Raw genomic sequence first — 72,089 nt, forward strand, 5'->3', positions numbered from 1 at the left:
CCTCTATGATGGTAGCATATATATATATATATATATATGCAAAATGATGTGTTCTTAAAACCTACAACGAAGATATAACTAGCATTTGCACCATATGTTGCAAAGGAAACGCCGTAAGGCAATGGCATAAGAAACAATAGCATAGAAGAAAAAAGTCGAAATTTTCCAATCAGTATATGTTCAAACTGAAGGATTTATGAAATTTCTCTTCATTAAGATTTTGGAACCTTTATAACTAAATTATTTAAATCAAACATGAGGAGCATGCAGAAAAAAGATGTCAAACCCAGAAGGATGGAGTTTTACACCTAGGAGCAAGGTGCATCACCCCTCAGAGGTGTCCACTTAAGAAGACCCTTCTATAACGTAAAGACAGTCCAGATGAAAAAGAGATCTACATAATCAATTGGCCTCTTTCAAGACCTTTCTAGTGATAGGTGGCAAGTCTCTTCACTCCTCACAATTGAGGAAATGAATTTTTTTTATGCATACATATATACACCATTTCAATAAGAAAATTTGGCTTATCTAAGTGGTCAAGTCAGCCCCACTTAAAAAGACAATTCAAAAGGTGACAAGTTGGCTCTAAGAGAGCCCCAAAAACTAGTATTTATATCCACATGTATGGCTCAATTTAGACACCAAAAGATAATTTGGTTGAGGAATAAGGTTTGAGATAGACCACTGGAGATCTCAACTAAGGTGAAGGTTGAGCTATTTGAGGAGTAGAATCTAGTTTTGTGGACTACTTTGTCTGTTATAAGGCTGAACTGACTAAGGGAGGATTGCAAAGTTTTTTTTGTGGGTATTCTTCTGTGGTATGATAGGGTTGAGTTTTTTTACTCTTGCAGGAGTCCTGTGTTTTTTTTTTTACCCTATTCTTGGAGTAGGCTGAGCCCATTAAAAGGCTTGCTTGTAAGCCTTATCAGATCAAACTTCTTGTGATCAAAATTGTGGTAATTCTGTGATATAAATAGGCAACAACCCTTATCGAAAAGAAGCAAATAGAAGAAAGTTTATAGTGATTGTCTCAGTACAGACTTGTTGATGTGAGTAACTTAGGTTGCAGGCCTGTAAGGCATTTTAGAAGAGCAACATAGAGTAGATCTTCAAGGTTGTGGAGGCTTGTACATAGGCCACAGTTTGGACAATATATTTGAAAATAGATAGCAGGTCAAGCGGTGTGTGGAAGAAACAGTGTTTGATATAGCCTGCTAGGTGGGTAGACCTCTGTTTTTGACGGACATTAAGTCTAAAAATAAGTAGAAACAATTTATCAATGAACAACAAGTTTCAAAGTGGTGACTTGAGGAGGTTGCAAGTGGAGAATTTTGACCAAATGAAGTTTTCATGAAGATCTATTTTCTAAGGTAGAACAAGTGTACTGCCATATGTCGACATTCCTTTGTATATTTGTCTTCACAATGAGATGATCTTTGTCCATGCAGTGCACATCTCTAGATATATATAAAATCTCGGCTTTCAGTAGAAACAACAAAATGAGCCACAAAAGAGCCAGAAGGAACAGAAAGTTTGATTTGATCTGGAGGATGCAAAGCCACAGAAATGCCAGAAAGAGGAAAAGGATGAGAAGCCACCGAAGGCAGAGAAGGGTAATAAGGGTAGAGTAGGAGGAAAGAAGGATGAAGGCAAATAAGGGAAGGATAAAGAAAATGGGAACAATTGTGGTGGTGGTGATGGCGGTGGAGGAAAGAAGGGCAGAGGTGGTAATGGTGGTGGAGGAAAGAAGGGTGGAGGCAGTGAATGCCAAAATAAGGGTGGAGGTGATGGCCAAAATAAAGGAGGTGGTAATGGTGACGGGTCAAATAAAGGAGGTGGCAATGGTGGTGGTGGTGGTGGAAAAAAGGGTGGAGGAGGTGGAGGCAATGAGGGGCAGAAAAAAGGTGGCAGCGGCAGAGGAAGTGAGGGAAAAAACAATGGTGGAGGTGGAGGTGGAGGTGGAGGCAGAGGTGGAGGAGGAGGAAACCAAAATCAAAACCAAGGTGGTGGTGGTGGGGAAAAAAAAATGGAGGTGATGATGGGGAAGGCAACCAAAGCGAGGGTGATGCTAAGATGGAGATGAAGGCAGTCAAGGCAAAATGAATGGGGGAAGTGGCAGCAGTGGAGGGAAGAAAAGTGGAGGAAGCAGCAATGGTGGGGGAAATAGTGGTGGAGGAAAGAAGGGTGGGAAAAATGGGAATGAAGTTGATCTTGAAGTAAGCACTAATGGTTATGGGGATGATGGAAGTGGCACCAATGGAATGCATGGAGGAGTTGGTGGTGGTTACTGTTATTATGTTGGAGGCTATGAATATGGTAATTACAACTTCCACCTAGGGTACAGGAATAATATGAATGAAAAATACATGATGATGCCACAAAGGCCACCATATCCAATGTCGAATCCTAATTATCCAACTGTTGATTATGCCACTCATATTTTCAATGATGAGAACACTAATGGTTGTTCTGTCATGTAGATCATGGTTATGAGTTCATTCTCATATGAAATGTATCTCATGCACAGAAAATGAATGTGTACGCATATGTCTGTGTGGTTGTGTTTCTCTTTGTCTGAATTTATAGCATGTAAGCTTGAACGAGACTGAAATCCTACCGCGGATGAATCGTCTGCACACATACATAGCTATTTTCTTTTCTTCAGCATAAGTATGAATACATGATGGTGTGGTTAACTTAGGATTATGACATGTATGTGGCTCCTAGGACACAAGAGAGAGTCGTTGATGGGGTTGTTCAGAAAATTTTGGAAAGCGTTGTACTTATCCTACTGATGGGATTAATAATAAAGAGCTCTCACATCAATTTGATGTGTGCATGCATGCAAATGGTGATAATTCTTCTGCACTGGAAGAAAAATGGCAGCACAACAAAGCTCAACATTGTTTTAATTTGGCTGAATTTTTTCTTGGGACTAGTATCTGTTTATTGAATTTTGATGTGTTGGTATATAGGTCCATTGTATTTTCGAAGTTTGGCTTGGGGTATCCTCTGTGAATGATATGCACTACTCAAGCTTCAGTACAAAATTGATGGTTTACAATATTATTTTTTTGTCCCTTTGGGACTTGATATTATATTTTCACAATGGTATTGAATAGTTTGGCACTAGTAGGATGCAATGACAAGTGTGATTACAAATAATTTCACAACTGTATTGAATAGCTTCACTAGTAGTGTGTGATGATAATAGTAAATAAAGTGTGATCACAAATAACTTCATAACAGTATTGAATAGTTTAGGGTGCAATGACAATAGTAAATAAAGTGTGATTACAAATTATAAGTATGATCACAAATAACTTCATAACAGTATTGAATAGTTTAGGGTGCAATGACAATAGTAAATAAAGTGTGATTGAAAATTATTTTGTACAGTATTGAATAGCCTGGGACCATTAAGCTTAATGACAACAGTAAATGGAGTGTGATTACAGAGTAATTTGAGTAGTTTTGATAATCAGTTCAAGTTGACTTGGACTTGGTTAGCTTGGCTGAGTTGATTTCTGGTTGAACTAACACAGCCTTCACATTGTTTTGGTGGGCTAGTTTGGTACTGAAGTGGACGACTCAGAACGGGACTTAGGCAGATTGGTACCAAACTACTTGACTCTGTCCCTACTTGGATGAGTACATCTAGGAACCCTCTGTGTGGCCTCTCTATTTTGGAATTTTAAAGTTGTTTAACAAAATAACCTAATCTCTACACCCTAGAAAAATGTTATAAATAATAACCCCACCCCCACTCCGCTCACACCTCTTATTGAGCATTTGGGGTTTTGGAGCAGTGTTGAAATCTTCAACAACAGTTGTGAGGCTTGAGCTTGGATCTGGGTTAACAACTATCTTGAGTTTGATGATTGATCATGATCATGTTGAGTAATGATTTGTATATGTAATAGGTTAATAGCTTGTAGCATGTTTTTGGATTCAAGAGGCCATTTAAAGTCTCATTGATTATGTATTTGTCACTGATATGTATTGCAATCAGCGCTGTTTTGATACATTCATCTTTACATGGAATATAAATGAACAGATTTTGACATATTTCATCTCTAATGGTTTGGAATCCTTAAAATATTTTTTTCATTAGTGTCTAATTATTTTTATTTATTTATAGTGGATTGAGTCATCGAAATTAGAGTGATCCAAGTCAAAATTGGAGTCCAAGATGATCCTGAGGGATTCCGAGTCTGAGCTTCAGTTTAAAAACTATGTAGTGAATAGCCTGAAACGATTAGATGCAATGCCAAAGATAAATTAAGTGTGATTACAAAGTATCTTGAGTAGATCCAGTGAATTGTATTGCAGCAAGAGTAAATGGATAACACATTTTATGGTCACACTGAATGGATTATAGTATACATTATAAGTGCTTTTAGACTTTGACAGAGTAGAGAGACCATACACAAATAGGTTAGAAGCAAATTACAGAGCTTGCACTGGAACTGTATTGCACTGTGAATGATGTACATGTCCAATAAAGTAAGAATAAAATAAGATTACAGAATCAAGTTTCCATTTAGAAATTTTCACTTTTAGCAATGGTATTCTAAAATGCATTGCAGAAAGATGTGAGAGGAAATACAAATTTCAAATACAAATTTAGGTTTAGTTTGGGTAAAGTTGTCACCTGAATCATTGAAATTTTAATGGGCTTTACTGGAACCCGTTTATTGCATATAATTTTCTAGGTGAAATATGGGAAAATTTTGTTTCTTAATTGAAGCATGTGATATGGGGCACTAAGATTGCCCCATTTTTCGGTAGTCCCTTTTTTCTGGTGAGCCCCATTTCTATGCATTGTGATGATTTTTTGTCTTAAATTGGCCAAAATCCCCAGGAGCTAAGTTTCATGTGCAAAGTTCCCCTCACAGGTGGAACTCAGACTTCTGGCATAATTCCAACCACATTTTAAGCCAAAATTGTCCACATTGCCTTGAGTGCTATTTATCCATACACTTAATCGATGCACATTAGATTCTTGGAAGATGTGTAGTTGTGTTCCTAAAGGAGATCAAGTGTTACAAACAGGTTGTCATCTCTGTACATAATTTGTTTCGATACTACATACTTTAGCAACATGCTGAATTTTGTTATTTAAAAAAAATTCTCTTGATTTGAGCAACAAAAATAGGTCTTCATAGTAATTCTACACTTTTTTGGCACCCATGTTCTTGTCATGGCTTGTGAGGCTTGCACAGACAGATTGGATAGGTCCATAAATTAGATGGTTTTCAATTTAGACGAAGACACTCAATAGTCAATGTATTTTGAAAACCGACATTAGTTAATTGCAAATAATGTTACACATAAAAGATGGGAATATTTTATTTTCTCAATTTATTCTGAACAGAGGAGCTCTAGCCATGCTCCTAAGGGGTGGCCAACTGGTAAAGACAAATTGTCATTGTCATCTTAGATAGAAAAGGCTTGTTGCAGATATAAACTAGAAAGTCATGCAATGGAAAGGATCTTATTGATACCACATAGAAGGGAAATTTTTTGGGAACATAAAGCCCAACCATTAAAAAATGGTAATAACAGTATTTTTTCCAGCTATAAGCCTATGCTTTCATGGTGCTGCTCAAGTGATGGGGTTTCTATATTTTCATAGCCCCTTATCCCAAGACATTTATCTCATCGTTTTCTCTTAGCAGATGGGTATACTTGATTGCGAGAAGTGGAAATGCCCTACAGAATTTGAGTATTTTCATTTGTGTCCATTGCATCTGCAACATATATCAACGGCAGCTCCTAAGCAGCACGAAAGTTCAGAGACCTCCCATTGTACTGGGGCTAGAGTAAAAGGGATATTATTAACATGATAACTTATTTTTGTTGACATTCCACAGTGAATACCCATACACAAAACATAACCATGAAGAAACACTTTGCAATCCAAAGAGATCCTCCATACATGATCACAGAATCATAAGATGGTGCTATTACTAGAAGGGAAAAAAATCTGTTTTAAAGTGTTCATTTTTTATTCTGCAAACAAAAGTTTACGGATGTTATGAAGTTGCAACGTTTTCTACAGTTATTCATGAACCATAGCATGGGACTTTCTATAAGGATACATATCTCAAATTCACAGATATAGTGAACCAATAAAATATTTGACCTTTGAATATGTAACCTTGACCTTCACAACCTCGAAGTGAATACCCCAGCTTTAGACGGATCTTTGCTAGTACACATCAAATATCTCAATTTAAAATCAAAACACTAAAAATAGTCCATCTCAATCTCTCTTAGAATTCCGAATAAAGTTCTGACAATAATTATAAACCAATAAAACTACCTAATCAAAACAAACCAAAAAACTCAATTAGCTTACTTTTTTTGTGCAGAAATGAAGATAAAGCATGCGAACCTTCACACTATTGGAGCCTGCTAGATGCAAGAGAGCATACTGCAACATACACCCATGTCCAGTGCTCAACACAAATCGATCCTAGTTAAACCAATAGGGATTCTTGGGATTATACTTCATGAACTCATCATACAATATATGACCCATTGGGGCACAGCCCATAGGCAACCCAAGGTGCCCAGAATTGGCCTTCTCGATAGCATTTATGGCCAGAAAATGGATAGCATTGATCGATTTCTCCACTAGCCCAGCGTTGGTGGCCTCCACCGTCTCAACTATAGCAGCCCAGACGACCTTGGGGGCCGATGATCTTAGGAGCCTCTAGGATGAGCTTCTGGAAGAGCAGGCATCCTTACCATGTGACCGAAGCTTTAATCCTATGAATTTACTAAAGTTGAACCCTGTTGCTGAGGCAGAGGAGCTCAGCCGCTCAGACTGTGGGTCATTATTCAATGTGGTGGCAGTGACAGAGCTTGCAGAAGCCTATGAGACAGTCAAGGAAGAGGGCATAGATAAGGAATCCAAGGACAACCCAGTTAAGATGTGTGACAACTTAAGCTACCCAAATGCTCTAAATTCAAGCTTTGCGTCTGCGACTACATATAACAAATACCTATAATGAGTAGCCTGTCAGGTGCAAGAGAGCATACTCCAACATACACCCATGTCCAATGCTCAACACAAACTGATTCCAGTTAAACCAATAGGGATTATTAGGATTATACTTCATGACCTCACCATACAATATATGATCCATTGGGGCGCATCCCATAAGCAACCCAGGGAACCCAGAATTGGCCTTCTCGACAGCATCGATGGCCAGAAAATGGATAGCATTGATTAATTTCTCCACCAACCCAGTGCTGGTGGCCTCTAGGGTCTCAACTGTAGCAGTCCAGATGACCTTGGGGGACGACAATCTCAGGTGCCTATGGGATGAGCTTTTGGAAGAGTAGGCAACCTTACCATGTGACCGAAGCTTTATTCCTGTGAATATATTGATGCCGAACCTTGCTGACAAGGAATGGGAGCTCAGGCACTCAAACTGTGGGGCATTATTCAATGCGGTGGCAGTGAGAGAACCTGCAGAAGCCTGTGAGACAGTAAAGGAAGAGGGCATGGAGAAGGAATCCAAGGACAACCCAGTTCAGATGCACGGTAGCTTAAGCTACCCAAATGCTCAAAATTCAAGCTTTGCTTCTGCAACTACCTATAAAAAATACCTATAACAAGTAGCCCACCAGATGCAAGAGAGTGTACTCCAACATACACCCATGTTCTGTGCTCAACACAAACTGATCCCGGTTAAAATAATAGGGATTCTTGGGACTATACTTCATGACCTCATCATACAATATATGACCCATTGGGCACAACCCATAGGCAACCCAGGGTGCCTAGAATTGGCCTTCTCGACAGCATTGATGGCTAGAAAACGGATAACATTGATTAATTTCTCCACCAGCCCAGTGCTGGTGGCCTCCAGGGTCTCAATTGTAGCAGCCCAGACGATCTTGGGGGCCGACGATCTCAAGCGCCTATGGGAGGAGCTTTAGGAAGAGCAGGCAAATTTACCATGTGACCGAAGCTTTAATCCTGTCAATTTACTGAAGCCTAACCCCACTGAAGATGTAGAGGAGCTCAGGTGCTCAAACTGTGGGGCATTATTCAATGTGGTGGTAGTGAGAGAGCCTATAGAAGCTTGTGAGACACTCAAGGAAGAGGGCATGGAGAAGGAATCCAAGGACAACCCAGTTCATATGCACGACAGCTTAAGCTACCCAAATGCTCAAAATTCAAGCTTTGCATCTGCGACTACCTATAACAAGTACTTATAACAAGTAGCTTACCAGATCCAAGAGTGTGTACTCCAACATACACCTATGTCCAGTGCTAAGCACAAACCGATCCCGGTTAAACCAATAGGGATTATTGGGATTATACTTCATGATCTCATAATACAATATATGACCCCTTGGGACACAACCCATAGGCAACCCAGGGTGCCTAGAATTGGCCTTGTCGATAGCATCGATGGCCAGAAAATGGATAGCATTGATCGATTTCTCCACTAGCCTAGTGTTTGTGGCCTCCAGGATAGAATTGATCGATTTCTCCACTAGCCCAGTGCTGGTGGCCTCCAGGGTCTCAACCGCAGTAGCCCACCTTGGGGGCTGGCGATCTCAAGCACCTACGGGACAAGCTTCTGGAAGAGCAGGCACCTTGAACATACTTAGGGTTAGATGCACCCAACAGAGCCAATGAACAGAGTTGAAAGAATTACAAATGAGATTATGGTTATAATAGTGTAAATCAAGATTTAGTTGGGTTATTGTTAGTAGTATCTAATGGTCGAAACACATTTAATCATCTAACAATGGATTTTACGGTGAATATTACGACAGAAAGGCAGTTGGGGGAGTTAATTTAAGAGGGAAATGCCTTACAACGTAACAAAACAAGGCATTACACCATCTCTTCTATACTTAGATGGAGAGCACCTCTTGGGCCTGTTAGCACTCTAGGAAAATCTCCTAGGTTGTAGCTCAGAGATGCTTGGAAACATATAAATCTTCAATATCGTTCTTTGAACTATTGGAATGGATTGGGGTTTGGATCAATTCAGATGAACGTTTCAACTCTGTTTTCACTCAGAACATGCATGAACACCCTTAGCTTGACAAGGCTTTCAACCACTAATGCTCAATAGTTTATAGATTCAATGAATAGATGGAGAATCCTGACTGTACCAACAGATACATACAGAAACACATATGAATGGCTAGCTACAAAAATTAAATGAAGCTTACAAATATAATTTATCAACGCAGAGATAAGATGACAGTTATCTGGCATTCGACACAGAAGGAAACATGAATAACCTATTCAAGTGCAAGCTTAGAATAGAGGAGAAGATGGTGATTGAACATGCAACAACAAAAGAATCTTGTATTACTGGAATGAAGATGAGACGTTGGGAGGAATAGAGTATCCACAGTCTCCAAAAGTTGAACCCGTCTTCCTTTGAACTTTCAGCCATTTATAGGTTTTTTACAATACTCTCGAACTCTCTGAGGCTCGAGATGTCTTAATCTATCCCCTCTGTCTTCTAACTACTCGATGTCGTAACTAGACAAACATGAGCTTAGAGAGCTCTGTTTCTAATAAACATGGTAATCAAATTCTAGTAATTTCATCGCATTGTCAGGTGGTTCACTTGTGCTAGCGATGTTCCATGATCATTTCTATTGGTTCAGCTGCATCGTGCTGTTGTTTTTCCCTTTTCAGCCATGCATTTTGTTATTTCAGTTCACTGTCCGACTGTCAAAAATACTGACAAAGCCAAAAAATTTCCTCCCTGGGTGACTGGTGGGAAGTGGGGTACAGGGGCTGCTGGATGGCGTGGATCGATAGTCAGGATGTTGGTCAGGCGATGGAGAACGGAGAATGGAGAGTGCAACAAAAAGGAGATAAATCGAGAGCGGACCCGCCAATATTTATGAGCGCGGGTGTATAATTTTTTGAAGTCTGGCTTATGGTTCGGCTAAAGGTTTTCCTGTGTTTTCCTTTGTATTGCGATAATTGTATGGTACCGAGTTTTTAGAAGCTTATGGCCAAAGCGGAGCAAGAGGAGACATGGACCATCGGAGCTAAAACAGGGGACATTTCCATTAAAATAGCCGCACTGCACCTCAGGGCTAACAGGGCCAATAAATTTTAACAAATTAAAAAATAGAAATTCAAATAAACACAAAACTTTCTATACTTCAGAAATATTAAAATTAAAATAAATAAAAAATTGTTAGAATAATGTAATTACATAATACTTTATTAACTATGTTATTACAACATTAAGTGGCTAGTTAGATAGTTAAAGCACAATTACATCATTTCAACCTATCGTGTTACAAATATAACAAAGAGATCGACATTGTTGGATGTTGAGTATGCATTTTACGATTTTATTCTTTATTGTTCAAGTGTATGTGGCTGTAGCAACAACTTACCATTCTTATCTTTGTTTAACATATTAGTATTTAGGAGCTAAGCAACTAATGAGTAGCCAAGTCATAAAGAAGAGCAAGGAGTCATTGGATGTGTCCAGACAACCAGATCGGACACTACTGCAGAGAGGGGTGTTTTAAGACAATATTTAAGACATTTTTTAGAAAATTGTCTTAACTTGAGACAAAAAAAACTTATAAATTGTCCTAAATATTATCTTTAATCTAGTGTCTCAAATTATTATCTTAAAAAATTGTCTCTTTAAAGACAAGATATAAGACAAGTATTATTGTCTCTTAGGAGACAATTCATTTTTGTATCTCAAGAGACAAATCCCAGTTATTGTCACTATAGAGATGTTATGTCTTTAATCCCAATTATTGTCTCTCTAGAGAATAAAAAATTCTCTTTAGAAACAAAGTATAGAATGTGAATCTTTTTGTTTCTTTAGTGATTAATTCATGTTAGGGCACGATGGAGTCGAGCCACTAACCTCCCTCTTGCAAGGTAGATTTTGTTCCATTGAGCTACCACCCTTTAAATAAATGTATCATTAAGTATTGGGGTTTTCGTAGTGCATTATATTAGATATATTTTTTTGGGATTCAATTGCGTTATGTACGTCATTCAACTATGACCATTTCCATGAGAGATAGTCATAACTGACTAATTTCTCATGATTTTTGAATAGTCCACTTAACACTCATTGCATCGGGTGATGCTCAAAGGAGCGAATAAGTGGGATTGAAACTAGTGAAATGAATCACATAGCGTCAATCATCACTTCCGAGGCTTACACCAGGTAACTAGGACTTCCCATGAGGTCACCCATCCCAGATCGCCTCTGTATCAAGCGCGCTTAACTGTGGAGTTTTCCACACAATCAAGCCCACTTAGCTTGCTACCCCATTTGCAAAACCTTAGCATTGGCACAATACTTGCTAATGTTTTGCAAATGGGGTAGCAAGCTAAGTGGGCTTGACTGTGTGGAAAACTCCACAGTGAAGTGCGCTTGAGCCAGAGGCGATCTGGGATGGGTGACCTCCCGAGAAGCCTTGGTTACCAGGTGTAAGCTCGGGAAGTGATGATTGACACTATGTTATTCATTTCACTAGTTTCAATCCCACTTCTTCATCCCTGTGAGCATCACACGATGCAATGAGTGCTAAGTGGACTATCCAAAAATCATGAGAAATTAGTCAGTTACGACTACCCTATCATCAAAATAGTCATAGATTAATGACTTACTTAACGCAGTTGAATCCCAAAAAATTATATCTAATATAATGCACTACAAAAACCCCAATACTTAATTCAAAAAGAGTTAAGGGAGCTCTACTTGAATGGTTCATGAGGCACAATACTTGCTAAGGTTTTGAAAATGGGGTAGCAAGCTAAGTGGGCTTGATTGTGTGGAAAACTCCACAGTTAAGCGTGCTTGAGCTAGAGGTTATCTGGGATGGGTGACCTCCCAGGAAGTCCTGGTTACCGAGTGTAAGCCCCGAAAGTGATGATTAATGCTATGTGATTCATTTCACTAGTTTCAATCCCACTTCTTCACCCCTGTGAGCATCACTCGATGAAATGAGTGCTAAGTGGACTATTCAAAAATCATGAGAAATTAGTCAGTTACGACTACCTCTCATGGAAATGGTCATAGATGAATGACTTACTTAACGTAGTTGAATCCCAAAAATTTATATCTAATAAATGTATCATCTCGAATAGAAAAGATAAAAACGAATGAGCCAAAATGTATTGTCATATTAGTGAAAACAAATTGTGTTATCTGTTTCTACATGAAATTCAAAGAAAGGAAAAAAATGTACATGGTACTAACTATTAGGTAAACTAGTGGGCTAAATTTCACAACGTTTATTTGTCAACCCAGGGTATATAATATTATCTTATAGCAATAGAAGAAATTTATGTTCAACCCAAAAATTTCTCCATAGTAAAGGGTATAAGTAGACCAAAAGTGCATAGAATGTTCTTCAAATCATGTAGGCAACAGAAAAATGTGAGTGCATTGACCCATAGGTATTTTTTTCTATGAAATTTAGATATAAAGAGACTTTTTACACTGAAAATGTAAACATGGAAACACATACAGTAAAATATGGAGAAGCTTAATGGTAGAAACTTTCAGACATGAGAAGTAAAATTGCAACTACAATTGATTAGCATCAATGTATGGGTTGTTGTAAGGAAATTTTTTGACATGGGAAGTAAAACTACAACTACATTTTATTAGCATATGTCTGAAAGTAAAACTGTAGCTACATTTGATTAACATCAACTAGTGGTTGTTGTAAGTAGTACATAAACCATAACCCACAAAACATGAATTAACTGAATGGAATTTGAACATTAACAGATGGCAAAGAAAATTCAATTATTGAGGGCCAACCTTCAAATACTCAACTTCATCATCTAGATCTATATAAAAACTCAAAAGAAAATCTTAGAAGGCTTAACAAACTATTTGGATTGAAGGCTCAACATGTGATGTTTATTTTAAATAAGTGAATTTTTAGATTTAAAATGAGCAAAGAAGAAACGATGAACAATAATGTTAATGCATTAAGGAATTAATGCAACTACTAGAAGTGCATTAAAAGGTAGATGAAAATGATGCGTGGTCAACTTTATTAAAAAGACTACCCAAAAAAAATGATAAATAATAATAACATATTGCAGTCTTCCAAACCATACTTAGAATAACATCAAATAAAAGAAAGATAAATCCAACAAGCTACAATCGATGTTTTGAATTTATAAATATTGGAAACCTTATTACAGACACAACAAATATTCAGGTATAGATGCATCCCTTTTCTATTTCTATATTCATTACTTCTCATGACAGTTTACTTAACTTTCGATGTCTCGTCCAAGTGATCATTACACCTATACCAAGGAAGTGAAAGGGAATCTTAATTTCATCCCATGAACCGAAGACAACCCATTTTATCATTAGAACATGGTTGTCATCTATACCAGTGTTTCATCTTCTAACAATGAGAATGGTTCCACCAAAAATCCCCACTAAAGATTGTATCGAAGACCTTCCGTAAGGTACTGAACTAGTACTAATGACATTAGGATAAATATTTATGTTGATTGAGAAATGTGGTGTTTGTGACATCTTGAAAAAGCACAAACTACATGGTGGCACTCTTCAAGCCCCTAAAACCTGACACATATGTTTTTTCTATTTTTGTTTCAAGAAGACTCAGACTAACTACTATCTCCCATGGCTCTCTAAGATCACCTTAGTGGTGTTATATTCATAGGTGAATTTCTCACCCAAATAATTCTCCCAATGATGTTTTTCTGAGTGGGTGGAATGCCCCAACCCGCCTATGCAATTTTAGGGATTTCTAGATTGCATTTATGCGCCTATAGGGTGTTATCCATAAAAAAATTGTCAACAAAGTTCTCAAAATTAGGACTGGGACCAAGTGATTTGAGGCTTTCTAGATTGCATTTACGTGCCTATTGGGGTGTTATCCATCTAAATATCTCAAGGAATTTCACTAAATTAGGGTTGGAAAAAAGTAACTAAACATCCAATGAGGTACATCAACGTCCAAAGTCCTTATCTTAGGTGCCAAATACTGGGCCATAGAATTCAGGATTACCCCATTATGGTTAGACCTAATGGCCCAACTACTTAATTAATTCTACTCCTCAGCGCCAAGATCAAAATGTTTCTCAAGGCACCTGAAAGAAGTAAAACTCTTAAAGAAAGTGGTGCTAGAAAAGAATGCCCAACTAGCTAAGTTGACCACTGCAATAGTGTCAATTTCTAGTAAGCCCGCAGTTTCAGCTACTGGGGAATACTTGTATTGAATCAAGTCTCCTAATATGGAAAATTGGATAGAAATTTATGGGCTTAAAGGTGTGGCTTCACCACAATCGTACAATGCAAGAGAATATGGGCTACGTCACTACCTCTTGAATGCCAAGAATGTATGCACCCCTATAAAATCGATACTTCATAACATTAGAAATATGATCCCTAGTTTAAATATTTTATGTTTACAAAAGTTAAGATAATTGTATTTTTACTTCAAATGGTCCTTAATGCTATTTTAAGTTTGGTCAAATTATTTCTAGTCATATGGATGCCAAGAGGGAGAATGTTTCTTTAGTTTCTACAACCTTTCTTTAGTTGTGGTGTGGGACACAAACCCATTACATAGATTTCTACAAATCATGTTGAAATTACATGGTCAAATGTTCAATCTCGCTAACATTTATGCGCCTACTCATGCTAAGGAAAGCAATGAGTTTCAAAATTGTATGACTGACAAGTTGCTAGATTCTCAGGGGCTAGTTTGCAAGAATGCCCATAGAGTTGAAATCTAGATGATAATTAAGGTATGTTTGCCAACAAAATTCCCTAGGAAGAAGAGGTCACTAAGTGTTAGATCATGAGAGATAAATAAGGATCAAATGGAAGCAACAACAAAACCTAAATTTGTAAAAATCACAAAAAAATAAAGAGAAGAGAAGACCATGAAAAAACACATTAAGAAAAACAAAAACACATAAAGAGAAGAGAATATCATGAAACACGACATGAAACTAAAGAATATGGCATAAGAGAGAACTTATCTCCTTATCAAATAATGTATTTGTACAATATTTGTATGCACTGTGAAGTGGGACACCCTCCCTAAGAGGGGTTATAGATCCATTAATCTAGGTTGGTCCCAACCACTTAGATATAATATAATAAAGAGTTCACTAGGATATATTTTAAGTGAAAACCCTTGCTACACTCGAACAATATAGAAGATAAGTCAACTCGTAATCTTACAAATTTGTGAGTGGAAAATGCATCAAAAGAGTTGAGAGTAGTGGCCCTTTGAAAACAAGCAGCTTAGGCTTGTTAGAGTCAATATGAATCACTATACATAGCTGAGTAGGACTCACATGACCAACTACAATGTCTAATATAAAGGTACCAACCCTTTGAATATATGAAGAATGTATCCAAATAAGGTGGATTGGATACCAAGAAAATCACCATCTAAAACCATTGTAGTCCAATCTCCAAAGCATACAACCATATGTGTACCATATGAACAATCCATCTAGTCCAGTAGATGAAGTGTCCATGAGTCTTCAAGAAAACCCACTAAAGGGGCCAAGAAGGGTTTAAAGCCCTATAATAAAGGTGATCCAAAAACTTTAATTGAATGGCCCTTAAGGTAAATGCCATCAACCATTAATCTCATATATTAACTAATGAGCTATAAAATCATGTGCCAAGCAATTCTTCAGAGCATATAATTTCAAGTGGGCCTTCTTGGGAAGCCCTAAAGGGGAAGAATCTCAAAAACCCTTAAACATTTGTGCAAATAAGATGATCTATACACTTATTGGTCAATGTTGTAGTAAGCACTTGAAGATGAGTGAAATCCTAGGAGAAATGAGATAACTTGAAAAGTCAAGATGAAAACCCTTAGGGTAATAATATCCACCAAAAACTTTGGATCAACTCCAAATAACGTTGGAAATGACTACAGTTGCAAAAAATACCAACATGAGTAGCCAACACAGAAAGACATAATGTTGGGTGCAAAAATTTCCATAGTTAAGGTAGAATATGGACACAAAACAACCCTAAATAGGGAGTCTTCTAGCCAGGAAAAAAAACCCATAAAACAACCCCAAAACTTATTTAATTCATAATTTTAGACTTCCTCCAGATACAAAAAATACTAGTGAGATCAAGAAGAAACCCTAAAAGGTAAAAGTGTGTCAGCCTCTATGAAATCTCAAATAGGAGGGAAAAATTTTAAAATAACCATAGAAAGTGCACATGAAAAAGAAGGATATAGCCCATCAAATATATGACGTTGACCCTTTAGGATATGTATGAATCATGTAATAAGTGTTTCAAAGGATGAAGGATCATCCCAATAGAAGGACACACAAAATACAAGAGATCCAAAAATAAAGGACAAATACCAATCACATGTAGAATACCAAGCATAAAAAGGGAGAACCACTCAATAAGGGAGAGGAATCCCACACCAACTCTAATACTATATTGATATTAGAAGATATAAACAACGATCGAATGTAACCAACTAGAAAGCCCTTCATTCACATACACCATAAACACATACATGTAACAAAATATGAACCCATGAATAAGAGAAACATAGGTTGTGGTGCCCACATGCTAAAGAATCACACAAGAGAACATGTAACCAATGATACAAAAACTTATGTGTAAAAATGTTGGTGTGTCTGTATTTATACACACTTTAAAATGGGGTGCCCTCCTATATAGGGGTTATGGACTCACAAATCTAGGTCAACCTTAACCATCCATATATAAAATAATGAAGAGTTTGACTATGCCATCTTTCAAGATAAAACACTATACACACTTAAAATACACACAAGACATGTCAACCCATGGATTTATGTGAAGATTACACATCTCCAACACTCGAGCTACATTAAATTTAGTAAAAGAGTGTGGAATATTCTTCCAAGGTTATAAATGAGAAAGATATGTTATTTTAGAGGAAAGATGCCATTAACTGTTAACCATTTCAATACTTTCCTACATGGATATGCGAGACAAATCACAATTGTCAAGCATAAGTTCCAATATGAAGGTTGAATTTGAATATCTTAATAATAATATATAGTTAAACCTATTTGACGAGGTATTTCAAGCTTATGTAGCCAATCTCTGGCAATTTTTACAGGTTACAACGTGCATAAAGCTTGAGGGATTCAATAACAAGACAAATTGGATTAGATTAAATATAGAAATATATCAAGATAAGCTTGTTTTAAAATGCGTCAAATCCATTAATAGATATAATAACTTATTAACCTAGTACTTATTTTTGGGGAAACTGTAGTAGAGTAGAGGTTAATTCAATTGGTACTGTCATAGGGGAAAAGGCTTTATCTATGAAACACACAAAAATTTGAAACATTTATTCTGGTATTGTGACATTTTGAAGTTTTCTTAGGACAAGGTGTATAAGCTTTGTAGCCAATTCCTTCATATTCCTTATAGAGTGGCCTTATTAGGAGACAAACTCCCTTGAACCATTGAATTTGGTGCAACATGGAGAATCACTAGAATAAAAGTTGTCTTTTCTATTTGGAAAAGAAGCATTGGGACTAAAAATTTAAAAAATATATCCATTTGAAAACAAATTTCTAGGTTCAAAATCTCAAGAAGGATGTGGCACATTTGTGAAAATCATTGTATTTATAGGGAGGGAGCCTACACTATGAACATGGATCCTATTACTAACCTCTTGGCTCCCTTCCAGCTACCAATAGTTACAATACTCTTAATGAAGGCCTTGATATTACATCAATAAGGAGGTGAGAGAAAAAAAAAGAAAGGCACCACAACTGCACCCCTAACCACTGAAATAGAATGACATATACCATTAGTGGGTATTAACACTCTTTAATGCAAAAAAACTCCAACATGACAGAACTAAAATGATAGGTGGGAACCCATTATCATGGATCTAGTTCCTACAAGATTGTTGGGTGCCAGCCTGAATAGGATATTTCTCAAACAAATAATGTTTGTATTAAGAAAACTTCAAAAAGAAACCTTAGAACATATAATATACTTCCCTTTATAGGCAAGTTGGATCCAAAATGGGGATGATCAAGTATGACCTTGTCTCCCTTATTTAATAATATATTATCTATTAACTACCTGAAAATTAATATGAAAAAACATAACAATAATTCGCAGTACATAATATTCCACTACAACCTCTAAAAACCATGATTTCACCTCCTATGGAAGAGGAGAATCATGACACTGATGACAAAAATATTGAGGAAAATCTTTTCTTTAACAGAGGAAAAATAATAATAGAGAAAAAATAATAGGAAGGAGATAAGAAATCATAGAAAAAGGCAGCCACACCATGAAGACTAGAACTATAGAATAGGAGCAACTATTGTACTTGAAAATGAAGCAAACAAGACAAAAAGCAGTAATTTTGCTTGAAATTCAAACAAAGAGGAGGTAGATAAGGCAAAACAAGGTTGTATTGAAATGAAAAAGGACCATCCCTTTTAATCATTAGTATATATGAGACTCCAAAAAATAGGCTACATTAGTTGGGATGCTACGCTTGTCCTTTTGAATCCAACTGAAATCATGGCTTCATAAAAAATAAATGGAAATTAATTGATTACTTGACCAAATTTAATAAAATCGATCCTTAAACAAGAGGAGATGGCAATATAGTGAGTCAATAGCTTAAGTGGAGTAAAGGAAATCCTTCACTGATGAAGGATTCAATCCCAAACTAGTTACTTGAAATAAGGAAATAGAAGTACAAACCATCCCCATTATTATCAAACTGAGAAGAAAGTGTAATTGATAGAGAAATTTAATCCTTTAAATGGGAATTAGGAAGAATAACTATTTTCATATGATAATTAGGCATAACAACTCAATAGCATACTTCCATAGCCACCTTCCACCTTACAATTAGGGATGATAAAGAGATCATTCTTATCTTTAGAAACCTGGAAGAAAAATTTAAGAAGTCATAGCCTCATGCAAATGTTGCAAACTTTCATAAAAAATTCACTAGTAAGAGACCAACAAGAAAAGTACATACAAATTCACTCTCCCCCATCGTACTAGATTCATCAATCAATGGGGAATGTCCAATAATACGAATTCCATCTACGCAGACATGAAAAGGAGAGATACATCTTTCAAAGCATAGTTATTCAATTTATAAATGAAGCAACACATTGATGGCATTAGTAGTAAGTAAATAAGCAAGTTCAATACACCTAATCACCAACATTGAGAAATAGAACATCACCCACTACAAGATCAAAAATGGAAACTGCAAATCTTCTTCCACCCTTAATCACTTAAAAAAAAATGCAAATAATGTTTGATCATAATAATGAAACTTCAAAGACTATGGAAAATGGTGATATGCACCTGAACCTCAATGTTCTCTTCTCCTCATTCAAATTTTGGAATTGGGGTGATTATCTATAATCACTAATTGCTAAAATTTAAATTTCATTATCATCAAGATGTGCATAATCATATTATAAAAGTCAATAACAAGAAGTACACAAATCTAGGATAATCTAGTTAAAAGTGAGTGGTTTCTTTTCTTTTTTTATGTTCTAATGGAGTTGCATTTTATGTCTCAACTTTCTATGCATTTCTCAACTTCTATTATTATACATTTAAATTATTTTAGAAAAAATTATACATCGATGAAAACGATGATCCGTAAGCTTAAGTTTTGAATGAAAGGCTAGCTAAATACTTTTTTGTTTTGTGAAATATATACATTGCACAATTTTACTGAAATAAAGGGTTGGTGTTTGGTTATTGAAGTAGTCAAATTCAATTGTGTAATCATAATTTATAGCTACAAATGATTTCACAATAATATAAATTATAACATGACAACAAGGAGAATTGGGAAAAGAATGGAAATTTTAAAAAATTGTTGAACTTCGTTTGATTTATTAATTTTCTTGAGGTTGAAATTTAAAAATCATGGATGTGGATAGTTCATTGTTTTTTCTCGACTGTAAAATTTGAAAGGAACAATTATGCATAGTCTTCTGTTGAGACCACAACCAACAAAGAAACAAAACCAAGACACCATGACTATAGAATATAAGCACACCTATCAGAATTTAGTACATATGCTTATATATTGTAAAATAGTCAAAAAATATTGCTTCTTTTGGCATAAAATCTAAATCTAAGACATGTCTAGTCTTGGCCACAAGACAGACCCATGAAAAAATTGCAAAAGCTTCCACCACATTTAGAGAAATATTATTTTCCCTTAAGGATTTTCCTAAGGGACGGAGACAACACTCAAGACAACAGAATAAACTATCAATGAAACAAAAAATAAAAATACAAATGTTAAGATTAAATAACATATATTCATTTATCATTTATTTTTAACACCGATCCATATGAATTAAAATCAAGGGTTAAAAGTGTTGCTTATTAATCCTTATATTATAGCTTCATGCAAATTTACAAATGGAAAATATATATCTACAAATGGGAGAGATTTAGAAACCTTACATGGCATATTATTAGTTAATAATAGTGAAAAATGTCTCTATTGGAGAGTGTTTGACACCCTAAGCATGGAGTGTCTCAAGGAAGGTTCAAAGGTTGACTATGTACTCAGCCAGCCTGTTAAAAGAGTGATGTCAATATTGAGAAAAGTGAACCGAGATGAAAAAGGCTTGAAAACATTCATTTTCATGGTGAAATTACAGGTCCCTAGCTCAGAGCTGCACTGCGTTGTTTTCTACTATTTGACCAACTAAATCACACTCCAAGTGATCTTTACTATTTTATCCCCAAAGATGATATTTTTAGTAATAAAATGTTCAATATCTTGAAATTCATGGTGAAGGGCTCTTGGATCATGAAGGCCATCTTTGGGAAATTCTGTAGTCTTCCTGTTGGGGAAGGCGTGAGGTGTAACTATATATAGCGTTTGAATTATCTTGAAATCTAACATGGACATGAAAGTCTGCCACTGCATATGGCATTTTTGGTGGACTCTCGGGTCTCAGGTCGAGGATGAGTTTTGAGAGAATCTCTTCGGGGTGTTAGTATTTCCTAAAAATAGATGGTTCTTATGAGTTATTAGAATTTCTCAAAAAAATATGGCTCTTATGGGCTATTAGCATTTCTTATAAATTGATGGTATCTTCCACAAGGCTGGATGTCATTACCAATGAGGATTGGTGTGGTGGAAAGACATCATGAGAGAATGATCAGGAATCGGGTTTTCAGTATGAAAATTAAGGAGGGGTTTGTGACTTTGAAAGAATGTCCATTCCTAGAAGGTCAAAGATGAAGTTGTTAAGAAGGAAGAAAAATCCAAGCATAAAACATCCATATCCATCCTAACAACTTAGGCTACTAGTACATAGGGAAAATTCCATGCATCAGGGTTCGTCATCAAGGGAGTTGTTAGGAGGGGATGAGACTATAAAAGGAACTTAGGTCTCCCATCAAACCAACTACTAGTTTAAAATAAGGTACATTGTGGGGAATCCTTTCAAGCTACATAGTTTTCCTATGAAAGAAAAACCAATGGGCAACACCTACAACATATATGAGGGTTGGGAATGGTTCTGAAAAATTGTATAAAAATAAGCGATGAATGATCATATTATATTAAGGCACATTTGATAGATTGAAACCCTAAAATAAAATAGAAATGGAGAGTGGTCATGCACCTCTTTGATTCCATCCTCTACAATGTCGATGTTCTTCATACTATAAGAAGGATGTTAAACTAGCCCTATAGACTGTAAAAATGTGTAGAAACAACCCTCGCAGATCATGACAAGACCACTATTGGTTCAACAATGGGTGTGCGTAGGCCACTAGCATCCATACCGCACCTATCTACTATATTGTGTGTATATTCTCTATGATTTCATATTCTAGTACTATCAACAAACAACAACATGGGCCATTTAAAAAAAATATACTAATTGCATAAATTCCTTTTGAATTACACCACATTTCTACTATCACTGTATACTAGTTTACATTTTAACATTTCACAAGGAAAACACTTATCAACATATAAAAACAACATTACACTTAAAAAGTGCACATAAAAATTTGAAATTAATTATATTTTTGAAGTTTGAAAAATTTCCCTTAATTATGTTTTCCCAATGTCAACTATTTTACAAGTTCAGATGAATTCCAATTATGTTATTGAACTCATATTTGTGCTCATTGTGCCTAAATTGTTCACTAAATGATTATTAGAAAACAATTGATGATTAAGTTATTCATGAAGTGAAATGTCTAGGAACAATGAATTACATGACACATATATGTTATTTTTGTGACATTCAAAAGATCCTTAAGGAAAGTGTGAATGTTATAACTGTAAGCAGTAATTGAAGGCTTAATAACCTAGCATAGATATGAACGTAAGATAATGATTGGGTAGTCTAGTAGAGTTATGAAAGTCAAATAATGACCACTCCTATTTGAAATTTGGTACTTACAGATGATTGTAACACAAATGACAACTTGATGTTTGACACACTTCATTTCACCAAAATAAAAAAATGGAGACTACCATAGTATTGCACTCGAAATTTAAGATAAATGCATCTCTTTTCTATATGTATCTCCCTTCAGAGCTATCATTAGTGAACTACGATTTTTGGTTATTGTTAGATAGTATTACATTATAGTCATCAACTATTTGGATTTGATGTTCAATTGATTTGGCATACGTTCATATACAAGGTGCTTCTCTCACAATCAAATGAAAATAGATAAATATAATAGCTCATCCCATATCCTTCTAATTTCATCATGAAAGTGGCTGAAAATTAACAACTACTACTAACAGGAACTATCCACTCCATCTATTTCTTGCCGCCAAATGCAAAAGACTCACTTATCTAAAGGCCTAGTTACCCAAAGCACAATAGAAATTTTGAGTCAATAAGACTAATATTAAAAATAAATAAGTAAATTGATGTAGTACTAACAAGTAGGCAAGTTTTTTGATGCAAAAAATATTGTCACATGACAAAACACTATCTTTTCTACTTCAAACTGAGGCACTTCGAGACAATTATGTATTTGTAAGGTTCTAATTTTGTACTAATTTTCATCTCCTTTCAATTTGCAGTCGGATTGAGGAAAATGTGATATTGAAGATACAAAAACATCTTCTAGTAGTGGTCTACAACCCCACCTTTGACATATAGATTTTATTCAGTGCAATTTTTAAACATCAAGCATACATTTAGCAGGGCTCTACTCTACTGCAAAGCCTCCAAATGTGTTAGATGTTCACATGTAATTATTTCATAAATTATAAAACACAATTGTGTGAGTAATGTCTTTCTCGATTGACAAAAGCGGATAGGTAATATAGCCCCTAACAGGGTGCAAGTACTACCAGGTGATATTCCCCATTCTTTTGAATGAATGCAAATCACACAAAAGAAGTTTGGGTTAGGTGCATGTCCTAGGTGACTTTGCCCAAATAGATAACCCCCACTCTTGGTTTCTAAGTTGAAGGCCACTAAATTGAATGTCATTAAAGGTTCCTCTGTAATTCTAAATCTGGGGTTGTTAGTCACATCATAATAAGAGGAAGCCTTTTGCGGAGGTTTCTAATTCAAAATATCTACTCAAGTTGGTCCTTAATTCAAGACAATATGAATTAACATTCTATAAATATTTATAAGAAATTAGAAAATGATAGTAGGAAATTTGATACTATGCACTTCACATATGAAATAAAAATTAACTTGCCACTATTTTATAGTCAACATAACCCTTTTTAGTTTCTCTACTTTACTGACAAATTCGGCTTTAACAAATTTGTAAAACCTGTATCTTGACTCAAGAGTAGCTATTGTATATTATAGCATATTCTTTTCACAACATCACATTGACCATCCATACCTCACAATCAAGAGAAATATGACACCACTGCACCTTTTTTAACACTCTGGATCAAAGAATTTTCCATTTCAATGTTGAGATGTAAAATCATTTTGATAATGATCTCCTCTATTATTAAATGTCTAATTCCTAGCTTAATTTGCATTCAAGTTTGACACTTCGAGCTAAATTATCCAATTGAACCCTACCATATTACCATATGAGTTAATGATAAAATAAAATATTGACATATTACCCATATATAGTACATCAAACGTAGAACTTGCTAATATTTGAGGATCAACAACATAGCTTCACCTATTTAATCTAGAACTAGACTTTTAATTCATCCCCGTCTAGATTCTACAATGTGTTCCAACACAACCTTCCCATAATCATAGCAATGATGAGAGGTAAAACCAATATCAATTCCCTTTTATCATTAAGGAATTTGACTTGTAATTTGTATCTGACAACCAAAACTATCCATTCCAGAGTAGATTCTTTTGGTAATGTAACTTCAACTCTGGCCCTAATTCTATTATGACTAGAGATTATCCATAATTAATAATCATCACCTTCAAATAATCCTCAAGTAAAATCGATGGAATTAACCTTAATATTATGATCAATTTTTTTAAGGATTTTAATTTGAATTTAATTTATCTTACAATCAAAATTTAAAGTCAATTCTATGGGACCAAATGTTATTGCATATTGTGAGTTACAAATTGATAATGACATAATCTAACACTCTGGAGACTTTTAATTTGACTTTAATTTATCTTACAATCAAAATTAAAAGTCCATTCTATGCGACCAAATGAAATTGCATATTTCCTTGGTAGTGTTAGTTACAGATGGTCAATGGCATAATCTATCACTCTAGATATAGTCAAACAATTGTTAGGAGGCCAGGTCAGGACAAGGTATTAGTATCAACGCCTTGAAGAAAAGGAGGTCCCTGTCTTTTAAATCCACTCGACAAACTAAACAAAGGGAATCCTAAAGTATGAGTGTGTATTAGAGTCATACTAAACAAAGGGAATCCTAAAGTATGAGTGTGTATTAGAGTCATAGGTTTTGGACTCTGGAACATCTTGACAAAGCCAAAGAGAAAGAGGATCACTCAGACTTCAAAAATAATCACAATGTAACTCTGCAAATTAACATACTTAAAAAGTACTCAGCATTTCAATAGAAAATGATATTTTCATGAGATGTCCACTTTATACTATATAAACATGAAAATAATCATAAATTCATGTAATAATATCAGTGTTATTGGGCAGATATATAATTTTACATACACTTCAAATCATCTAATTTACAAAACTTCCATGTGCAGACTTCAAACTCTATGGATGATGGAACATGGCATGAGTGACGAAAAAAACTTAAAAGTAAATGTCCATATAATGATAGTCTCGTTCTATTATTTTCTTTATCATTCTTGGCTATCGGGTAATGAAACCCGATTCTTGGCTATCGGGTAATGAAACCCGATTGTTGGAGTAGTCCCAGGAGTACGATGAAATACTGATATAGAGACTGATAAGGGAATTTGTTTATAGGATAACTGAAAGAAACAAAAAAGAAATTATGTCTAAGATTAAAGTAAACAGAAAGAAGAGGTTTTTTTACAAGTGACGTGGTAGTTCCCAATCCAGTAAAGAACAAGAAACAAAATTAACTTTAGTAAAGAACAAGAAGCAAAATTAACAATACAAGAAGTAAACGATAACCACCATTAGAAACGAATGAGAGAACAATCTATACAGGGAATCTCCTTTCCAAACTAACATAATACATTTCTTCTCATCTTCCCATATCATTTGAAAACATATACACCCCACAAGGAAACAAAATAAATTTTTAAAAAGAGCTCTCTCATTCTACACGAAAATTTTAAATTATCTAAGTGGCACGGTTGTGAGTGCTGCAACCCTTAAACATTTTTTGGATAAAAGAATATCGATCTGGATATTATGGCGAGATAAATTCCCAACAGTCCTCAATTGTTTCCTTTACTATCTAAACTAAGTGTAAATATACAGGACGAACTCCAAGCTTTTTCAACTGGAACAAAACCTTGGATAGGCTAAAACCTGAAAATATAGGAAAATAAAATGAGCGAAGGAAATTCTGGCACCTGGAAATTTGGAAGGAACAATAAGGGGGAAAAAGGAGAAGAATGTCATTTTCATATCTTGCTGAGTAAATGACCCTCCAACAAAAAGATGGGGACAATGAATAACAATTTCGTTAATAAAACAATTCCAGGGTTTGTTGTATTGAACGGTATAAAAGGGCAAAAAAAACTAAAGGGAAAACGGTTAGGCAAAATAGGGGTTTATTGCCTGTAATGAACGTCTCAACTCCCACTTGCAAGGGACTCAACCGAAAATCCTTTCCAGCCTTAATTTTTTTTTATGTCCAACACTAAAGGAAATCCATTAGCTATTAAGATGGAAGCCCTAACTTGGTTAATCCGAGACATGTAAGGGAGGCGGTCTAATAGAATTACTTGAAGAGTGATGATACTAGCACTTGGGCACTAGTAAATTATCTCTCACAACAATCCACCGATATCCCATAGTGTCAAACAAAATAAAACCATGATTCAAAACGGGACTGAATCACGAAAAGCAGGGAAGGAAAAGAATGCAACCAAAAAGCGAAGGTATAATTGTTTACCTCAGAACAACTAAAACTGGGGCAAGTGAGAAATTATATTTTAGTGTATGAAAGGGACATCACCACTAATATTGGGTTGAATGGTTGGGTTTTCTTCTGAGAACCACTAAGAAACGAGCCCCTCTTGCCCACAGGAGGTCAAGAATGAAGGATTTTTCATGCCTTTTCCCGAAAACAGTTGCCAATCAAATCCTGCGCATAGAAACTATTGGATGCTTTAGGGTTCATGTGTATGGATGTTGTTTAATCCATAGCCAATATCTCTATGTCTCTAGGGAGTCTCTAGAGACTTCGAAATCAGAGGAAATATCATAGAATACACATTATAATAAGAATATTCGCCATGAGACTTTCGAGAGAGTTAAAAAACGTTTTCATGAAAAGTTGAGTAATTGATGCTCATTTTTTTCCACATAAATTTCCTAAACCTTAAGTATTATTTATTAGCAGTATACCAGCCACAAGCCAAATTTCCACAACCATGGTTAGGTGTGATTGTTACATGGGAAAAAGTAATAACAACATGTGAAATGGAATAGGAATCATATTTTTTACTATACAAGGTGCCAATGTCTTAGTAAGTAATGAAAATTGCTATATAAATGAATTGCATATTCTAGGACTTATGGGTAACCAATAACAATATACGTCTAAGGAAATTTTTGGTGGGGTACTACTCATCTCCCTTTTAATTCCTATTTAAATACAATGGTATTGTAGGGTGGAAATTTAATTCGATACACACCCGACTTGTGTTGGGGGAGATTGTTGGACATTGGATAAACCAATGGTCTCCATGTGTTTCGTGTCATTGGACTAACCGCCTCTTCTGGGTCTTTATCTTTGGCAATGCGATCGTTGACTAACACCTGTGGGTTTTGGTGTAATGGAAAAACTCCACAGGGTATGAGAGCCTGGACCCAGGTTTGATTCCCCCGAGTTGCGTTTGAGGGGGGGTGTTGAAAGAATCATCCCACCTCTATGGAATCCGTAATTTCCACCCTGGGGATCCTAGTTTCTGGGTTGTAACATTTACCAATACCTGCGGTTTTTGGTGTAATGGAAAACCTCCACAGGAATAGGTTGAACTTGGAGAATGGCGTGGAATGCTGCAAATTTGATGTCCTAAATTTTGATTATCATAACAAATTATTGTCCATAAATGGATAAAGTTTAGCATACAACTATGTCTTTGGCATTAGAGGTGGCTAATGGATCCTCATGGAGGCTTTGTGGGGAGGATAATATGTGCACAATATGTGGAATTCATGTACTCTTCACCTACAATGTGAATTTTCACTCCAGTCACTAAGGGCCTTCAATCTTTTCACTTTTATTTTTCTTCTATCCGTCTTGCCTCCCCATATTTTGGGTGATTATTTACACAAGACACTTGTGTTTTATATTCATGTGAGAATGATTTTCTTGTTGCAGGTTGCTTGAGTTATTAAAGGGTTTCAAAACATCGATCAATTTGGAGAAGCATACTATGGTTAATGCTCTGAGAAACCTGTAATCAAGTCATTTTGTGTGTTTGATTTTGTAATTTTACTTCTATTGTATTAGCTATTGGTTTCAAATATTTGGATTAGGAAGAAGATATTATCCCTTCAATTCCCATGTGCTTTCAACCATATTAGATGATATCAAAGGATTTCTAGAGAGAATAAGAAAAATGGTATTTATATTTCTTTGGTGAGGGAAAAATCAAAATGTTCCACTAGTTCGGCTAAAGACATTAGCAAAACAAAAATATGAGGAAGGATGGTGGTTAGAAAAAATAATCTATTTTGGGAAGTCTTTGGTAGCTTAAATACCATGGAGAGTCATCTCCATATATTGGTGGAGTCAAAGGAAGACAAGCAACATTGTAGAGAAGGAAATGGCGAACAAGTAACAGTGGAGATAGATCCATGTGTTGGGTGCCAAAATGAATTTGGACTACCAGGACTAATAGAATTGGTGCAGGGAAGTGAAATTTTCAATTTTCACTCTTCATCACATAATGGACCATGCAAATACTTCTATTTGGTAGCAAAGGTGGAAGAAGGAAAATGCTCTAGTGTTTGTAGCAGATGAAGCCATCAAGTGGGATGATTTTATAGAGGAGTCATGTCAAAATTTTAGACGAGGAAGATATAGTGGTGTGATAAAAAAACCAAATTTGGGTTATGAATCTACCATGATGGGTATCAAGTAAATTTATCATTTGATCCTTAAACAAAGACTGGTGGTGGAAGAAGTTATGAAAGGTTAATGCACTCGAAAAATTCCACAAAAATAATGGCTACTCTTAATGAAGAAATTACTAACATGGAATAATTTGGAGAAACAATCTAAAAATGAGCCTAGACTATGCATTATTTGTAAGGAATATGATAAAAATTTAACTCATTTGATCATAAATGTCCTTATGTAAAGCAATTGCGACAAAAGGTGGATCAGTTCTTAAGTTTTAAGAATGTTTGGGAGGGAGTCTCTCTGTGAAAATGTTAGGGGCTAATATTCGCAAGTGGGCTAATTTTCCATGTTTTTTCCAAAAAAAGATTCGCCAATTTCCATTTTTTCTAAAAATTATTCGTCCATATTTTATAATATCAATTTATTTTACATTAAAAATCACCAAAATTTTATATAGACTAATATGAAATCATTAGAAAAATATAAATATTTTTATAAAAATATTGCCAAACATTTTACAATTTGCATATTAGGAACTAGTAAGATTCACCAAGGTTTCTAAACTTTAAGATAAACTTCCATCCTTAAAATTTTCCTTGGAGTCTCTGTGAACCAATGTTTGAAAAGTATGTTATCACCACTCTCATTTGTATAAATGCGTAGCCCATTTAATGACCGCACAAGTTTTCCCTTTAGGCTTGGAAAAATATTAAAGAATATCCTTGAAGCTTAAGGTCACTAGATACTATATTGCAGATACTGAATTACAGTGGATAAATTCTGAGGGACTAAAGATAAAATGCATGATGGAATATGAGGTTGAATATCTTATCCAGGACATGTACCAGGGGACCTATGAAGGTAATTTTGTAGCAAGGGATACAAATCATCACATTATAACTTTTGGGTACAACTATCCTACCATGTGTTTTGATCTTCATAAATTTATTAGGTTTGAAGTAGAATGTGAGACCTTTGCTGAAAGATAGAAGCTCCCTGCATCACCTTTGAAGAATGTTCAAGTAGAATCTCCTTGCAATAGTGGGGTATTTACTTCATAGGAGAAATACACCCCCCTTTCTAGTGGCCAACATAGATGAATCCTTACAAGTATTTATTACTTCACCAAATGGGTAGAGGCCATCCCCACCAAATATGCCATTGACCACACTATCATTAGATTATTGGAAGAGACCATCTTGTCTAGGTTTGGTTGTCCTAAAAGAATAATAATTAACAATCCTAAATCCCTTAGATCCTTTATTATGCTACATTTATTTCAAAAAGACAAAATCACACTTAATTATTTATCTCAATACTACCCACACGGGAATGGCCAAGTTTAGTCTTCAACCAAAAAGTACATTAAAATGGTCAATAGTACTTTAGCAACGAACAGGAAGGCATGGGACTCATAGCTTAGGTATGCACTATGGGAGGACATGATCAACACAAATATATCCATGGGGAAATGTCATTTTTAGCTAGTATGGCATGGAGGTAGTGTTACCTATTCATCTTGAGACACTTATGATGAAGCTTCTACAATATTTAGTGGAAAAACTAGATAAGATCCAAAGGAGAAGAATTTTTTTGGTTAAGGCCCAAGAGAATATAAGTTAGGGGCACAACAAGAGAAAAAAATATCAACAAAGGATGGAAGGCGGTTTTTAACAAAAAGGTCAAGCCAAGTGACATCCAAAAGTGAGACCTATACTTACTGTGGGAAAACAAATGTGAGGACTCAAGTAAGCATGGAAAGTTTAACAATCTATGGTTAGGATCATATTACATTAGCAATAAATGCAATAATTTATCTAACACTTCCCATTTTGCTAACCTGAGGGGATAATGGTTCGAATTTCCTATCAGTGGAAGGCACCTAAAGAACTTCATTTCACTTTTAAGGGGAAACCGTATCATAGATTCCCTACATTCATTCATTTCCTTCAATTTCTATTTCGCAGGACAAAAATCATTTTCTCATAGTGGCATGATTGTAAGAGAAACTATGAGGTAGATATGAGGTCCAACTACTTCAATATCATTCCCATTCCTTTCATCTAGATTAACACTTATATATTGGAATGTGTTAGTTTAATTTTCAAATTCTTGAAGTTCACTTTCTGCATCAAGGATCGGCATTAGATTCTTAGGATTTTTCTCATAGGATCCTAAGTGTTCTTGCCATCATTCAACATTGAACTAGATCTCTTCATCAAGCCTCCAAACTAGTTAAGTAGATATTTCATAATAAATACTAATGGATTGACACAATATACCCCTAGTGATCCTCTCCTAGTTTACATGCCATGTTCATTATGACCTCATTATCTCCTTCTCTTAGTTATGTACTTGCTAGAAAGAGCCTTGAAGAAATCAGGTTGAAGGAAATTCCTTCCCCTCCTTTGTCAATAAATAGATACACACCTTGTTAACAAATTGAAAAAGATATATCCATCCCTAATATCCAAAAACCAAGGGGGATTTATCCAAGAAAGGAAAGGAGTATGTTTTCTTTGGTAACTGTTCCATGTGCCAATCCTAAGGCCAATTAATAGAGAATACTAGAATGAGCCTCAAGATGATTAATAATTTCCTGTACTTGGACATAGGTTTGATCATTTCCGGACTCTAAGAGGACTCTTAAGATTTGGAGGAGAGATCTATGCTTATGACTCTAATTACCCATTCACTCTAGCTTTTTGCCCCATGAACCTCACACACACAATGGAAATTGAAACCTTATGTTGTCATTTTCACCTGAAATACAACAACGTATACAGAAGGTCTAGGGACCTCTAGAATGGAGAAGGGAAAGGCGAAGGGAGAATGTCCTCGAGTTGAATATGGGAGGACCTAGAGCTAACACCACCTGGAAATGTTGAGCATAATACAAGTTGATGAAAGAGCATATTTCCTCGAAGAAAATATACCTTTGATCAAGTATAATGGGTCTTTGGTTACTAAAGGTGTATTAATTGATTAAGATACATTGGCAGTATTAAAGTGGTACATTGATAAGGTTGAGGATATTTTGGAGGAAAAAATTATATCCATGGAGATGTTTGCTGATGCACTTGAATTTCATAGTAACTTCAGATGAATATTGTGGATGATAGGATGTGAGAATGATTTGAGAACCAAATAGGTGAATAGATCACATACTAATTGTGTAATGAGTTGCATTTGTAGCCTTAGTACAAGCATGCCAAAGAGGAATTTGGATTAAGCATAGATATTCTTGGGGTGAGTGACCATACAATAAGGAACTTAAGTGGACAGTGGACGAGTGTGATGGAATAATTGGTTCCAACATGCCTCTCGTCATGTATTTGGTAGAGAGGTATGATAGAGCATCCCATAACATGGTGGACCAATTTAAGCATGGATAGGATGAATCATGTAACCATATCACTTCATCTTCACAATACACAAAAACATGATGACCTGCGATCACAAAGATGAGAGTGAGCCTATCTGAGGTGTCTTGAAGGGAATGTGTTAAGACTAAATTTTATAAATCATAGATTGAGGATTTGTGAGGGTGGATTTGATGTGGAGAGAAATAAGTGTGTTTGTATGGCGATGTCAGTTCTTATGAACATTGGTGTGTTGGCATTATGGCTCTAGTGTTGTCCTTGATGACAACCTACTATAATGTCTACCCTATCTTGATGATTGATGCTTTCATAGATTATATGAATTTATGTGCATAGTGCATGTCTGATATACTTGATCAAAGCAAGATGCTATGGTTGAAGGGGAGATGTGCTATTAGTATATCCCTTATTTATCAACTAAATTGACGTAGGTCTTCGATGGAGGATATTTCCTCATGATTATAAAGATATTGTAGGTGTTCTATTCATTACAAAAGTTCCTTGATGATTGAATATGGGCTTCACAATACTCTCAAGAAATATCCTTGCACAATACTCTTAGGAAATACTCTTTAACACACTCTTACACAATAGTCTCGCAAAATAAGTGCAAAAATGTAGGATGCACAACATGATAAATTTTGACATGGATAGTTAGTGCATAGAAATTGGTTTTCCTTGGGGATGTTGCATGCTAAGGGGTTCATTTATGGATGGATAGATATTTTTGGGTGCACATATAATGTGTCTAATCAGGATGAGGACACAAGCACAAACATTGTGTGATAGATTAAAACACACTTCATGGATACACACATCATATGGCACACCTGAATGAGGATTTCTAATACACATAATGTAATAGATCAAGGTGGTCGCATGGAATTGAGTTTCCACTTAATCAACCTATAGCGTATTTGTTATTGGGATACTAAAGAACAAGCCTAATTTTAGTAGACATTGATAAACACCTCCTATTAAAATACTTTCACTAAATGCACCTTCTCAATACATCATTCTAATAAAATAATTCTTATTTTAGTAGATTAAAATAAAAATATGTTTACATAATCATGCATATATCATATGTGCCAGACTAACCCCCAATGTACATATGACTAATAAAAGGTCACAAGGAATGCAGGCCCCTCAAAGAAACCTTGTAGGGAAACACTTATATAACCCAAACAACGAGTAGCCACTCATCAACAGCGAGAAAACTAGACATTCAAGCCTACATAAAGGAACCCTTAGAAAGGGGTGCATTTTTCATATTCACAAACAACAGGAAACCAATTAGTAATCTAGCAAACCAGGTGCGTAGCCCTAAATAAAACAACCCTTAGAAAAAGGTGCATCTCTCAAGTGCCCAAAGATAGGCATAAAACATTACAAAACAAGTCAAAAACCCAACATATAACCATGAATAAAATGGAACAAGTTCACCAATAGAGTTGTCATGGAATAACCCAGAGCAAATCTTATAGGAACCAAAACAATCATGAAGTCCCAACCATGGGCACCTCGATGCAAGCCAACAACCCACACTAGCAGAGAAGTAGAGAAAACTAATCACAGGGCTCATGTGATGATGACAACCTTCACACCGATGAAACCCATCCTTTATTATTTCCATCATAATGTGCCCCAGCACCAACTAACCAAAACGACAACCCGTTGAGGATAAAATGTTGTAAACAATGGCATCAAAAGGAACGCGTGAATTTTCGAGTGCCCCCTTATTTTGTATAGCTCTCGCCAGATAAGAGGAGTCTAATCTACTCTCCCTTAGCAAAGAACAATTGTCATTGTCCTCGCCAGTTGCTAGAACAGAACTCACAACCTTTGGCATCTTCACCACAACCCAACCTACAACTAAATCCACCTCTGCTAACTACATTGTGTTGTATAATGCCTCTTCATGCCACCATCTTGATAAATTATCAAAGCCTAGAAACCCTAGACCCTCACAGAAAATTCTTGCAAAGTCCTTCGCATTCACATCTGATTTGAAATTCCATAAAAAGGTATTATTAGCATATGATAATCTCCCTCATGTGTGTGTTTGAACTCGTAACATCCTTTACATAGAAATAAGGGGTCGATTATGAGCATATATTTCCCCCCATTGTAAAATGGGCTACCATCCGGACACTCTTTTCCTTGGAAGCTTAGAATGGTTAGAAAGTCCATCAAATGGATGTTAAAATAACTTTCTTGAATGAAAATCTAAAAGAGAATGTTTTTATTTCCCAAACAAGAGGATTTGTTGGGAAAGTTCAAGAACACAAAGTATGCAAGGTTGTAAAATCCTTATATGGTCTCAAGCAAGCACCATGAGCCTGGTACGAGAAGTTGACTGAGTGTCTTCTGAAACTCAATTTCAAATATTATGATCTTGACGATGCAACTTTATTTTTCAATAAAGTTGGAAAAATAGTTGTGTATATTATGGTGTATGTAGATGATCCTTTGAAGACATGGAATGATGAGAACTACATTGCATTCATAAAGAAAAAACTGAGGAAGGTTTTGGAATGACAAATTTGAGCTATGTTCAATACTATCTTGGTATTGAAGTAACCCAACATCTGAAGTTTATATTCCTTTCACAGAAGAAGTGCATTGGAGATATGTTGAACATATTTGGCATGGTTGAGTGCAATCCTTTAATTACTCCAATGGAACATAATTTAAAGCTGACATCCATTGAAGGAAAAGAATTTTAGGATGAAACAAAGTATAGACAACTCGTAGGAAGTCTCCACTATATGACTACTACCCATTTCATTTGTTGCTTGAATCCTCTCTGGGTTTATAATAAAGCCCTGTGAGGGTCATTAGTTTGCTTCAAAAAGAGTTCTAAAGTACTTGAATCAAACTCAAGACTTTGGACTCAAGTATACACAAGTGGGTGACTTCAGCTTGATTGTATATTCTAATTCAAACTTTGATGGATATAAATAAACTAGAGGGTCTACTTCAGGTTATGTTATGAGTCTTGGATCAGGAGTTATATCGTCGAGGTCATGAAAAAAATCAGTTCTAGCAGATTCCACAACTCCGGCAAAATATGTCGTACAAACTAAAGCAACAAAGGAAATTGTGTGGCTCAGGAAAATTATGGAATATTTTTAGGAGAAACAAGTACATTCAACTCCTATTTTGATTGACAACACTTCTGCAATAATTTTTTCTAAGAACCCAAAGTTCCATGATTAAGCGAAGCACATCAATACAAAATACCATCTAATTCAACATCATGTTGAGGAAAAAATAATTCACCTACGACATTTTTCCACAAATGAACAGATTGCAGACATCTTCACCAAAGTGCTTAGAAGGGAAAAGTTTGAAAGATTCAAAAATGATGCTTGGACTCACCAACATCCCATAAGATTAGGGAGGGAATGTTGACACCTAATTTTTCAAACTTGGAAAACTTATGTAAATATTATAAATATAAACAAATTAAGGAAGTTAGAAGACAAAGAGATATTGGGAGATGAAATCCAGTAGTATCACTCTACTTGTATACATTAATATTCTCTCTTAATGAAAAACACAATTCGATCCACAGTTACAAACCTGGCCTGATAGAAAAGAGACTTAGAATAATCATATTAGGTAAATGAGAGTAGTAAACATATAATGCAGTTGAATAAGAAAAAATGCTTAGACATTTGTTTGCCTTTTCATGGCATATGAAGCATCATGGGAATCACACAAGATGATTGAACAAGTCTATTTTAAAGACAAGGGTAATGTGTATCACATGGGATGAACTGATGAGGGTAGCATGCATGCATGTGGAGAAGCACCCATTAGAATGCACTGAATCAACTAGAGAGGACATGATGGGATTACGCATGAGTCAAATGAGCACAAAGGAGCATAAATGACTATTGAGATGAGATGGGCCAAACTATCAATTGGGAAAAGTATGTAATACCGACAATTGACCCATTCTAAATGGAAGGATGTAACCTTCTTCAATTTTGAACTATTTATTGTAAATGCGACAAGAAAGATGGCTAAGGCAACAAGCATTTGACCAAGTTCCATTTGAATTATAAGTGCTAATGTGAGATGAAGAGTTGGTGAAGGGGTTGGAGGGGAAATGCATCAGTTTATATGGGTTTGAATAGTGTGTAATCAACCAATGTCTAGCATGATTGGGTGGATCATTTCACAAGTCATGACACAATTTTCTGATGTCATGAAAAAGTGTAGAGAGATAAGTTATTTTTAGTCAGAGGAAAAGATAAGCATGCAAACACAAGACAAATAAATATAGAAGATTTTTCTTGAATAAAGAATTTATATTCACTAATTACTCTCTCATATGCATGCACCGAGCTATGAGTATTCTCTCATATTTATTTACATTACAATGGCCCAAGCACAAATATATAAACACCAAACTTTTTTAAATATGGAATCATGCAAACTCTAACTTTCCTTTCCTCATGAAAAATAAGAATTCATGCTTTAACTAAACTTTTCTAGATTTCCTTAAACTTAACTCAACATTTTTATTTTTCTTAACTCAAGTTTTCTAGACAAAGTGTTAAACTTCTAACTTTGGCTACATTTACTTCTAATATTAGACCCGAATAGCTTTCCTTTCCTTAACTCTACTCTTCATGCATTGCATGCATATGAGAGTAATTACTATTTATAACCCCCCACCCCCCCCCCCCCCCCCCCCCCACCCCCCACCTTAATTACAACCATATGACTCAACCTTAACTTAATCATGAATCAAGTATGCATGCAACACTTGCAATATAAATTTGACTCAAAAAAAAATTACATTGCAATTTTTTCTTTTTCATTTCTTCCATATTCCACACCCTTGAAACTACTTCATTTTCAGTTGTGCTTTCTTGATGTAAGCTCCATATTTCTTCACTTGCTGCTGCTGTAATTTTTCTTGGAATTATTTTGTATTTGTTTTAAAAAACAATTTAGGATTTCAGAGCTTATCTTCTATAGCTGCCTCTTGAAATGCGTGTTCACTCATGGAATACTACCATAACTCTTCATCTTCAAACTATGAACCTTTCCATGCTTCTTCCGCTTCAAATTCTTGATCTTCTTTCTGCGATATTTCTTGATAGCATAATTAGATCTCTTCTTGAATCCATTGTTGAAAGGTTGTTTCAATTATTTCTTCTTCATCTTTCGAATATTCCATGTCCTTTCCTATATCTTTTTCTTCATCCTCTTTCAGCTATAACTGTAATTGGACTGTTGTTTTGTCTACTTGCACACTCAAAATCAATGTTAAAAACATCTTCATTGTGCTCTACAGTGAGAGGTTTCTATGCTTCTTCTTTCTTCTCTGCCTCTTCAACTACGTTGAGGCTATCTTATACTATTATTCTATTAGTGGATATTGTCATAAAAAACTCATGAACCAATTTATCCTTTTCTTAATCATCAATTGTTGCTAGATCGTGCACTACTTCATGATAAACTATAACTATTGCTTCATAACTTGTTGCTACAATGATAGCTTCAACCTTTGAATATTCATCAAAATGGAACTTTCCATATTTCCACAATCAGTCCTTGTTTCAAAAAAGACACCACAAATTTTGTCAACATAATTTTCATCCAGTTTGTCATGAGATATATGTCCATGCATGTTCTTATTAACAATTTCACCTTCACCAAATTCATCATTTGTTATTGGATTCATGAGAGATGCATTTTCAACTCTACAAACCATTACTTCATATCAAAAACTATCTTTTTTATTCTCAAACTCTAACGCAAAGAGGTCATCATCAACTACAATCGTACCAACTATATGACACACGGTATTCACTTATTTATTGGAAGCTTCACCATCATCAACAAGGTCTATTGTTGGATTCACCAATTGACAACTCACTTTTCAGTCACCATGCACATCTATCTCATCACAGTGGGATTCACCACCATCTTCACCATCCATTTTATAGTGGGGTTCTCAAGCATCTATATGCTGTTCCTCTACTTCATGCATAAAGTCTTAAACTTCTCACTCTCCAATCTTTTCTGTCTTCTTCATCCATATGCATGTTTGCATGATGGGTTTCACTTTTATAGATTTTATGACCATCATCCACATTTGAGTGGCATTCTCCAAGCTTTTATTTCTTCCTAGACTCTTTCTCATTTCCTCTCAAACATGGAGTTGACTTTCTGGTGATTCTTCAACAAACTACAACATAATTTGTTTCTTTATGTCACTTTCCTTTATACCAAATTCTCCTTTTAGGGTCTTCCATACTTCCTAAGAAGATGTAGTTTTTTCTACCTTTCATGAGGACTTCTCATCCAATTCATGTTTTATAAGATACAATACTAAGGCATCACGTACTTCATCATATGGGTTATTAGACTGATACTCAATCAAATATTTACATCGAAGAATTTTTTTCATTTTGACAATTCCCAAAAATTATTTTTTTACCAGTAAATTTTGGAAGTGTTTCCAGATCTATCCTGATCCATTCATCCTCGAAATATTTTTCTTAATATACTTTTCTTTTAAATTCCCTAACTATGGTGAGAACCTCTATGAGCTCTTCAAAATACTTTTGCACTTCCTTTCGATTTCTTTTCTTGGTTTGCTTCAGTCTTGCTTTATGACCCATGACTATCGTCTTTCTTTTTTCTTTTTTCATCTTTCCTTCTTATGTCAACCTTCTGGAAATGAAAGTTGCATACACTTGACTATCATTAAAACTAAACATTTTAATGTTCACTTTAATGGTGGATCCCAACAACTACTAGTAACTTTTCTAAGCTCTTCTACGTAGATTCTTATGGAGACTCATGTGACAGTGTGAAATTTCTTGGAAGTTGTACCAAAAACACTTCACTTAATTCACTAGGTGACACGTGACCCTAACAACAATTTGTGGTTTCTTATGCTTCAGATCTACAATAAAGCTAGAAAAACCCGCAACAAAAATAACATATACAATCTAAAGCAGCAAACAACAATATATATTCCAATTCAATAACCCAAATGGAAAGACTTTAAAATGAATAAATATTTTATTGATAACACCTGGTGAAGGAGATCTACAAAAGGGTCTGCAAATCTCCTTCCGTGGGATGGGTCCTTTGATGCATGTGATGCTTTAGTAATTGATTCTATCTCTCAACATGTGAAAAACCCAAAACAATGTGGAGAACTCAAATGGGAGATAAAACGATAAGAGATGATAATGGTGATGATGATAATGATCATGGTGAAGAATGAATGGAAAACCCTCTTATTTATAAAAAAGTAATGAGTTAATTTCGAAATTGCAGAATAATTAAATAATATTGACCACATCAAGATATAACTGTTAGGAATACTTTATTTTATCTTTTGGAGAGGAAAAGATATTCAAAATGGTCAAATATCTTTATTTATAAATAATTAACAAATAAAATGGTTTATTAATAACTTTGTGAGGATTAAGAATCGTGTCAAAATGAAATAATTATTAAATAGTAATTTAATCATTATTCCAATAATAGAAATAAGGAATAATAAAAAAATAGTGATTTATTTAATTACTCATATGGGATTTAGTCAAATGTGACAAGGAATAATTATTTAACCAATGATTTAATAATTATTCTTAGAGAAAACTAAATAAATAATGATTTATTCAATTATTATCATGCGGTTTTTTTTATTTTTAATCACAAAATAACTTAATAAAAATGGTTTACTAAATTATTTCCCATGGTGAAAGTGATTTTACTATGGTAAAATTAATCCTACATGGTGTATTTCGATCCACCTATTTAGAAATGGTTAGGTGATCATTTTTTGGTGATAACATCATGGCTACAACTTACGGTGGAGACTCCTCCTTTGGCCAGTGGCGGATGCTCTTTCCTCTTGATATGGTGGTGGCTTTGTAGACTACTCACCCTAATATTTTAGTAGTTGGGTTTACAAACTCTCAACGAGCTCTAGTTTCTACTTATGGACCAATGGATGCAAACTTTGATTTGCGGGCTACTCACAATAGCCAAGCCTCTTAGTGGAAGTAGCTCATGACCTTCTTAACTCCTTTGGTTCTTTGAAACCTTGCTAAACCTTGCTCTCGTACAACTTGTTTTTTAGAGGTAGAGATAAACATGCAAACACAAGACAAATAAATATACAAAATTATGATTGAGTAAGGAAGTTATATTCATTCATTATTCTCTCATATACATCCAACGAGTTACTGTTGTTCTCTCTTCTTACTTCACATTACAATGACCCAACCATGAGTATATCACCGCTAAGCTTTCTAAATATGGAATAATGCAAACTCTATCTTTATTTTCCTCATGAAAACAATGACTTGACGCTTTAACTAAAGTTTTCTAAGTTCACTTTCACATAAATCAACATTTTTCTTTTTCTTAACTTAGCTTTTCTTGGCAAGGCATTAACTTTCTAACTCTAACTAATACTTGACATCTCATATTAGACTTAACCTGCTTTCTTTTACTTAACTTAACTCTCCATACATTGCATGCATACGAGAGTACTTACTATTTCTATCAAGTGAAATGATTTTGGTCTATTTCAATGTTGCGATCAATGGTAGTAAATCAAATAGTAAATTTCAGGATAGGTTTTTATGAATTGTGTGCTCTTATAATTTTTAAATTGTTATACAAGACTATAATTCACTTGGTCGTAACACATTTGAATATTTGACCACTGTTAGGCCAATTGGGTTGTTGATTCTATAAGATTACCTTCATTCATATCATTTGTAAATTTGTTATGTTAAGGAATAATTGTATGGAATGACTATCTACATACTTCAATAAGTGTTAAACTTATGAATTTTAATAATCGTGAAATATAAAAACTGAGGTGTAGTATGGAATCATGTAGTTTCAAATTGAGAAAATTTATGGGATGAATTGAGTCACTATGCACTAAAAACCTATAATAATGGGCCATCTGGGTGCGCTTAGTCAGCCTCTGATATGGGTGACTATAGGGGCATGACAATGGCTTTTTAGGTTAAATTAAAGTTTATGCTAGAGGTACATTTTCAACCTCCTTCATAATATATATATATTAAGTGAGGAAGACAAATCACATAATCGTTATTCCCTAGCTTGAAATGATATCAATTACTAATATTACTTGGTTTCTTAATAATGCATTCATGGGTTTCTAATTACTAGATGAAAATCTTTACCAAAATCTTAATACTTAGCAATAAATTAATATCAAAAAATGCTAAATTGCATTTTGTATATATATATATATATTACAATATTAGTAGAAACCTTTTTGTTCAATAAGAAAAAGTTTAAATACTACAATATTATCTAAATTATTGTTATTTATCTCTTTGATATATATATTCAATAGTGAAAAGAAAATTGAGATGTGAGTATAAGACATATGCAGGAATCAAATTTCTAACTTTTCATTTAGAAAGAAAAAAGTAAGGTTTAGATGCATATGTTGATGAATTTGTATTTTATTTTTTTTTGGATTTATTTATGTATAGTTTTGAAATATATATATATATATAACAATTTTGAAAATATATAATTTCTTTTTATCGTTATATTGTATCTAATTTCTTGTAAATTTATATCAAAGATTTAGATGAAGTAATTTAAAAATTTTCATGGATTTAAAAAAAATAGTTTTATCTCATGGAATGTAACTCAATTGACAATCACAATTTTATGAAGTATTATATAAAATCCTGAGTTTCAAAGTTCAAATGCCCTTGAGTTAGTCCAACAAAACAATTAAAATTTTAATCTCTTTATTTATTATATTTTTAGAATGTGGTATGTATATTGTAATTGTTTTGAAATCAAATTATCATTAATTTGTTACTTTTATGTAATTTTTAATATAATTTTCAAATAAATATACATTAAAGTAAACACTTAAAAATTAGTTAAAAATATTCTAACTTTTCAAAATGTTATATTTTTATTTTAAAATTAATTAAAAAATTAATATAATTCACATATTCTAATTTTATATTTAATTAAAAAGGATTAATGAAAAGGGAAAATATAATATAAAACAAAGAAATTGATATGATTAAATTTCATGTTGCCACGTTCTCTAGAGTTTGCTACCCCCACAAAACGTAGAGCCCAACAAATCATTGCCTTTATATAATATAACGTGAATGGTAAGTGAAATATAAGCAACCTCAGTATAGGCGTGAGATAGTAGTAGCCTACAAGCTAGCGGACTTAGGGTGCACTATCAGAGTCAATTTTTTAGGTGTTAGATAATATTGTCTTAAATTTATATGGTTCTGTCTTAATTATTAAATTTCTTAAATGGGTTTCGTCTTAATTGCCATTATCTTATGTGCCCATTTTCTTCAATATAAAGTTTTGTTTTAAAATATTTTTTGTCTCAAACTATTTTTATCTTAATTATAAATCTTTTTATGAAAATATTTTTGTCTCAATCTCTTATTGTCTTAAATATAAAGTGTTTTCTTAAAATATTCTTGTCTCAAATTGTTTTTGTCGTAAATATGAAGTTTTCTCTTAAAATATTTTTGTTTCAAACTCTTATTGTCTTAAATATAAAGTGTTGTCTTAAAATATTTTTGTCTCAAATTGTTTTTGTCGTAAATATAATGCTTTCTCTTAAAATATTTTTCTCTCACACTGTTTTTGTCTTAAATTTTATATTTAATACAATTCAATTGGTATTAAATTTTATTGCAAAAATAACTAAAATAAAAAGTGATTTTTTAAGACAAAAGTTTTTTTGTCTAAAAAAAAGCCTTAAAAATTCCCTTCGTGTAGTAGTGGAAATCCATGGAAAATTGAGCCCATATATCTTCAAACATAAACACAAGAAGATCCATTAGAGAGTGGGGATAATACTCATTTGATTTCATTGAGGGAAGAGTAGAGATGCCAAATCCAAGTGAGAATAATATTAGTTGATTTTCATTGAAGGCAGAGTAGAGCCATCAAAGCTCAGTGGGAATAAAACTTGTTGAAGCTCGTTGAAGGAAAATAATCTAGAGATTCACACGCGTAGAAAAAAGGCTTCGTGATGTGTATGAGTGAATGCATGTCACTATAGAGGTATGAAAATATAAAACAATTTATGGTTGCTGGAAGCGTTTACATATTTCAATAAAAAATTGTATTGGACATCCAAATAAATTGGAAAAGTTAAAATATTTATTGAAATAAAAATTATATATTTTTTTGGTGGAAGTCTTTTATTTTTTTTAGACATGGATCAATTCTAGCTATTGGATCTATCAAGTGTTGATCAAACCTCTTTTCATTTTAAAAGAGGTTTGCACTTCAAAAAGAAATTTGACCCCTCACCACTCATTATATATATATATTCTTTCATAAAAATAGCATAGGAAAAATAATGGGTTGTCAAAACTTACAACCAAAACAATACAAAACATTACACAATTCTTGCACATTATTATTATTATTATTATTATTATTATTATTATTATTATTATTATTTCTTTGCTGCTCTTCTGTCATCATCATTCTCATATCCTGATGATGGATCCCATTTGGGATTTGAAACGCTGGTACAAAAATGTTAAAACTGTGGATTCTTCGGTCAATGATTCAAAAGATTCAAGCCACAGATCTCTGAAATCCATTACAACAATTCTTGTACACTGTTATGGAGAACGCCTATCAAAACAATAATTTTTAACGAAAAGTTAAAAGTAACTCATTAAAAAGTATAAATTCAAGAGAGGCCACTTAAAACGATTATCCAAAATAAACACATAAATATATAAACAAAATTTCTACACTTTAAAAATATATAAATAAAATAGTAAATAAAAATAATTAAAAAAAGTTAGAATAATGTAATTACACAACAATTAGTTAGCTATTCTATTGCACCATTTCAACCTATCATTTTAGAAAATATAACAAAGAGATCAACAATGTAGTATGTTGAGCATCCATTTCACAATTTTATTCCTTATTGCGCATGTGGTTGTAGCAACTAATTCTAAATCTTATCTCTATTTAACATATTAGTATTAGAGCTAAGAAAACATATTAGTATTAGAGCTAAGAAACTAAGGAATAGGCCAGCCATAAGGAACAAAAAAGAGTCGATGGATGTGTCAAAACGACCACATCAAACTCCATGGAACATTGAGCCCGTATATCTACAAACATAGGCAGAGCCATCAAAGAGTGAATAATACTCGTTGGATGTCATTGAGGGAAGGGTAGCGTGTCAAAGTCATGTGGGTATAATAATGGTTGAATTTCATTGAAGGTAGAGCGCCACTGTCAAAGTGGAGTCGACATAAAACACTACTACCTGGAGGAGTTCTTTAAGACGTTTATTCAAGACAATATTTTAATTCCATCTTGAACACTTTGCAAACTTTTTAATCATATTAAATTAGTAAAAAATGCTCACGATAACACTGAAGACAGACTCACAACAATACAAGGTTTTTTTTACGGACCCTTTTTTGAGGAGGAATTTGATTTTTCTTTGATTTACAGATGCAGAGGGGGTTTTACCCAATACGAGAGGGATTCCGGGACCAAAACACTAGAAAGTCTTGTTGACCCCTAACTTATGGATTGAAACCCTTCATATGGTAGGTAACCTGGTAATAATGTGGATAGTATCAACTTCCCGGTGCCACTGTTACCAAGGCACCAACTAAATAGAGTTCAAGTCTTTTGTCCACATTCCTCTATCTTCATTCCTCTATGGTCCCGTGTTCTTCGTCGATGAGTAAAAATCAAATCTATAGCCCTTTTTCCTTGATTTACATTAGCGGCAACCATGGAAGGTTCCAAATTCAATGCCATGGAGTGTTAAACAAAGGGAAACCATTACTGAGGTTTTTTCTTTTTTTTTCCCTTCTTCAACCATATAATTATTAAACTATTTTATTTATTTATTTTCTTTAATATTTTATACATGGGTTTCTAATATCATTGGAGGCTTTCTAGGCCGAGAGAAATATTGATGCCTTGACCACAATGTTTGTTGAGAACACATGAGCATGTTATAAAATATATTTTCATAGAGGTATGACTATCTCCTGCTCTTAAAACTAAAATTTCATTTTACAGGACCTATGTATCCCACCCATTGAGGTGAACTTACTTAACTGCAATATTTATGGCACATGACTCTATATAAAAGCCCAATTACAATATTTGTCACAAGCATGCAAATACAGAAATAGGTCATTGTTGATAATATATCCAAACACATCCATAACTTAACCATCCATATCTGCATAGGTTTCTAAGAGAAGCACTAAACAAATGAATGCTCGGTGCATAACCTCTTATTGTAAATCATGTTCAAGTATCCTTTTCTTTTATTATCAATTTAAATATCTAATCCAACTATATACACTTGGCTGCAAAATGTTGGGTGCATTGTCATATCTTAAATTATGAATGTCCTAGGTTGCCTTGCCTGAAGGTATCACTATAAGAATTTAAGCGAGCCATATAGACATGGTTGCAAAATGTTGAATACACTTTTATATAATTAATATGAAAGTGTGTCAGTTATGTTTAATTAATCATCTTTTTTCCTCCTTGTAGGTGACATAACTGAAGATCAAGTATTTTGATACAATTCCTGTAACATCAACTATGCGTTCTTAAGCCAGGTTTCCTCTTTGTTGCCTTAGAATGTGGGAATCATGCGCTCTACCAGTTCCAAGGTATTGGAGATGATGCAAACATTGAATCATCTTCTGCTACTCTCATGGAAACTGAAGAGAGATTTCAATTATTTTCTTCCAACTCTAGTGCCTAGAAAACCTTATTAATATTGACGATGCAGAGAGCCTTATGCCATTCATGGACATGAAATTTAGCAATCTCTTTGAGGAGGAAACCCCACAATTTTTTTCTCTTTGTGTTAGAGGACCTTGCTTCTCCTTATGAATACAAAGGCCTAATCTTGTTGTAACTTGTCACTGAAATGGTCGTTTCATAGTTACCAGGTACTCCTAGTGCAGTTTGGACAGTGGAGAAAAGTATAAATGATGAATTTGATGCATACATTGTTGTGTCCATTGAGAATAATACTTTGGCAATGTCCATTGGTGAAACAATGGATTTCTTGACATAACTCCTTCATTGGATGTTTCTCTTCTAGGGGAATATTCCTTAATGCAGGTCCACCCCAATGGAATTCAACATTAAGAGAATATGGGCTTATAAGTGAATGGAAAAAAAGAACAATTTTGAGTGGGGGAGAGCCTATTTATTTTTAGATGGATATGATAGGGAAATTGATAGAGGTAGAAAAGTGTGAAATTACTATAAGTGTGGCATATTTAGATATTTCTCTAGTTCCTGAAGGTAGACAAAGGTCCATATTCCTTTTCTTAGGATTATATGATAGAAAAATTCACATATATTCTTTGGATTCTAATGATTGTTTGACAATTTTGAGGATGCGGCCTATATCTTCTCCTCCATAGTCTTTTCTCTTACTTGAAATTCATGCTTCTGTTGGAGGGGAGGATGACGTAAATCATCCAGCAAGTATTTTTTCTAATGTTGGTTTGAAGCATAGGGTTCTTCTTAGAACTAAGGTAGATATGGAAAATGGTAGGCTAACAGACACGAATACCTGATTCTTGGGTTTAAGAGCACTAAAAAAAATTTTGCTATAGTGAGAGGTCATCAGACAACTCTTTTTTTCAAGGAGGCCCTGGCTTCACTATATTCATCCAGAGAAATTCATTTTAACTCCACTTTCTTATGAGACTCTTGAATATGTAGCATCATTTTCTTCTAATCAGTATGTTGAAGGCATGATTACAGTTGTTGGGGATGCACTTAGGTTTTTTACGATTGAAATTTTGGGAGAAACATTCAATCAGATTGTTGTGCCTCTGTGATACACCATGAGAAAGATAATTTTGCACTCGAAAAAAAATGATTATAATTGAAAGCGATCAAGGTGAATTGACTGTAGAAGAACAGGAAGCTTCAAAGAAAGAATGCTTAGAAGTTGTTGGTGTTGGTTTTGGGGGAGAGTAGGACCATGGAATCAGAGCCAGAAAATGGTGATGGTGAAAAGGAGGATCATCTTTAGTTGTATGGTCATCGAAAATGAGAGTCAAAGAAGTGGTTATCCTGCATTGGAGTTCTATATCCCAATATCAGTGAAAATACATGCCTTTTGACACTCCACGATAATGAAGTTGCATTTAGCATTTTCTCTATTACTTTTCATGATAAAGAATGGGGAACACTTGTGGCCATGGAACTACAGAGGATTTAGAATTTTGGCCAAAGAAGCATTTCTTAGGAGGTTTTATTTATATCTATATTCATGTGGATGATGGCAAAGTCCTCAAGGTTTTGCATAAAACACCTATTGATGGAGTGCCTCTTAAATTATGTCAATTTCAAGGTCGCTTACTAGTTGGGATTGTACAGGTGCTGAGAAATATATGACCTTGGCAAAAGGAAATTTCTACGAAATGTGATAATGAGCTCTTTCCCAATACGATTGTGTCTATTCACACTTATGGTGATTGTATTTATGTTGGAGATATTAAAGAGGTATGTGTAAGATTTTCTCTATTTCTTTCCTCACTTTTTATGAGAGCTAAGATGTAAGAACAAAAATGTTAATTGTTTTTTGTTTGTTTGTTCAAAAAAGAGATATTTATATTAGAAAAAGTCTGAAACCAGACATAGATAGAAAATGCCCTATAGCTTCATAGCCTCTAGTTTGAATTAGGATTGCAATGTCATCAATAACCTAAGATCTACTACTAAAGCTATCTACTAGAGGACTACATGCCATCTAGTGCCATTACTTATTGATATATGTAATCAAAATACTTGGGTAGAGGATGCCATACATAGCCTTCCTTATACTCAGAGAAGTAGATGGCATTAAAACCATAGCTGGAATATTTTCTAATATTACCATCCTTTAGGAAATAAGTTGAGTCATAAAAAAAATTTAGGTCATAAGCTTGTAGTTGTCATGAGCCAAAGGGTTGCCTCAAGTCTTTGGATCTAGCTTCTCCTCCAACATCAGAGTTACAAGATCTACCATTACGTGAATGACAATTGAGAGCCTTTTTCTTGTCTCACTCTGCTTCTGCAAGATAATCTGCCTAGAATGATTAGTTATTCCTCTTTTGATATGGATTTATTTTGTAATATCCTGAATATTTCCTTCCACCCTCCCTGAGATTGGAATAGGCTGAAAGCTAGAGGAAAATCCGCCTGAATCACCCATATTTGATAGGAGAGAGAAGAATCAAGAGCAAGATTGGTAGGAATTGAAAGAAGATGAGAAGGGTTGGAATACTTTTGTTCTTGATACAGAGTGCACCCTCTTCTCAAGTTTTATGTATTCAGGCAATATCTGGATCCTGATATTCATGGACAAAATTATCTATTCCCATGATTTGTATCTTGGAGAAATGATTGATAGTGGGGTTGGAGGAGACTTGAATATGAGCATAGTCCTGCAATACCTTGAGAGAGATCCTAAAACCCATATTGATGGCATTGGAGGGAAATTAGGGATCCAAATTTAAAAAGGAATGCAACAAATTACATATATAACCATGAGTACAGAGATTCAACAGAAATAACACTTCATTTGATTAATATCAAATAATGAAATATCCTTACAAACAGTATGGAAGTGAGACTAGCTCATCGATGGTAGCTTATCTCTGAGAAGAGATGTGGTGGCTACATGCCTCTGAACTGCATTACAATGAGGTTCAAGGGCCTTTTTATTATTGAACAATAAGATCAAACCCTAAACAACCAAAACCATAACTCGAGGACATGTAACACCAAGAGTTTATGGGCACCATTGGGGTTAGTTGGGCAGCCAACTTCCCGGGGTCATGACTTGGTCATATTATCTCTATTTGACGTGCATGATACCTCGTTGGAAAGATCACTCCGAGGACTATGATGAAAAAAAGTGACTTACCAAAAGTTGTTCGCAATAGATTTCCAAAAAAATGTCATTTTGGGCCTCAAAATGGGATCCGGAAGTTTAGGACCCGAAAAAATGCTAAAAATAGTGAACTGTGCTACAATTAAGGAAACTGAAAAATTGAAAGAAATAATGGTGGGGTTTCAAGTGGAATTGGCAATTGGCCACCAATATCCACCTGGATAATTCCTCCCCCATCAGGAATCAATGGTCCCCATTGCGTTGAGTTCCTCCATGAGATGAGGCAACTTCAAATGAACTTGGTCCCTGGTGAAGGAGTTGGCCTACTTTGACAACTAGATACAGTTGGATCTTCTGCTGGCGAGTGTTCTTGATCTGTGTGTCCCTGATCCGATTAGTTGCATCTTGTTCCATGCAATATGGATTTAACTCTGTTGGTGTGAGTTTTTCTGCAATGTCAAATGTGTCTAGTAATGGTGGAAATTATGGCCAAATGTGATCCACATTAAACACTTGGTGCATGCCAAGGAATGGAGGAATGATGAGCTAAAAAGCATTATCTCCCACAGCCTTGGTGATGGTGTATGGCCCATATCGAAGCGACAAATCTTGTGGTGGGGCCTAGTGAGGCGCTCCTTCTGTAAATGTAGCCAAAGTTTGTCGTCCACCTAGAACTTGTGTGGTGCCTGATGCTGATCATGCCGCTACTTGTACTTGTCATTGGTTTTATCCAATATGTCATGTACGTTTTAGTGGATGTGTTGAATATGCTCAGTGAAGCTAGTTTCCTTATCGACTTCAGACTGGACATGAGCTGAATCTCCCTAAGTCGCTACAACTGGTATGGCCACATCAATGGGGCATAGTGGTTGGAATCCCAAGCCCACCTAAAAAAGGTTGTGGCCAATCGAGCTATGGAAAGCACAATTGTAGCCATGCTGGACATAGGGAAGGCTCTCATCCCATGTGTGTGGATGCTTTGAGTTGTACATGCGCAGAATGTGTACTATCATCATATTGATGACATCTATCTGGCAATTAGTTTGGGGATGGAAAGTTGTGGACTTAGTGAGCTTGGTGTCCATCATTGACCAGAGACTAGACTAAAATGTACTGAGGAACTTGATGTCCCGATCTGAGATGATAGACTGTGGGATCCTAAAGTGTACCCACATTTTTTCAAAGAAGAGTTTAGCAGTGGCTTCTGTTGTGAAACTCTTCTTGCAGGCTACCATAGTGGCCATCTTCAAGGATCAGTCGACGACCACATTAACACAGTCATTTCCATGCTTAGTAGAAGGAAGGCTTGACATGTAATCCAGGGAGATGAATTCCCAAGGTCGAATAGGGGTAGGAAACAAAGTATAGAGACCTTGCTTCTTGATGGTCGGTTTGGAGATGGTGCAGGTAGTGTAGGATTTTATGTACTTCCCTACATCCTATCGAAGATTTGGCCAATATAAATACTTATGTTGTACTGCCATTCTTTTCTCGAACCCGAAATGCCCAGCGGCCTGATTGTAGTGTGCTTCCCTAATCACCTTCACATGCTCACTTGAAGGAACACAAATGTGTCCCATATGGCATAACAGAGCATCCTGGAGCTGAAAACCTAGAACTTGCTAACCCCCCAAGAGCATATGGTATGTGTGACTAGATTCTGGGTCACTTTTGTAAAGAAGTGGCCAATCAAAAGTCTCATGCCAACAAGAGTTGAGCACAATAGTTAATGCCATGATTGGTGGTTGGTTGAGGTAGTCTGCAACATTATTTGTGTCGCCCTTCTTGTACTTGATATTCAAATGGAACTGTTGCAGGTATGTCGACCACTTTTGATGGAGATTATTTTGTAACTTCCCTTGTGTCTGTATGAATCGCATGGGTCGGTGGTTTTTGTGGATGACCGTTTCCTTCCCCAAAATGTAATGCTTCCATTGTCGGCAGACCTACATAATGGAATACATATCTTTTTCATAAGTGGGATAATTCTGGACTGTGTTTGAAAGTGTCTCACTGTGATATGCCTCTCGATGCCCCTATTGAGTAAGGACCACCCCAATGGCATAGTTAGAGGCATTTGTCTCAATATCAAATGGTTGTTGCAAGTTTGGTAATGTGAGCACTAGTGCATAGCAGAGGCAATGTTTCAACTATACGAATGCCTTCTATTGAGAATCAAACCAAAATAATTTTGCTTTCACTCCTCCTTTGGTTACTTGACTCAAGGGCCAATTGATATGAGAGAACCCCAACACAAACCTGCAGTAGAAATTGGCAAGACCCAGAAAGATGTGGAGCTCTGTTACAGTGGTTGGGGCTAGCCAATCCTAAATGACTTGGATCTTTGCTGGATCCACCTGCACCCCCCGTTAATCAATAATGTATCCCAGATATATAACTTGGGTCATGCCAAAAGTACATTTCTCCAAATTGGCAAACAACTTGTGTTGCTGGAGTGTTTGGAGAACCTGTTGAATGTGGTGGAGATTCTCTTCCCAATTCTGGCTGAAGATTAGGATGTCATCCAAGTATACCACTACAAATGAGTTGGTGAATGGACTTAAGATGTCATCCATGAGCCTCATGAAGGTTTTAGGAGCATCCATTAACCCGAAAGGAATAACCAACCATTCGAAAAGGCCCTCCTTGGCCTTGAAGGCATTCTTCCACACATCAGAGGGTTCAATTGGTATCTAGTGATATCCAGACTTCAAGTCGATCTTGTTGAAATATTTTTCTCCCTTTAGTTTCTCCAAAAGGTCATCAATCCATGGGATCAAGTACCTATTCCGGACAGTGATCTTGTTCAGCACCCGATAGTCAATACAGAGCCTCCAAGTCTCATCCTTCTTTTGTACCAACACGATCAAGCTCCCACATGGTGATGATCATGGCCGAATGTGACCTTTCTACATCAGCTCCTGGATTTTCCTATTGATTTCATCGTTCTTTAGAACAGAGTGTCGATAGATTGGTCCATTGGGCAATGATGCACCTAGGTCAGATTGATGGAGTGCTTAACTTGACAGTGTAGGGGCACCCTTGCGGGGGAGGTGAAGATGTCCTCGTACTCCTCCATGACCTTATCCTTCCATTATTGTAGTGTGGATGGGCCTTGTGTGGAGGTCATGGCCACTGTATTTTCTTTCCTTGAGGGTGTATCATCATGAAAACAAATTTTCTTGTTTTTGAAATTGGCTTACTACATTCCTTTGTAATAACCAGGGAGATGGTGGTAGGGAGGGCTACCTCCAGTATCATGTACAACTTATTTCCTAATGTAACAATAACAGCGCAAGGGCTTGACTCATACACAACATGTCGCTTCCACAACTATGGTTGGACTAATAATACATCACAAACATCATGGGGAGCAACGTCACATAATACCTCATTTGTGAAGGGCTTGATGTTGTATGGAAGGCGACATTTTTGGCTCACGCGTAGATCCCGTCCTTGCTAAAGCCACCCGATGGTGTATGATTGTGGGTGTGTTATGGTCAGTAAGCCTAGTCACTTGACGACCTTTGCTACAATAAGGTTCTTTTAGCTCCCACTGTCGACAATGAACTGTAGTGGGGAACCCTTCACCCACATCTAGGAGTGGAAGAGACGCTCCTCTTCCTCTGGATCTTCGGGTTCCTCCTCTTGGATCTTTGTGGTGGTGATAGTGACATTGTGCTCTGCATCAATAATCTGCTTCCCCTTGTCATTCCCCTTGTCAGGTTCTGACTTAGAGTAGAAACATGCATCTGATTTTGAAGCCTTCATCTCGGCCACTAGTGATTTCTTGGCCCAACATTTGTTTGTGTTGTGGGTGGATCTCTTATGGAATTCACACCACTTTCCCGTGTCCTTCTTCAGCTTTGCAGTGTTGTCCTTTGCTTGTGGCCTTGGTAGGTTGTCTTGGGTCGTCCTGCCTTGGCTTTGTCCTTTGTTCTACAATATGGGGGCACCTTTCCCTTGGTTCGGATTCACAGATCCAAAGTCTCGCTTCATCTGTTTAAACTTCTGCTCGATCTTGACGATGTATCGGTATGCTATGCTGAGCGAGGCGATGTCCAGGAACTCCATCTCGTCCTGGATGTATCTATGTAGGAAGCCACGGTACTTGAGTACCAAATGTTTCTGAGAATCCTTGATACCCAACTTCGTGTGTAGGGTATGAAAAACATTGGTAAACTCTGACACATTTTGGCTCCTTCCATATCGCAGCATGGTCCACTTTATGTATTTTTCCTCATAGCTCCCGACAGGATAGTACTGCTCCTTGATGGCGTCTCAAAATGATTTTCCAAGTGGGAGCGACTAAAAACTGTGAGTTTGTACTTTCATCCTTCTGCTCACAATAGGTTTCCCACCAGTACTTGATGCGGGGGGCATCTTTGAGAAGAGAAAAAGTAATATTTTCTCGGCTGGAAAAATCATGAATAGAAAAATATCCTTCTAACAGATTCAACCATTTATCTATGGCATCTGCATCCATTTGGCCCTCAAATATGGGAATGTGAAAGTTTACTTGTACATTAGATGGTTTAGAGCCTCCAGAGTGGCTCTTGGATGTGGATGTACCACCGGTGGGCAACCATTGAAGGATTTGGGCAAAGTTATCCATCATTGTGTTCCTTTGTTTGTCGAGGGCCTCCTCGAGCACTATTTTGATAGGATCTCCTGCTCCATCGTCTTTATTTTCTTCCTCCATGGGATGCTGTTGGGATTTACGAGGCTGGTCTTGCAAAGGTTCGACCAGTTTGAGCCCTAACTCCTTATATCTCGACCTCATTGGGGACATGAAAATAAAAACAGAGAAAGAGCAGACCCCTCTGAAACCACTGATCTAAATGTAAACAGGAATGCAAAAAATTATAGATATAACCATAAGTACAGAGATCCAATAGAAATAACACTTCCTTTGATTAATATCAAATAATGAAATATGCTTACAAACAGTATGGAAATGAGACTAGCTCAACGATGGTAGCTTATATATGAGAAGAGACGTGGTGGTTACATGCCTTTGAACTGCGTTACAATGAGGCTCAAGTGCTTTTTTATTATTGAACAATAAGAGCAAACCCTAAACAACCAAAACCCTAACCCGAGGAGATGTAACACCAAGAGTTTATGGGCCCCATTGGGGTTAGTTGGGCAGCCAACTTCCCCGGATCGTGACTTCGTCATATTATCTCTGTTTGATCCACATGATACCCCATTCAAAAAATATCTCCAAGGACTACAACGAAAGAAAAATGACTTATCAAAAGTCATTGGTGGTAGATTGCCAAAAAATACGTTGTTTTGGGCCTCAAAAAGGCTCCCGAAGCTTAGGACCCGAATAACTTCTAAAAATAGTAAACTATGCTACAATTAAGGAAATTGAAAAACTGAAAGAATTAGTGGTGGGGGTCCAAGTGGAATTGGTCGGTGGCCACCAATATCCACCTGGATCAATGAGGGTTGTCAAAATCCTCCCATAGGTGTAGTAGATTCTGATTGACAAGTTGCTTCTCTTGAAATAGATCCTCTCCAATCTAATTCTTTTGACAACAATATCTCATTAAAATTTTAGACTGAGACATAACAACATTTTTTGGAAAATGGCTTTATTTTCGAACCAATCTTCCAGTTGATTAGACCCTCTACGAATATGAAAAAAATGGGAGCGTAGTTGGTTTCCTAATTGAATATCCTTCCAAATCAAGTAGTCCAGTTCCCACCTAAAGCCCCTTGACTTCTTGTTACAAAGGTCAATTATTTTTTGTCTCCTTACAAGGTAACTTTCTTATAACCTCCCTAAAGAGGGAATAAAATACCTTAAATCATACCATTTGTCTCGGATGAGTTATGGGAGCATTATGCTAAGAAACCAACTTGGCTTGTAAGAGAATATCATTATCATCATTCAATGCATAGCCAACCTCTGATACCCTGGGATTGTTTCTGGAGCCCCATCAGATTTTGCCTTTGCCTCTATGACGGGGGGGGGGGGGGGGGGGGGGGGGGTCCTAAGGAAAGGTGACTTCTTTTAGAAGGGAGGTTGACTAGTAGGGGGGTTTAAATACTTCAAAATATATTTCTCCTTTGGTTCCTTGCATATTTTATCTAGGGATGCTTTATTTTATTAAAATAAATCTAATTTTATCTGGATCCAAACTTGTTTAACGATGTACGGTTTTCCTTCAAAATTTCTAGTGATTGCTTTTAGACAAGAACATGAAGACATAAGCAAGGGCCATTTTCTAAAGGGAAATCATGTTTGAGGATTTCTAATGGCCCTTTTGACATTATAAATAACAGGAGTCACATTCACCATAGAATTGAAGAGTAATTTTCCCCAAGAAAAATTCCTAACACTCCCACACTTGTCTTGCAAAGGGGGAGTGGAAGAGGATATGAGCATTGTATTTGTTTATCAAGCAGGCCTTGGTTGGGATATGTTCATCAGGGGTAGTTTATTTTAACTCCACTTTTGTATGAGACCCTTGAATATGTGGTACTATGGATACTTGTATGCCTTAGAGCTTCTCCTCAAAGGACTTTTCTATCATGTTGCAATAGAAGGTTTCTAGTGGCAAACTAATCCAAAACTTTGGATGTCAAATTTTCTACTGAAGTCTAGGTTTTGGAGATTAACTTCTTCTAAAAGGGATGTTTAGTAACCTTGCCCTACTATGAATTACCTTAGTGATAATGTTCATATCTAAACATCTACCTCTAGTATGATAGGAGTTTCTCTTTCCTGGATAATTATCTGAATGAATCAATCTATGTATTTGATAAGCTAAAACTGTGTATATGATAAGCTAATAGGCCACTGTTTTTAGTCATGCTATAATCTGATGGGTGAATAAAAACATATTATTTACAATATTTTCAGTATGGATTACAAGAAAAGGTACAAGGTGATGAAATCTATTTGGATTTTCTCCACAGGTCCAAACATGGGACTACCACTACCCCTTGTTTCCTCCTTTGTTGATGGTGGATGGATCAAGGACTAGATACATAGGCATAGATAGATCAATTAAAGAAAGTGTAGAAGCATCATAATTTAATGAAATTAAGTTGATTCCTTCCTCTAAGATTGGGGTAGGCAACAAAAGGAGGTGTACAACAAAAAGATTCACATATTCATGCACTATATTGGGTGGTTATTCTCAATCCAAAAACCTCGACAAACACGAAACAATTTTATAAAGAAAAAATTGGTGTGGACAAGTTCATACTATGTAGGCACACATTAGGCATGTAAGAGCATAAAAAACACTTTTTGTTTGACGAAGGTTCAAAGTGTAATCATTTCATTCTGCATTTCCAAAGTATGCAGTATCTTGACCTTCAATTTCACTTCAACTAGGCTTATTACAATGTACTTTTATCACAAACCCACCATCCCTCAAACATCAATACTAATACATTATAACTTAAGGAGAACCAATAGACCATGTAGGTGTTTTGAATGAAAACATAGATAGTGAGAGTGTGGACATCTTGCTCTTGGTTCAATAAATGCTATTGTATAGGGTGGATGAACTTGGTGAACCACTGAAATTGAATAAGGTATTTCTTGACACCCATTTTAAGAATTATTTTTTCTGCTACTAGAGGAATCATTTTATCCTAGATGAGTTTTCAAGAGATTTTGGAGTTTCTAAATTTTCTCAATTGTATTGGGATGCTTCTTGAGTTTGCAACTTTTTTTTTGGTTGAGAATAAAGCATCCATATATCCAACAACCTTACAAGTCCCTTTAAATGAATTTTGGTTCACTATACTCTACATCCCCCCACCGTCAGTATTTCTCATTATTGTCATGTGCTGGGCCGCCTTTAAAACCATAATTGTAAGAAACATTATTGTCATAGTAGGATTCTTATTCTAATCTTGCATAGGGTACAGGAAACAAAATTTATCAGTCAATGTAGATGCTTCCAAAGAAGTTGTTATGGAAGGGGGCATTAGCATTTTCATAGCCCTTGGCAGGTTTTGTAATAGATGGGTTGTTAAGGATTCATAGGGGGACCGTAAAATCTGTCTATAGGAGAAAAGCACAAGGTGTTAACTAATTCTCTTTATTTATTTCTTAATCTAAAAACTAAAAATGAAAACATGAAGCCTTATTTTCCCCTTTATCAAGCACCTTTCCTTCATTGTGCATGTTGATGGTGCCACCTACCCATTGTATGCATTGAAAGTGCAATGTAAATTATAATTGTCATTATTGATTGGAAAAACTAGGATGTTTGACTAAATACTGCTTTATTTTAATATCATCCTAATAATAACATGTTTTCTTTATCCTTTCCAAAAAAACATGAAGTTGATGTTTTTTATTTTTCTTTCTCTTAGGGTGTTATTACAAAGGCAAGTGGCATAATGGGATTGGTGGATCTTGTATTCAAATGGACTTCTAGTGGAAATGGTTTCTGATAAGCTACAAAATTTGATTTGAAGAACTTGACACATAAAATGTGAAACTAGAAATGCTTTGTATCTTAAGAGTTATCTTTTTTGATAATAGAGTCATAGGAATTCATTCTAATAGATATATAGGACTTTTTTAATCTTTACTTCATACAAAAAAATGTACAAATTAGCCTCATAGTATCGAATGATGTCTTGATGGAAGATGAATTGGCTCTACTTTTGTTTGAGAAACAAATATTACTTAGTTTTAGAAGATTCAATCTCTAAATAGATTTTTAAGAGAAATGCAGAGTAATCGAGACTATTTGAGTTCACTTTAGCAACACTCTTTGCATAATGTGCCTATCGTTACTCCTTTTGAGTTTTGAAACATTAAGGATTGGAGCTCTTGTAAATTGGAGCAAGTCAAGATGGTTGAAACCTATGTTTCCATATTTTCTAGCATGCTTGATTTAAGGTGACAAAACTACACATGGTGCATTTTTTGAATTGCGCGAGTCCAAAAGTTTGAACTTATTTTTGTGCATTGATGATTGCTACCATTGATAAATGGACATGTTTTTGATTTCCCCATTTCTTATGTTTTCTTAGCAGAATTGGTTTAGCTTATATCTTCTTCTCATTTCGTTCCTTGTTCTTCTTTGTGGATTAGCTTTGTTTTACCCTTTCCTTTTTATTGTTCCAAAATATGATTTATCACTACCAGTATTATTCTTTTCTTTCCATTGTTTCACTTATATGTTATATGTATTCCCCTTTTCTTTCATGTTGTTTTTTTCTCCCCATGGTATTTTTCTTTTTTATTTTTTATTTTGTTATTTTTATTTTTTATCTTTTTCTTTGTGTACCTTTTATTTGGTATTTGTTTCCTATTTGGAGATTCTCTATGTCTTAAGGGGTTCGAATATGTCGAAGTAAGGTTGCTTGTGTGAACTTCTACATTAACACTACAAGTATTTATCTTATTTTTCTTTCCATTGCTTCACTTATATGTTCTTTGTATTCCCTTTTCTTCCATGATGTTTTTTCTCACCATGGTACCTTTTTTTTGTTTCTTTATTTTTACCCTAAGTTTCTGTTTTTCTTCGTGTCCCTTTTTTTGGTATTTGCTTCCTTTTCGCTGATGCTACGTGTCTTAAGGGGTTTGAATATGTGGAAGAAAGTTTTCTTGTGTGAACTTCTGACTATAAGTAGTGATCATTGCAAACAAAATTTGCATTTCATGTAAAATTTTGACAATCGTCAATCATTCCACTTCATTTATGAGTGCCATGAAGTCAAATTATCCTTTTCCTATACAAATTAACACATTGATCTTGTTGTATTATTAACTAGCAATTGCACCACATGTTGCAAAGGAAACGCCGTAAGGTTGTAGTATGTTATAAGAAATTTTAGAAACTAGATAAATATTGAAAACAAAGTATTTGATTGGATCATCCATATGAAGTTTTCTGACTTTTTACTAAAAGAATATTTTTACAAAGTTTTCAGGGATATAGCGAAGATTTTTATTAGTATTAAAAAGGATGAGTGAATCCATTATGTAGTAATTTAGTATATTTTTGACTCGTGATTACATCATTTACTTGTATACTAAGTAATAATAAAGCTAAAAGGAAATCATAAATGTGGGCACATGACTTTTGTGGTCCATGGTCTTAGAGCTCGTTAATTATATGTGATGAAGTTGTTAAAAGCTTTATGATTCTCTTTATATGTGATGAAGTTGTTAAAATCTTCTCTATTGCATATTCCTGAATTGAGTGTTGAGTGGAGGGCTTACTTTGGCTCGTTTGGCTTCTTTTAAGACATGAGATATAGTAGATATATTATTCAGTTTTCTACTAAGGGATTCTAGGATAAAATATGGTGTTCATGTATTTTTAATTGTTTGTGTTATCATGTATTATAAAATCTATTTATTTCTATCTTCTTTTAAGCCATGAGAAATAGTAGATATATTATTCAATTTTCTCGTAAGGGATTCTAGGATAAAATATGGTGTTCAAGTATTTTTAATTGTTTATGTGTTATCATGTATTACAAAATGCATTTATTTCTATCTCCTTTTAAGCCATGAGAAATAGTAGATATATTATTCAATTTTCTGGTAAGGGATTCTAGGATAAAATATGGTGTTCATGTATTTTTAATTATTTATGTGTTATCATGTATTATAAAATGTATTTATTTCTATCTTATTTTAAGCCATGAGAAATAGTAGATATATTATTCAATTTTCTGGTAAGTGATTCTAGGATAGAATATGGTGTTCATGTATTTTTAATTGTTTATGTGTTATCATGTATTATAAAATGTATTTATTTCTATCTTCTTTTAAGCCATGAGAAATAGTAGATATATTATTCAATTTTCTGGTAAGGGATTCTAGGATAAAATATGGTGTTCATGTATTTTTAATTGTTTATGTGTTATCATGTGTTGTAAAACATATTTATTTCTATCTTCTTTTAAGCCATGAGGAATAGTAGATATATTATTCTATTTTCTAGTAAGGGATTCTAGGATAAAATATGGTGTTCATGTATTTTTAATTGTTTATGTGTTATCATGTATTATAAAATGTATTTATTTCTATCTTCTTTTAAGCCACGAGAAATAGTATATATATTATTCAATTTTCTAGTAAGGGATTCTAGGATAAAATATGGTGCTCATGTATTTTTAATTGTTTATGTGTTATCATGTATTATAAAACATATTTATTTCTATCTTATTTTAAGCCATGAGAAATAGTAGATATATTATTCAATTTTCTAGTAAGGGATTATAGGATAAAATATGGTGTTCCTGTATTTTTAATTGTTTATGCATTATCATGTATTATAAACGTATTTATTTATATCTTATTTTAAGCCATGAGAAATAGTAGATATATTATTCAATTTTCTGGTAAGGGATTCTAGGATAAAATATGGTGTTCATGTATTTTTAATTGTTTATGTGTTATCATGTATTATAAAATGTATTTATTTCTATCTTCTTTTAAGCCATGAGAAATAGTAGATATATTATTCAATTTTCTGGTAAGGGATTCTAGGATAAAATATGGTGTTCATGTATTTTTAATTGTTTATGTGTTATCATGTATTATGAGATCTAGTGAGGAGAGCAACTGTGTGTTAAAATGAGAGAATAGTGGCATAAGTAATTAATAATAGTTAGAAGAAATATAATATATGATAAAATAATCTAATTATTTTATTACTATTAAAGTTAAAAGAATTGACTAAATAAACAAAAATATATAATTTAAAAACCAAATCTATATTAAGAGCAAACCAAAAAGAATTGACTAAATAAACTAAAATATATAATTTAAAAACCAAATCCATATTAAGAGCAAATGAAATCTCTTAGCTAGAATGAGAAACAATGTGTACTATGAATTCCAACAATTTAATATAAAATTCTTTTAAATATTAAAAAAAAACAATAAAAAATTGAAAAGAAAAAATAATAAATAACAATGTGCATTATGATTTATTACAATACATTTTAGATTGTAGAGGTTTAAAAGTAAAAATACGTAAATACATTTTAGATTGTAGAAATAAAGTGGAGCTTTGCAGTTTTGCTACAATGGTTTGACCCAAAGTAATTTTATATGTTTTTGTTTTTTTGTGGAATTTAATAACATAATTTATATGAAATTTAAAAACAAAATTAAATGCATTTTTAATATTACGTTGTTAAAACGAATTTTTGCTGCAATAGTTTTTTTTTATTTTTAACTAAAACGGTTGTGAATTTTATTTATATGTTAAAAACAGAGAGGGTCTTTGCCGAGGCAGCCCTGCATACATGGCTGTAATCCTTCTTTTGCTGCCTTTGAAATGTGGCAGTTTCACAAATTATGGAACAGACTTTCCCCATTTACATTTAAGATCCCTTTCATGAGAGTGCTACCTAAGTTCGCCATGCGATCTGCTTCCTTGTTGGAATTTCTGAGAATGTGATAAAATTTGTACGAATCAAAGCTCAGCAGGACCCTCTTCAGTATGTCCATGATTTTGTTGAGTCCAGCATTGTTGAAATATTCCTCCTTGATTAGTTTTTTAATTAAAATTTCTGAGTCTCCAAAGACTTGAATATCTTTGGCTCCTTTCTCTCTGGCAATGTGGCAAGCCTTAAGCAGCCCTAGAATCTCTGCTTGATTGTTTGTTTTCTCACCAAGATCTCAGGAAAAAGAAACAATGGAGGACCCTTCCGTGAAGTAGATGATCGCACCAGTGCCTGCGGCTCCGGGGTTCCCTTTGGACGCTCCACCAAAGAAAATGGTAGTTAGATTTTGGGCCCTCCACCAGCTTTGAAAGATGTCATCTGTCTCTCTTTTTCTCCAATCCGGGTTTGCTTTCAGGGGTGTGATTCGGTACTTTCAGGGATGTGGCTCCAGGGAAAGCCACCTCTTTTCTTCCGGCCTGAGCAAGGGGTCTTCTTTGAAATATTGCTGCTGAGCCGCTTCCAAGAGAAGGGCCTTAGCTTTTGCAGCAACTTGGGTCGGGGAGTGCTGCGTATCATTGAAAATCTGTTGATTTCGAGTTAACCACAGTTGCCAGCATACAAATTTGGGCAGCGCTATCCAAACTTTGCGCCAAAAGGACTTGGGAGGGATGCTTATGGGGTAGCTGGCACTCCATGTCGCAAATAGATCCGAGACAGAGATTTGCTGAGGGATAGAGGTCTGGAAATCATGGAGAAGAAGCCCCCATACCTCCCTTGCAAAAATGCAGTCCAGAAATAGGTGCTGGGAAGTTTGTAGATTACATCTGCAGAGTGCACATCTATGAGGCCCTTCAAACTTCCTTTTTGCCAAATTGTCCCCTGTCAATAACTTGTTGTGTACCAAGGTCCAGAAAAAAAATTAACTTTTGGGAGAGCTAACGGCTCCCAGACCTGCTTCCAAAAGGCGGGAGTATGGTTGATGTTCCTAGATCCCTGAAGAGTCCTATATCCCTCTACTGATGTGTATACTCCAGACTGTCCCCATCCCCATCTGTCTTTCTTGAATCTGTTGACAGGAGTGGCATCTTCGAGCAGGTCCTCAAGCTGAATCGATTGGTCTCTTAGGCGTTCGGGGACTCCATGGAAATCCCATCTTATCCAGTCTCCACGGTTGTCCCAGCTTGCCAGATCATAAACTCTATTTACTCCTGCTCGTTCAAGCCAATTTCTGAGCTCTGCGATATCTTCTCTTTCCGCCAGCGGTTCTTTTCCCATAATTCAGTCTTTCCACAAGTGAGTGCACTTACCATTTCCGGGAATTTTGTACATGTGTTTTTTAAAGAACTCGCTGCTCTTACAACAGAGCCTCCATACCTGCGAACAGGACGCTATAGTCTGCAGTTGCATTTTGCTGAGCGCATCGTTATCTGTATATTTTGAGTGTAAAATTATGCTGACTGGATGGGAGGGATCGTTGATTATTTTCCACAATAGTTTGCTGCCCAGCGCTTTGTTAACAAGGGAGGGGTCCCGAATTTGAAGTCCGCCCTCATCAATCGGCCTCTTAACCGTGTCCCAATTAACTAAGTGCATCTTTTTATCGTTGCCTTTCCCACCTTGCCATAGGAAATTCCTGAGAAGGGTAGCAATCTGATCCGTGACATGTCTGGGGGCTAGAAGAAACGCTGCCTGATAAATGGGCAGAGCTGATAGCTGAGATTTAATTAGAATGGTTTTGCCGCCTTTTGTTAACCAGTATCCTCCCCAGGCAGCAATTTTGGATTTGATTTTGCTAATGATGTGAGTCCATAGAGACCTCTTGTTCACCCCTGAGGAAATGGGAAGACCAAGATATCTGAAACTGTCCCATTTGGCATGACCTTTGAACCCAAGGATCTTCGATATATTGGTGATCTCTTGTTGTTCAGTGTTCCAACTGTAGATTTTTCTTTTGCTCTCATTGATAAGAGCACCACTCACCCTGCAATAACTTCTCAGCACAATGTCGAAAGCTTTCGCTATTCTGGTGGAAACGCCTCCAAGGAGCAGAGAATCATCCGCGAAGAGGGCATGATTCAGGGGAGTTGCTACATTAGAAGGTTTGAGCCCCGGGAGGGAGCCAACGGTTTTTTCAGCTACTAGTTTTCTACTGAGAGAGTCGGCCATGAGGATATACAGGAAGGGAGAGAGAGGGCATCCCTGCCTGATACCTCTCTGAGCTTGGAAGAAGTTGGTTGGACGGCCGTTGATGAGGGGGGCAATCCACGGGGATTCTATACATGCTTTTATGAGCTGGACAAAATGATGAGAGAAACCAAAAGAAAGCAGAACTTTGCATAGGAACAAGCGATTTACTCTATCGAATGCATTCGCCATGTCGAGTTTGATCAACATACCTTTCTCCCCTCGTTGTTTGCTTGAATGGATGGTCTCCTGAACTTGAATGACATTGTCCATAATGTATCTGCCTTCCACGAATCCGCCTTGAGTGCTGGAAATCAACTTTTTGAGCAGGGGCTTGAGTCGATTTGCTAGGAGTTTGGCTATGATTTTGTAAGAAGCATTACACAGCGAGATAGGCCTGAATCTTGCAAAGGTGTCTGGATTGGTTTCCTTGGGAATTAAGGCTAGATAGGTGGAGTTGATGCCTCCTCCTATCTTGGCTTTTCTCATAAAACCTCTAATCATTTTGAGGAGATCAGTTTTGATAACTTCCCAACAGGATTGATAAAAATGGATTGTGAATCCGTCAGGCCCAGGGGCCTTATCGGCTTCCATTGACCAGATTACTTTGATAACTTCCTCATCTGTAATGGGTCTACAAAGGGTTGTGTTTTCATCTGAGTTAACAAGGAGGGGAATATTGGAGAGAAAGTCAGAGACTTCCTCTTCATTGCCTTGGATTCCATTGTTGTATAGATTCCTGAAGTGGGCTTCAGCGGCGCCTTTCACCTGGTCGAAGCCTTTGCAGACTTGGCCCTCCAAGGTTTTGATTTCCGCTATATGGTTCCGGGACAATCTAGCTTTGTATTGTCTGTGGAAGTAAGAAGTGTTCTGGTCCCTTGCCTTTAACCATAAACTTTTGGACTTTAATCTCCAGTATTCTTCTTCAGCTCAGAAGGATTTGTAGGTGGATCGTTGTGCTTTAACTTCCTCATCCATAAGTTCTGCTGTAATATCTTTATTCTCCATTTCCGTTTGCATAGAGTGCAGCCTCTGAACTGCCTCTTTTCTTTGATTGGTTGGATTGGGGTCTGGATTTTTTATCCACTCCTTCAACGCATATTTTGTAGCCTTCAACTTTTGTTCCCAGATGTAGCTAGGGGAGCCTGTGATGGGTTTGACCCATGCAGCTTTCACTGTCTCAATAAAGCCCACTTTCTTGATCCATAGAGGGTTGAATCGAAAGGAAATGGGCCCCAGATCTTCTTCATCTTCCAATAGGAGTTGTATTGTCTTATGATCAGAAGTCAATTTGGGCAGGATTTTTGTAGTGGCGATCTTTTTGTTCAACAAAAGGGCGCTTTGGACAAGGAATCTATCCAGCCGGGCAGAGATATGATCTGGCCCAGCACGATTATTTGACCATGTATACAGCCCATGGACTGGAGAGAAGTCTAAGAGGTCCCAATTCTGAACGAGCTCCTCCACAGAGGCCAGCATGGAGTCTCTGGTGCTGGAACCTCCCCTCTTCTCTTTTGGCTTCAGGACTATATTTAAATCTCCTGCTATGATAATATTATTTGGGGAATGATGCTCTAGATAAGATGATAAAGAGTACCAGAATTCTCTTTTTTTTCTGCATAATTTACCAGAACATACAGATTGAAGAGAGTGACAGTCAACTTACTAACTTTGTGCGTCAATTCGGTGTATATCCAATGCTGAGTTTCTTGAAAATTATTGAGCTGGAATGTGCTATCTGACCAAAGAGTAGCCAGTCCTCCGGAAGTGCCCCTTGCACTGACTGCCTTGCCTGTATTTTTATTCCACTTTAGCCTGCTGATATCTAGAAGGGAATGCCCTTCAATCTTGGTCTATTGGAGCATGAGGATGTCTGAGGGTTCAGCTTTAAGAAGATCCTTGACTGCTTCCTATTTTGCAGGGTTCCCCAGTCCTCTGCAATTCCAAGAGACGAGATTCATTATTTACTTAGTGGAGGGGTGGGACCTCCCTTGGAAGGTCTCGGCCTGGTGTTTCGCCCAATGGACATTTCTATTGTGGCTTGGCTCCCTTGGGTTTTAAGTCTTTCAGCCTCTTCTTCTCTCATTTCTTTACGGGATTTCCTTCCAGCTCTTTTAGTAGGGTGCTCATAGACTTCATCCTCCGAAGATCCTGAGCTTTCTATTGTTTTTTTCCTTGTAACTTCTGCATATGAGGGGTTGGATGGGCTGCCCTGTGTGACTTTGATCTGCTTTTCTTTCTCACCTTCTTTGCATGGAGGGGTGCTTTCTACATGCACCAGGTTTTCTTGCTCCGGATCTGTTGGGTTGATCTGTGTGCTTGCTGTCCCTTGTTCGTTTGCTTCATCTTCTTGGTTGGGCTTGGAACTGCTTGGCATCCCTGTCATCTTTCCTTTGCTAGGACCTTTTCTTGGGTGTGTTGTTTTCTGGACTCGAGTCCATTGTTCCTCTTTTTGTTTGTCTGGTTGCTCTTCTGCCTTCTTCTTGCAATGCTTCGCGAAGTGTCCATGCTCGTGGCAATGTCTGCATTTGAACGGAAGCTGTTCGTAGTCCAGTTCCTGGACATGCACCCAACCTGCAACTGTAAGTTTGATTGCTTCCGGTAACCCCTCCTCCAGATCGACTTCAACACATATTCGAGCACATGAATACTGATCTTTTCTTGCAGCTTTGTCGATATATTTACCCAGCGCGTTGCCGATATTTTCAAGGGATTTTTGATTCCAGCAGTGGAGAGGCAGATGGGGGAGTCTCACCCATACCGGAACTACGGAGGGGACATCCTGGGAAGGATCGAAGTCTGGGGACCATTTATTCAGATACAGTCCCTGCGGTCCCATAAAGTATGGGCCATTTCTGAAGATTAAGCTTCTGTCTTCCGGGTTTTCAAACACAAAGACAAAGTATCCTTTCCCAACAAAGTAGCTTTTCACACCCTCTTTGATCAAGGGGCTCCAGTTTCTTTGTGTCCAATCTTCTACTGACTTTGGAGAAGGCCAGAGGCCCGTGAACTGGCCGATGAGGCCTCTCTCTGCCAGATTCAATGCTGCTTTACACGTCTCTTCTTCAGAGAGGGCCACTGAGGGGATCGTATCCAACCTCTTGATAAACTTTTGTTGGGCCACCGTTGGGGCTCTCTTCGGGCATGCTTCAACCAATGCGCGGAACGCCAATACCTCCGAAGGAGGAGAGGGCGAGCCCCCGGTAGTATCCATGGTCTCTGAGGGGCGCCTCAGGACTGAGCGCAGGGGCGCAGCAGCCACAAGGGCGCGGGATGAGCTCTCTGCAGTCAGCAGGTAAGAAATCAGACCCTCTGCGGCAGTTAGAGGGCCGAGGTGGCCAGCGGCCTCAGGCGCAGGAGGAGAGCGTCGGCTAGGTCAGAGCCACCAGAATAATCTTACAATAGTTTGACCAAAAGTAAATTTATATGTTTTTGTTTTTTTTGGAATTTAATAACATAATTTATATGAGATTTAAAAATAAAATTAAATGCATTTTTAATATTATGTTGTGAAAATTAAATTTATATGTTTTTAATTTTTCAATATAATCTTATGATTGTTGAACTTAGTTATTCAATTATACAAAATTCCTTCTATAGTGGGTATAAAAATAATCTAATTATTTTATTACTCTTAAAGTTAAAAGAAATATAATATATGATAAAATAATCTAATTATTTTATTACTATTGAAGTTAAAAGAATTGACTAAAGAAACAAAAATATATAATTTGAAAACCAAATCCATATTAAGAGCAAACCAAATTTCTTAGAGAATGAGAAACAATGTGTACTATGAAATCCAACAATCTAATATAAAATTCTTTTAAATATTCAAAAAAAAAAATTGAAAAGAAAAAATAATAAATAACAATGTGCATTATAATTTATTACAATTTAAATTTAATTTAGAAGCCATTAATTGCAACCATTAATTGTATTAAGTTTTATCTATTCATTTATACATAATCCAAGGATGGCATAATGGTAATCTTTGTTTGTCTATTGGTGTCTATTAATACATAAACATGTTGGTTGCAAACTCATGTACTATATAATTTCTCCAATGCAGTTTAATCACTATGTAGACTGTACTTTTAGTCATTTTTTATTAGTTAACATTTTCTCCTAGAGCAAACCATGGTGAAATAGTTAATACCAAGATTTCGTTGGGGGATGGAGGAAATTACACATTTTAAATAACAGTTGCGTTCCAAGGTTATCACGACATAAGGAAATGTTAAAGTTTGCTTCTATTAATGTTGGGCCGTGCCGATTATGACCTGCTCTATATTTAATATCCCTTCGTACATCTTCATGCATGCATCTAGAAGCTTCTCCTCTGAGACAGATGGCCTTCTGATCACCGTGCGATCTTCTGACCTAAATCTGACGGCCAAGGTTGAAGGGAACGGTTTGGTAACTGCTTTTCGCACCCAGAGACAGTGGAATGCCTCATTCGGCCATCGACTTCTGGGATCTGGTGGCTCTACAACTCTCATGGTCGTCCATACATTCAGTGGGCACATCTGGAGAGCATTGTCTTTCCCATTAACTGAGAGGAGTCAAAATAAAAACCTGGAAGGAAATGTTACAAAGTTAGATGGGCAGGGGGCACTGTGGAGCAAGAATTGGACTAGAAATGAGAACAAGACTTCGCACATGTAACCAATAGAAGAAAAAAAAAAGGGTAAATCAAATAAGACTCTCATAACATTTAATCACCTACGTTATTCGATACTCAGGGTAGGGTTTGTATAGATTACCCAGTACCTAGAAGTTCGGCGACAATACTTGTTTGCCGGAAGAACCCTGGCAATAAAAAGGGAAACTGTTAGAAAACACATAATCCAATAAATGTAGAGGAAGAAATCAAACCCTGCAACCCATTTTACCTCAGCAGGACACAAATCATTGGAAAACGTTTGGAAACCAGTCAAAACCCCTACTTGCAGAACTCGAGCATAAGGTAGAAATAGTTAAGGTAGTTTCATAGCAAGTATATACCATGCCCGTTAATTAACTGCGAGACAGTTCGTGAGGGCAGATCATCCATCAAGTCAGAGAAACAGTTATGAAATCATCTGATGGCTAAGAATGCTTTAATCGTCTAACAACAGATCTCACGATGGAGAATGGTGCAAGGTGGAATTTAGGGATGTCTTTTTCAGAGGGAACGCCTTACGGTGTAAATACTGAATTCCATGCTTAAAAAATGTTTCATACAAAATGAAAAATATAAACATGTATATTGATATTATCCTTTTCCTATACGAATTAATACTTTGAGCTCATTGTATAATTAAATATTGAATTCCATGCTTAAAAAATGTTTACTACAGAGTACAAAATACAAACATGTATATTGATATTTATCCATAACTTGACAACATTGCATTTATATGAACATTTTTGGGGTGTAATTTCTATTGCATTAAAAAGTGCAAAATTTTAAACCATGATTGTAGCTTAGTTAGTTGCATATCTCAAACACCTAACTTTTTAGTTAGGGAAATACGTTTTAATTTTCTCCTTAATGGAGAGGGCATATGTATGGAACACATTGTAAGATATTAAATAGTGCATTTTGTCATATTTCTAATTCAAATGTTTGGTTATAAGTTTTCTCAATTTTTTCATCAGTGCCATTTATTTTGTATTTTCTAGGCAGTTCTTTAGTTGTCCAAGTGTTAGAGTAACTAGCTAATGAATCATTTTACCAATGCATACCTAATGGAGTGGCTTGTTCCAAATTTCACTATAGTAGAATTTTTCAAGTTAGGTTATACATGTAGGAGTTTAAGGTTAAGTTATTGTTTCCTTTTATGACGAACCAATTGCAAAAACCTTTATATTGAGTTTTTGAGTTTAGACTCTAGAGTAATATTGGGAAGGATGAATTAGAAGTAGATTGAAGTCCTCAATATTTTTTGGCACTAAAAAATTGTAAAATTGAAAAAATAAATGCAAAACTACCCATTTAAAATATGAAATAAAAAGAACCATCTTTATCCATCTAATAAACAATCATAACATCTAGAGTAGAATGTAATTCATTTGTGGGCATATATGGTATAAATAAAAATTCACATTGATAGAATGTATCTTAATCAATTTAGATATAAGTGGAAGAGGCTTGGGGCAAAATGATTGATTCTTTTCTTTCATTATAATGCATTCTCATATAACAAGTGGATGTTTCTAATTGAAACCATGGGATCAATTACATGTTCCCAAACAATAATACAATCTATGAATCCATGATCTTGAATTTGAATGACTTTTGGAAATTCTTGAATCAAGGGTAGAGAACTTTGGATTTTATAACATTTCTTTGGAAGTAGTATCATTTGAGTGGTTGCAAAACTGTATAGGGAAGTGAAGTACATAGAATATGCTACAGTGATGCCAATTTTAAACATCAAGAAAGATAAGTGTACCTACAAAGGGAGGTTTCCCTCTTTTCTCAATGACAAAGTATGAAGGTTGGGAACATATGTCAATTTACCAAAAATCTAGATACTTTTACAAGAACACTGATGGTAACAACAACTCCCTCAAAAGGATGTCAACATTAAGAAGGAAAGGTTGTTGTATCTAACAAAAGGATAAATTACTTTCAGTTCCACCATCTAGAATTCATCTAAGGATGACAACAAATAATCATCAGAAATAGTAGAAGATTCACAAGTTGAAGATAAAGTTTAAACCGATGGTTGTCAAGAAGTTCTTGGATATCAGAAACATTGTGTTGAACTCTTATTTTTCTCATCTAAATAATTAATATGAATATGTATAAGAACCTATTGGTTATGTCGATAAGGCATCTACTATTAATTCTATGAATAAATTACAATAAGAATATCTCAATATCTTTTAACCTAATCATATGTCTAGATACTCTTTTTAACAACCCCAAAAAGGTACTATTTTAGATAATAGAGCTTGTACAATTTCCATGGATGATTAAAGGTAGGTAATGGGATTTTAAGTAATGTGAAATGTAATATGTCAATAGGGTTTACTAGGAATATATAGGTTATGTGTATGAAGTGATGGAAAGAAACATATACACAAATCCTATATATCCATCTACTCTAAAAAAACTATAAGCAATTGAGGAATTTTCTCACTCTTATAAACTATTATAATGTATCCCAATAGTTGTTGAAAAATATCATTTGAAAAACCCTATGATGGCACTCGCCTTCACCACTTAGTGTTTGTAAATTTGTATTGTGGTGGAATTTATGAAGGTGCTTAATCATTTACCTTCTAAATTCTCGGTGGTTGCCTTGGAGTCTATTATGACTGAGGAAATCCTATATGAATTTGTAAATGAAAGGATTACTTAATGCGAGATCACTTCAACATTTTTTATTTTTTTTTCATTTTTATTGCCTTGTTAATTCTTAGGGTTGATGGTTCTCAATGTCTGAGTATATTATCCTTTTTTTCTTACTGGAGACAATTATTTAGAAATATAACTAAAAGGACATGAGGGCATTGCAGAAGTTCCTCGTATTTTTGAATTTTATTTTCTAATCGAAATTAGTACATAGTCTTTAAAATATATGGTCTAAAAAAATTACAAATGCATACTAGTTATTGTGACAAATTATTGGAACCCCACTTCAACATTTGATGTATTGATTTATTTAGGCATACTATATTTTCTTGTTGAATGGGCTTACAATTGATATCATGAAGCAAGAAACCATAATTATCATGTTTAATGCAAATATTAATATTCTTAATGGAAATATTATTATGTTTAGGAGTTAAATGAGACTTGTTGTTAATAAGTGGGACAAAATTGTGGCATCTGAACCTGCAAATTTGATTGTGAAGGAAGACAACAATTATTTATCACTATTATTGTGTTTTTTTAAGAGAATAATTGGGTGGATTGGGGTTGAATTGAAATTAATTTTAAAAATCTTTTCTTATTCCAAACATTGAGGTGATAACCTTAGAATTAACATCTTATATTTGAATATGCTTTGCATTCATAGCTCCAGTAATTATTTATTTGATTGGACTATGTTCCGATGGATAGTAGTTGTTTATTGAATCATATATTTAATGGATTAGTTCAATCAATGTCATTAGTTGTTTCATAGATAAGTGAGGTGTTACTGCTCCAAAATTTAGCGATATAGATTGTTATTATTATTACAAGGATGCTACACCATTATTAACCCATTAACAACCTTAATGCATATAGGATTTGGCTGAATATTATTATTATCATCCATTTTTTATTGAATGTAGAAGAGCGAAATGAGAATTGTTGAGGGAATAAATTATTATTACCTAGGATCTCAGAATGAAAGATTCTCTATCCAAGTATATGTAATATGGCTAGTGATATTAAAGCCACCAGTCAATGATGTTCCTGCAGGAAGATAG

General features: G+C 35.5%; 1 pseudogene; it reads left to right on the forward strand.

Moving 5' to 3' along the window:
* Window positions 1-8,434: 8,434 nt before the first annotated feature.
* LOC149182009 (spliceosome-associated protein 130 A pseudogene) lies at window positions 8,435-57,527 on the forward strand (annotated as a pseudogene).
* The last annotated feature ends 14,562 nt before the right edge of the window (window positions 57,528-72,089 follow it).

The sequence above is a fragment of the Pinus tabuliformis genome, chromosome 3_2 (assembly GCF_031772625.1).
Source record: "Pinus tabuliformis cultivar Carrire ecotype Pingquan chromosome 3_2, CPIR1, whole genome shotgun sequence".
NCBI lineage: Eukaryota > Viridiplantae > Streptophyta > Pinopsida > Pinales > Pinaceae > Pinus > Pinus tabuliformis.